At 35.7% G+C, this 72089-nt stretch overlaps 5 protein-coding genes across 10 annotated transcripts; 3 read left to right on the plus strand and 2 right to left on the minus strand.

Moving 5' to 3' along the window:
• The first annotated feature begins 20194 nt into the window (after window positions 1-20194).
• LOC114175305 (protein XRI1-like) lies at window positions 20195-21911 on the plus strand. The gene is made up of 5 exons (XM_028060087.1): window positions 20195-20269; window positions 20379-20551; window positions 20668-20761; window positions 21005-21169; window positions 21431-21911. Exons 1-5 carry the CDS (start codon window positions 20260-20262, stop codon window positions 21709-21711), a joined length of 723 nt encoding a protein of 240 aa, XP_027915888.1. The 5' UTR covers window positions 20195-20259; the 3' UTR covers window positions 21712-21911.
• A 127-nt stretch (window positions 21912-22038) lies between these two features.
• On the minus strand, window positions 22039-34973 carry LOC114175303 (pentatricopeptide repeat-containing protein At5g04780, mitochondrial-like). Of its 5 annotated transcripts, XR_003602813.1 has the most exons (6): window positions 34826-34973; window positions 27957-30759; window positions 26319-26529; window positions 25652-25746; window positions 24764-25128; window positions 24548-24677 (listed from the first exon to the last, which is right to left on the minus strand). XR_003602813.1 is itself a non-coding variant. In XM_028060086.1 (5 exons), the coding sequence occupies exons 4-5, from the start codon at window positions 24790-24792 to the stop codon at window positions 22185-22187; spliced, it is 2508 nt and encodes an 835-aa protein (XP_027915887.1). In that variant the 5' UTR covers window positions 24793-25128; window positions 25652-25746; window positions 26319-26529; window positions 34826-34973; the 3' UTR covers window positions 22039-22184. The 5 variants fall into 5 exon arrangements, 3 of the variants coding, with proteins under 3 accessions (XP_027915887.1, XP_027915885.1, XP_027915886.1); XM_028060086.1 differs by lacking the exon at window positions 27957-30759 and having other exon boundaries at window positions 22039-24663; XM_028060084.1 differs by lacking the exon at window positions 27957-30759 and having other exon boundaries at window positions 22039-25128.
• A 7414-nt stretch (window positions 34974-42387) lies between these two features.
• LOC114175095 (pentatricopeptide repeat-containing protein At2g13600-like) lies at window positions 42388-43821 on the minus strand. The gene is made up of 2 exons (XM_028059854.1): window positions 43742-43821; window positions 42388-42889 (listed from the first exon to the last, which is right to left on the minus strand). The coding sequence occupies exons 1-2, from the start codon at window positions 43819-43821 to the stop codon at window positions 42388-42390; spliced, it is 582 nt and encodes a 193-aa protein (XP_027915655.1).
• Window positions 43822-47118: 3297 nt separating this feature from the next.
• LOC114176463 (protein NRT1/ PTR FAMILY 8.3-like) lies at window positions 47119-52967 on the plus strand. The gene is made up of 5 exons (XM_028061510.1): window positions 47119-47432; window positions 48361-48466; window positions 48543-48760; window positions 49444-50000; window positions 51795-52967. Exons 1-5 carry the CDS (start codon window positions 47382-47384, stop codon window positions 52615-52617), a joined length of 1755 nt encoding a protein of 584 aa, XP_027917311.1. The 5' UTR covers window positions 47119-47381; the 3' UTR covers window positions 52618-52967.
• Window positions 52968-54064: 1097 nt separating this feature from the next.
• Window positions 54065-59792, plus strand: LOC114177562 (protein NRT1/ PTR FAMILY 8.3-like). 2 transcript variants are annotated; one of them, XR_003603145.1, is made up of 7 exons: window positions 54065-54228; window positions 54447-54552; window positions 54634-54851; window positions 55115-55671; window positions 57843-57869; window positions 57984-58263; window positions 58780-58945. XR_003603145.1 is itself a non-coding variant. In XM_028062956.1 (5 exons), the coding sequence occupies exons 1-5, from the start codon at window positions 54178-54180 to the stop codon at window positions 59600-59602; spliced, it is 1755 nt and encodes a 584-aa protein (XP_027918757.1). In that variant the 5' UTR covers window positions 54065-54177; the 3' UTR covers window positions 59603-59792. The 2 variants fall into 2 exon arrangements, 1 of the variants encoding a protein (XP_027918757.1); XM_028062956.1 differs by lacking the exons at window positions 57843-57869; window positions 57984-58263 and having other exon boundaries at window positions 58780-59792.
• Window positions 59793-72089: the final 12297 nt, after the last annotated feature.

Genomic DNA, 72089 nt, shown 5'->3' on the forward strand with positions numbered 1-72089 from the left:
TGGCAACATGATCCTGACCGCCAGGCGACGCATGCCTACCACCAAGTTTTCTGGGTTTCTAGATGAAGGGCCTGACGGTGATGAACAACCACTAAGCGACGTGAGTCAAATTGATTCAATTTTGGTATTTTGGGATTTCTATGATGATTCTGATCGGGGAAAAAGGAAGTTCTAACTGTTTGTGAATGATTAGATGTCATATGTTGTTGAATTAGATATGATTGAAGGTTAAATTGGATGAAATTGAATGAACATTCGTTTAGGGTTTGGAAAATTGGGTTTTGATGTCACACGACTAATTGGTGTTTGAACTGTTCTGGAAAGTGTTAATAAATGTGTGTAGGTTGTGCATTAGTATGATTGTAAGTGAAATCGCGTGAGAATTGATAGGAATAAGCAAAGAAAGGAAAAAAATTGGAGAATCTGGGAGCCTTCACAAGTGTGGAGCCATTCTATGTTGCCTAGAAATGCATGCACCGCTTGGCGGCACGGGACTTGCCGCTAGGCGCCCGCGTAGATACATTAATTTTTGCGTGGCTACGAGGATTATTGATGGTTATGAGATTCTAGTGAATCAGGTGATTTCTATATGTGGAGTTGGAAGGAGTAGTTAGATAAAAGTCCCTGTTGATGATAAGTATAAATTAGTAGTATGAATTTCTGTGATTATTAATGGGAAGAGACGGCCATGACAATGCAGTAGAGGTTACAATTTAAACAGGAAATAATTGGACTGGGGCATAATGCAATCTAAGAAGGGAACTGTCTCCATAGAGCTGGCTAAGTGTACTTGAGATATAGGGCGAACAGGTGCCACCACAACTCTAGGTTGTGCTGCTATAGGTTGCATCGCATCCACCATGCGATGAATAGCCTGAGCGATATCATCAACTCCAGCAGTATTATTCCTCCTTTGTCTGTTAGCCATAGCCTGTGCACGCCACATTTTCAGCTGTTCACACCAAACAGCTCCAGTTGAGACTTAACAACACAAAAGTAACATTCAAGAGTCAAATTTGTCTCGCTCGCAAGCGAGACACGGTAAGCTCACTCCCCAAAGACCCCAAAAATCATTTTGAAAACAAAGCTTTGATACCAAATGTAACATCTCAACCGGATATTACGGATTTAAATAATAAAATAAAGAAATAAATAGTAAAACTTCATTTATTATAACTTATGTTCCCAAAACGCGGGAAAATTAAAACCGTATATTAGTAATAAATAATCTCAAAACCTCTACTATAACTGAAACATAAAATCCATAATAAAAACCAAGTTTAATAATATAAAATATTACAATTGTTCCAAAACATAATAAAAACTGATAAAAACTTCTCCCAATACTAGCCCCGCTTCGTCTCTAGGCCTCACCAGATCCACCTACAATATCATATGCTCCCGTGTACCGAGTACATGATCATCGCCAAACACAAGCAGATAGGGTGAGCTAACAAATTCCACATATATATAAATATTGCACAATTATATATATCACACAAACACACCAAAGGAATTTATTCCTTTGATCCCATACCACATGGCCACTACCATAATAATCGTGTTCTACATCTTCTAGTGAATACTTCAAGATGACTTGCTGCCATACCTATCGGCCACAACCGATAGAGCACGTGCGGGAACCATTGTTACGGATCATACACTGTAACGCCAGGTGGAGTTCCCAAATGCGAACATAGTTCGCAACATCCCAAGACTACCAAACTCGTCAGCCAACTACTGAGGAGGGCAATCTATCTAGACCCATTCGTATTGGCCACAACCAGCACATTCACACTGACAACACTTATAACATCCCGATCGGATATTACGGGTTTAAAAATATAATATAAAATAAGAAAATAAAATCACATTTATTATAAATCCATTTCCCAAAAACGCGGGAATTTCAAAGAATTTATTTCATAATAAAGATAACACTAAGTTCAAATCTTCTCAAAATTCAATAAAATACTAACACAGTCTCATAATAGATTTCATCTTTATTCCAAAACCATAAATGATAAAACTCTATAAAACTGTTCCCATGAGTTTTCCCCGCTCCGCTGCTAAGCCTCACCAGATCCACCTGCAACATCATCTGCTCCCGTGTACCGCGTACACGATCATCGCCAAACACAAGCAGATAGGGTGAGCTAAGAAAATAAACATATATATATGGCACACATATACCAATCACACCAAAGGAATTCCATCCTTTGATATCACATCACATGGCCACCACCATGTTATTCGTGTTCTACATCTTCTAGTGATTACTTCGAGGTGACTTGCTGCCATACCTATCAGCCACAACCGATAGAGCACGTGCGGGAAATCATTGCTACGGATCACACACCGTAGCGCCAGGTGGAGTTCCCAAATGCGAACATAGTTTGCAACGTCCTAAGACTACAAAACTCCTCAGCCAGCTACTGAGGAGGGCAATCTATCTGGACCCATCCGTACTGGCCACAACGAGCACACTCACACCGACAACACTCGCCAACCCGAGCCAAAACTCAAGGGTTCCTCGTGTTCATCCGCCATCCCGAGCCACATCTCAAGAGATGTTATTCCGAGCCACAACTCAAGAAATACCACGTGCTTAACCCCTATCCCGAGCCACAACTCAAGGGATACGTTCTGAGCCACAACTCAAGGAACACCAGCAAGCCGACCTTTAAGATATCCTAGAAGCCTTGTAGATCACGCACATCATAGCAAGCATAACACCAATCTGCTACAGAAAAATCGCCTGGCGGGGGATACGTACCGCTAGGCGCTGCCGTTTCCAGATTGCTTGGCGGGGAACACGTAGCGCCAGTCGCTACACCAGTACTTGCACATTACTGGTTTTAGTTCAGGTTCAAGCACACTTCACACAGGTTGCTCTCATTTGCTCTCATTCTAGAGTATCCCTAATGAAAAGTATTGCCATCTATAATGTTCTAGGCCTTATAGCATCTCACATGTGCATTCATCCCCCAGTTGTATAGACCATCCCAAGCATGCTCAAACAGAATATAAGCAGCGACACTCTAACAATTTTAAGCACATGATCTTATGTACCGATGCAATTTAATATTGACACCCATGCCTTCACCAAACCAATTCTCCACATGTGACTAACCCAAAGGAACATTCAAATTGATAAATACTTACCACATAACCCAATTATGCTTCATTAGAAGTTACTTGAACTAATCAAGGGCTTATTCATGTATTTTACAAACTCCAAAATCAGCAATATTAAGCAATGTATATCTCTAGCTACTGACCTCCAAATCCAATCTCCACCGTTGAAAGTGAAGAACCACATGTTATGGACCACCTGTCAAAATTTCACCTAAATCGTACGGTTAACAAATCGATAAATGTAGTTTTACGAAAACTGCACGAACTAGAAAAATTGGTGGTGCCTAGCGCCCAGAATCGGACGACTGGCACCCGGCGGGACTAAACTACCGCCCAACGGTTACTGTTGCGTGAAATGTACGAAAAACAGCGTTTTTTGGGAATCAACACACCACGCACCTCTGGTTTGGCACCTGGCGGCCAATTCGCTGCCGCCAGGCGGTTCCTACAGTTCCAGGAACCCAGCAACCCTTCCCTTGCGCCTACGAACCTCAAACAGTCAACCATCCAGATTTCCTTCAGTTTCGACCCAATACTCACCACTCAAAGGTTTAGGATCACAATTCATCCAATAAGTTTGTAGTTTATTACGCAATTTGTTATACAATTTCCGAAAACCCCAATTCTTCCACCCTAACATTCATTCATAGCCAATCTCATTTGATTCCTTCGCACTACCATGACTTTTCACAATTAATCCCTTTCTTTTGGTCCAAATGTTGTCAAAATTCCTTTTCCAGCGAACCAAAGCAACCCAGAACATGCAAATCCCAAAAATTGAATCAAAACGAAAAGCATCGCCTGGCGGGTGTTCTTCACCGCCAGGCAGTTCATGATCAACCCAGAAAATTGGGTGGCGGGGCTTGCGTCGCCTAGCGGCACTAAGCTCATCGCCAGGCGGTTCCTATTAGGAACCCAGAAAAATAGGCAAAATGCATGTGTCGCCTGGTGGCAGTTCATCACCCGCCAGGCGGTTTCTGGAAAAATTCCCAGAAACGCAAAATTCAACAAAAATAGACATTGATCATGCAATAACATACGATACAACATACATTTAATTATTAACCAATTAAAACAACGTTAATCAGCTCCCCTAATTTGGTTCCCTTGGCTTAAATTTTGGAATTGTTGTGAATTCTCTCTTGATCCTCAATGATCTCCCTTTGACTTTCTCTCCTAATTCAGCTTCAAAGCTTCACTCCAACCTTACTACTCTCAAAATTCGTGTTCTGTTTTCTGAGTACACTCACAGCTTGCCAAAACCCTTCTTCTTACCTCACATTGGCCTTTTAAAGGTGCCTTAAAGCTAGATAATTACCAAAAACGAATTTAAGGTTTAATGACAATGTTTATTATCATTCATTGATTCTTTATGGTCCGTTTTTCAGCCTCCCTTGGCTGCCCATGCATCTAGGTTTCCCTTAACCCTTCAAATTCAAGCCAAAACCCAAAATAGCAAAAATAAAGTTTAATTTGGGTTCTCCAAGGCTTGAACCCATAACCATACAAATGCCAAATCAATGTTCAACCATTTAACCAATTCATGTTTCATGATGACTAATATAATTAAATGATTATATCATTTCATAATCATGCTCAACATATATTTAAAAATAAAAACAAATAAATAACACACATTTGGCATACATAGGACTCGAACCAAAATCCTCTCACATAATAAAGTACTCTCATACTACCTGCATTTATTAAATAATTATTTAATTAATTATTCAAATTTCTCGGGTCTTACATTCCCCCCACCTTAAAGGATTTTCGTCCTCAAAAATTGGACTGATTAGGGAACAAGTGCGGATAGGATTGCCTCGTGAGGACTTCCATCACTCAAGTCCTTTCTTGGGTTGCCTCGTCCCAAAGGACTTTCACAGTCCAGATCTCCTTTCCTCTGAGTGGCTTGACTTGAGAATCCAAGATTCTCATTGATCCAACTCCCACTATTAGATCCTCACGTACTTAAACGTTGTCCTCCTCTTACACAAGTGTAAAACTTGCAATGTACTTCCTTAACTATAAATCCTATATACAAGTTTGCCAAGTGTAGTGGTAAAGTGATCTCATAGGCTGGTAGACCTATCTTTCGTGTTATCTACTAAGGTCCAAAAGAATTTTTTTTTTTTTTGAGTCTGATCGTTCTTTCGTTGCCAGTAATTAGAGTAATCTTGAGAATCACATTATCTCCATCCTAAAACTTCCACGACCTTCTCCCCATATTTGCATACAGCTTTTGTCTGCTCTGTGACGCGTTCATCTAGTCTTGGATTAAACAGGATTTCTCCATGGTCTGCTACAGCAACTCAGCCTAATAATTGCCAACTCCCAATCCTAGTATTCACACATCTAAATTTTGCCTCTTTTACCACTCATCGCCTCATATAGTCTGATTCTGATCTTGATTAATACTTCACTTAAGTGGTTTAACTCATTGGTTTCTTCTTAGCGATCTACTAAAACTTGCAATCATTATAGTGTTTACACTAAGTCCTCGTCATCAAGTTTTTAGTATCTATTCCTCTGCTTCTCTTTCTTCGCATTCCCTGCGACACCATCCGATTAGAAACTATTGACATCAGCTCTTACTCAGGTACTAATGCGATAAAGAACTTCACCACTCCAAAGTGAAATTCTAGCATCTACTTGAAAATGAGTCTATGACTCTTCCACCATCTAATGCTCTACATTTATTCCTCTCTAGTCTTTGCTAAGTAACTCTAATTCACACAACATTCTGGCCTCACCTTTCTGATCTATTTACAATTGATACACCGTCGTTGATTTATATCTTTGGATCATCGAACGCCACCTTGTTGAGTACCACACCGTTCCAGAATGAGATTGGAAAATAACCTATCCACTCTTGTGTTGATGTCCTAGTTCCACAAAAGAGTCAATTCCAATTAACCTTGAGTATGAATTCTTCGATCATCTCGAGACACCACCAAACCCAAGTATTCCGCATTTAGCCGCAACTGTAGAGTAAACCAACATCTCACTACCAACTCTCTTTTGCAGACAACCAGAACCCAATTCTCTTAATGGCAATACCAAGGAGTATATGATCTCGATTAAAACCAAAACGTATACCCTAAACACCACTTTTCTATCTTGTATCCTTTTAATTATTTACTTTAACTGATCCAACACCAATTAGTAGAGACACTACTTCAGCTACATAAGACTTTTCTCTTTTCCTTTCATCCTCCCTTGTGCCATGATGTTACCAACTGCCTCATTCCCTCATTCCCACAAGAACAACTTAACGAAGTACTTCTTCTTTCAATAATTGAAACCGTTCATCTCATGTCCCAAGTTAAACCTTTCTCTCTTGTGAGCCCCTTACTTAGAACATCCATTCTACTCCCGATTTAAATTGTGGTTATGGCCGAGAAGATTTAACTGCCTTTCATGGAGGTTGACCGGCATAAAACCTTGAACATACGGTACTCTTACCACATGATTGGTTTTCCCCCTTTCTTAGAACATTGCTTGGTCGACCTATTCTTTCGAGTTCTGCCTCAACTTTACCTTCCGCTTGAGATTCTCACTTTTTTGTCTCTAACCCCTTAGTTTAGCCTTAGCCTCATAAGTTTCACTATTTTCCACTCCGACCTCAGACCCATGTTAGGGTGTAGTACCCATTTGACTTCTCAACTTTGTTGTACAAGCATGCACTGAACACCTCTCCTTATTCTAACCTTTGAATTTGATTCCTCTCACAAAAACTTGTGGTATTCATTCCAAGAACCTATTCTTGCCCTCAATTTAACTTGATGTTTCTAAACTCCTCTAGTGCTTTTCGCCTACAATCCACAACTTAACTTCACTTGTACACTGATACACAACCTTCTGCATATTTGTATCTTCGATCAAGAGACAACCTCAAAGGCCTATTCTAATCCCTGCAAGGCAAACAGATCAAGTGTGACCTTGAATCTGCATTCCTTTACCACCATAAATAATAAACATATACCACAGAAGTGCAAACATAACAAGAAAAGGTATAGAAAAGAAACTCAACCTATAACTTCTCTCTCTTTTACCAAAACCTTTAGAATTAAGAAAGGAAATTATCTCAGATATAGTCATGAGTGTGCACCCTCATCACTCTACCGAGACACTTTTTGTTTTTAATACTTCCAGTTCACAAGTTCCTTTCCTGCGCACCAACGCTTCTTGGAAAGAACCTCTCCCCTTGCGCACCAACGCATCGGAAAAGACAAGTAATACCCCTTACCTGCTCACCAAAACCCGGTAAGAGCATTACTTTCCTTAGGTCTTATAAGCAACTACCCTTGCCTGCTCATCAAAACCCAACAAGAGTACCACTCTTACCTGCTCACCAAAACCCAATAAGAGTGTTGCTTCTACTAAGACCCGTAAGCAAAAACTCTTGCCTGCTCATCAAAACCCAGCAAGAGTATCACCCTTACCTGCTCACCAAAACCCGGTAAGAGCGTTGCCTACCCTAAGACTCACAAACAACAACCCTTGCCTGCTCACCAAAACCCGACAAGAGTCCACCCCTTACCTGCTCACCAAAACCCGGTAAGAGTGTTGTTTTCCCTGAGCCTCACAAACACAAATCTTGTCTGTTCAACAAAACCCGACAAGAGCCCCACCCTTACCTGTTCACCAAAACCCGGTAAGAGTGTCACTTTTCCTAAGCCTCACAAGCAACATTCCCTGCCCGCTCAACAAAACCCGGCAAGGACATTGTTACTAAGCTTAGACATATAGAGTTAAGTAGTATAACTTAACCACAACATACAAGTTACAACCGAAATGTGTCAAGCTCCCTCCCCAAGGCCCAAAAATCTTTTGAAAACCATTGCTCTGATACCAAATGTAACATCCCGACCGGATATTACAGGTTTAAAAATATTATATAAAATAAGATAATAAAATCACATTTATTATAAATCCATTTTCCAAAAACGCGGGAATTTCAAAGAATTTATTTCATAATAAAGATAACACTAAGTTCAAATCTTCTCAAAATTCAATAAAATACCAAAACAGTCTCACAATAGATTACATCTTTATTCAAAAACCATAAATGATAAAACTCTATAAAATTGTTCCCATGAGTTTTCCCCGCTTCGCTGCTAAGCCTCACCAGATCCACCTGCAACATTATCTGCTCCCGTGTACCGCGTACACGATCATCGCCAAACACAAGCAGATAGGGTGAGCTAAGAAAATAAACATATATATATGGCACACATATACCAATCACACAATCACACCAACGGAATTCCATCCTTTGATATCACATCACATGGCCACCACCATGTTATTTGTGTTCTACATCTTCTAGTGATTACTTCGAGGTGACTTGCTGCCATACCTATCGGCCACAACCGGTAGAGTACGTGCTGGAAATCATTGCTACGGATCATACACCGTAGCGCCAGGTGGAGTTCCCAAATGCGAACATAGTTCGCAACGTCCCAGGACTACCAAACTCGTCAACTAACTATTGAGGAGGGCAATCTATCTGGACCCATCCGTACTGGCCACAACGAGCACACTCACACCGACAACACTCGCCAACCCGAGCCAAAACTCAAGGGTTCCTCGTGTTCATCCGCCATCCTGAGCCACATCTCAAGAGATGCTATTCCGAGCCACAACTCAAGAAATACCACATGCTTAACCCCTATCTCGAGCCACAACTCAAGGGATACGTTCTGAGCCTCAACTCAAGGAACACCAGCAAGCCGACCTTTAAGATATCCTAGAAGCCTTGTAGATCACGCACATCATAGCAAGCATAACACCAATCTGCTACAGCAAAATCGCCTGGCGGGGGATACGTACTGCTAGGCGCTGCGGCTTTCAGATTGCCTGGCAGGGAACACGTAGCGCCAGTCGCTACACCAGTACTTGCACATTACTGGTTTTAGTTCAGGTTTAAGCACACTTCACACAGGTTGCTCTCATTTGCTCTCATTCTAGAGTACCCCTAATGAAAAGCATTGCCATCTATAATGTTCTAGGCCTTATAGCATCTCACATGTGCATTCATCCCCCAGTTGTATAGACCATCCCAAGCATGCTCAAACAAAATATAAGCAGCGACACTCTAACAATTTTAAGCACATGATCTTATGCACCGATGCAATTTAATATTGACACCCATGCCTTCACTAAACCAATTCTCCACATGTGACTAACCCAAAGGAACATTCAAATTGATAAATACTTACCACATAACCCAATTATGCTTCATTAGAAGTTACTTGAACTAATCAAGGGCTTATTCATGTATTTTACAAACTCCAAAATCAGCAATATTAAGCAATGTATATCTCTAGCTACTGACCTCCAAATCCAATCTCCACCGTTCAAAGTGAAGAACCACATGTTATGGAACACCTGTCAAAATTCCACCTAAATAGTACGGTTAACAAACCAATAAATGCAGTTTTATGAAAACTGCGTGAACTAGAAAAATTGGTGGCGCCTGGAGCCCAAAATCGGACGACTGGCACCCGGCGGGACTAAACTACCGCCCAGCGGTTACTGTTGCGCAAAAAGTACGAAAAACAGCATTTTTTGGGAATCAACACACCCCGCACCTCTGGTTTGGCGCCTAGCGGCCAATTCGCTGCCGCCAGGCGGTTCCTACAGTTCCAGCAACCCTTCCCTTGCGCCTACGAACCTCAACCAGCCCACCCATCCCGATTTCCTTCAGTTTCGATGCAATACTTACCACTCAAAGGTTTAGGATCACAATTCATCCAATAAGTTTGTAGTTTATTACGCAATTTGTTATACAATTTCCGAAAACCCCAATTCTTCCACCCTAACATTCATTCATAGCCAATCTCATTTGATTCCTTCGCACTACCATGACTTTTCACAATTAATCCCTTTCTTTTGGTCCAAATGTTGTCAAAATTCCTTTTCCATTGAACCAAAGCAACCCAGAACATGCAAATCCCGAAAATTGAATCAAAACGAAAAGCATCGCCTGGCGGGTGTTCTTCACCGCCAGGCAGTTCATGATCAACCCAGAAAATTGGGTGGCGGGGCTTGCGTCGCCTAGCGGCACTAAGCTCATCGCCAGGCGGTTCCTATTAGGAACCCAGAAAAATAGGCAAAATGCATGTGTCGCCTAGCGGCAGTTCATCACCTGCCAGGCGATTTCTGGAAAAATTCCCAAAAACGCGAAATTCAACAAAAATAGACATTGATCTTGCAATAAAATACGATACACCATACATTTAATTATTAACCAATTAAAATAACGTTAATCAGCTGCCCTAACCTGGTTCCTTTGGCTTAAATTTTGGAATTGTTGTGAATTCTCTCTTGATCCTCAATGATCTCCCTTTGACTTTCTCTCCCAATTCAGCTTCAAAGCTTACTCCAACCTTACTACTCTCAAATTTCGTGTTTTGTTTTCTGAGTACACTCACAGCTTGCCAAAACCCTTCTTCTTACCTCACATTGGCCTTTTAAAGGTGCCTTAAAGCTAGATAATTACCAAAAACGAATTTAAGGTTTAATGGCAATGTTTATTATCATTCATTGATTTTTTATGGTCCGTTTTTCAGCCTCCCTTGGCTACCCATTTATTTTAATTTTTTTATCCAAACAAGTTATTTAAAAAATGAAGGAAATTTAATTGCAAGCAATTCAAATACAATGCATTTCAATTTCTCAGCATTGTTGAAATGCTTCATCCAAACACAAGGTTATAGTGTGTTTGGATGAAGCAATTCAAGACGGTAATTCATTTATTTGGAGAATTTGAAATTCTTTGTAATGAAATGCTTTGTTTGGATAGAGAAACTAAAAAACATTTAAAATGAAAAAGGTGGAATTTGAAAATTTTCTCACTCATAACCTCACATTCTGGACTCTCTGGACCTTTAAGAGTATAAATTATTTAAATATTTTAAGTTCGCTAATATTTTTAAAATTTAATTTAAAAATTTTATACATTAAAAAATTGCTTAATTATGTTTTAAGTCCTTTATAAATTTGAAAACTTTCAATTGAGTCCTTAATAAATTTTTGTGGTCTCTCTTTAAACTTTTAAAATGTTTCAATTGAGTCTTTACACTTAAGTGTGACTCATAACTATATAATGTATTAGTTATCTTGCATTGTCACCTTCCATAAATAGTGCCACATAATATTTGTCACAAAAGACGGTGATAACGAGATCTTTCCCAAATATTTATTGTATTTAACAAAAATAGTTTTTAAATTTAACTAAAATTATAAAATTAAAAACAAATAAATATATAAATAATTACAAAAGTATGAAATATGTAACTGAAAAAATATAAAATTAGAAAAATCAACAAGTTACAAAATTATAAAAATATATAATTTCATAATTACCAAATTATAAAATAACCAAGTATAATTTTTATTTCATAATTTTATAGTTTTAGAATTTTAGAATTTTATAGTTTTATAATTTATAATCATAATGTAACATCCCATTTAATTATTAAAGGAAATTAAAGGAAATGTCACGCGATAAAGGTACATCAGCGTAGTCTTAAGGTCCCTAACACAACCCCTACCAAAACTAGGCACACCACGATGTCAACAAAAGCAGGATAACCGTTTACTTAAGAGTTTACAGATCCAGTAACAACGAAATACAGGGGCCATAGTCTTGAAGAAAACACAAAGGAAACTATAGTCCTATCCACACGGACTAGGCAGCGAAATCTCCATCTCTATGCTGACCTCTGGAACCTCGCCCATCTGCTCCCATCAACCAAGTTGATGATCATCGCAAGGAAGAACAGTCACATACAACACAAACATGCAACGAAACGGGTAAGCTAGAGCCAATCAACATATTCAACATGCAATCAAATATATTTTCATCATCTCATCCACATAGCAACCAAACATGTTATGACTCTTCATTCAATACACTACGACTCGACTCGACTCATCCGGATACGTATAACTCGGTCGGATTCAGCGGATGCTTGCACTTGTGTGGATACCTCTGCTCGAACCTGAGCTGCTCGATCCTGAGCTATGTGTTACCAGTGTTACGATGAATCAAAATCTCTCCCACCACAAGGTTAGCCCTTAATGAGTTTCAGGCCTCCTGCTACTCCCACCACAAGAGTCAGTCCGCTCTAAGTGAGACTAACTGACTCCTCGGAGCGTCAGGATGCAACCTTACCTTGAATCCTTACCTAGTTATACAGATGGGGCACCACCATGAACACCCACTAACAGGGGCCATGGAATTACGTCCCGACCACTGAAGCGCGACCCCGGAGGTCTCACCTAGAGACCCCAAGGAAATTACACACTGACACGGACCAACATTCATAAACCGACAATAAGAGAATATTAAATTAAGTTTTTCAATTCCATATCAACCCTTGAAGTTTAATCCTCATATCAATCACATCCCAAATCCATACCTCTGATCATCACCACCCCAATGAGTCTGGGGCCTAGTCTCATATTTATACCATGATCCTTTAGTTTCAAACCGCATACTCATTTCACATACTAAGTCCCCCACCACACTCATCATTCATCATTCATGAATCATGTCACGCACATATAGCAACCCATTAGGCATATATTCATACATCAGTACAGGCAACTTATCATGGCAGTCATACCCAAACAAATCCAAGCACAAGAGAACAAATATGCAACCCAAAACCACGTTGTCTCGCCCAAACCCCTCGCTCAGGCTGAAGGGTCTCGCTCAGGCGAGATAGGCTCGCTCAGGCGAGCCCCCCTTCGCCTAGGCGAGGGCTCAAAGAAGACAAGGGCCTGGGCAACGCGGGATCTCGCTTAAGCGAGATCCCTCTCACTTGGGCGAGTTGCCTGCTCGCTCAAAAATTGAGCGAGCCGCCCGGGCGACTTTTCGCGCAAAAGACTTAGGCGAGCTCCCTGTTTCATCTCGCCTAGGCGAGATGGACTCGCTTGGGCGAGATTAACAGGTCTCGCCACTGTTCTTCGCTGTACCGCCATGTTTTCCGATCGAATAACACATGCAAAGCTATTCTCACGCATCAAAACGAAGGATTAACTCATACAAACAGCAACCAACGCAAACACAGACCGAAACGACTGGAAACCAAGAACTCTAACTTCCCGTACCTGGAAAACCTAGCGGAGACCTCTACTACGTGACCACGAGCACGGCAGCTCCGAGGATGCGCTATAGGACTGCGATGAGAGTAGGACAGGGCCAGACAGGTGGGTTAGCCAGGGCTCTTACAACAGATCACGAAAAAGTTACAAAAAGGGAACTAGCACGAACTCGAGAGTCACTTACATGGAGTAACGGAACTTCCCGGCAATGGAACCCTAGCAGAAGATGGGTGGCGGCTGCAGCTCAAGGCAAGGGCAACTTTTCTGAAAGTGTAGGGTACCCTAGGTTTAGGGCAGACCTAAGGCTTATATACTATGGGCCGGCCTTTAGGCCCAAAACTGTAGGGCAGCCCACTAACTTTTGGGGCAGGAAAAATGGGGCCTTACATTCTCCCCAACAAGAAAATTTTCGTCCTCGAAAATTCATCGATGAGATAGGAAAGGAGCTATGTTCTCCTTATCTCCTCTGGGAACCACTACTCAAACACGACATATACAACGACTCTCACACCTATAGTCATTGGAAACTTTGCCTCTGTGCTAAGCGATATGTGTCCAACTATGTAGATTAAATTAGTCACTACTCTCGAAGCACTCCAAATCCTCCAACCTTAAAATCCGAATGCTCCTCCATGCATGCCCCACTAACTTGTATCTAACATACTGACTCACTTTCTATGTGTTCTCCGCTACCTCTTGTAGGTTTTTATCAACTTCTCAGATGACCTTAAGTCTCCAACCAAGGCACGCTCGTCATCGCTTCACATCACCTTGTTCACTCCTTTATGCGTCACTCCGCTGACTTGATCACTCTTGAGTGTTGGCCTACTGTCACACCATCAACACTTTTGACCACTTTTATGTATATCGAAACTCCTACATTTTCTTCTCATTTAAACCTTCAACTGCTTTCTTCACCATATCGCATCGGCATCCTATCTTCATCTTTAATCCCCCCCTAACTTATAGGCAACATTCCACAAAACCTCAGAACCATAACTTCCATTGACTTCAAATTTCTAGTCTGGTTCGTACCACGCAACTCCACGATACACCTCAAACTAAGATATTCCGATTTGTTTTTTTTTTTTTCTCAACCTTGTTGAGAGGTTCACTAGTGCTAATAAGATGACGAGACTAATGAAATCCCCTCACACATTCTCCTCCCAACCCAAACACTTATGGTTCTCAACCAACTCTCCCTCTTACTTCATCAAATCAAGGATCTTCAATTCCCTTCTCTGGCTAAACATCTACTCTCACGTCCTCACTTCCAAGTTGGCACCCTAACTTGAAATCATAACTCAAACCATCCCCTACTTCTCTTGCACAACTTTCTTTGAGCAACTTCATAATTCCAACTTTAACTGGTAACTGAACATCCTTAACTGATACTCATACGAACGACACATTTGTTGTTCATAAGTAAGATAGTTCTTTCCACACACCTTTTACCCCTCATAAGTATCACTTGCCATCATCTCGCTGCGCTACTCTGATCACCACAAAAGGTCACTCATTTGTTTACTCTAAATGATGTCCCTTTCATGTCTGTCATTAGTAGTGTAATCAATCATCACCGAGAAACCTTCTTTCAAAACTTCTATGCAACTTGTAAAATCCTTTGGACTCACCTCTTTATGGTCTTAGCGTCTCATTTTCGCAACATTGCATCCACCCTTCCTAACTATGCGTCCTGTTAGGCACTTCATCCTTTGTCAATACTCCTTTCTTGCACATTTTAAAGACTCTGTTCGCACTTGGATACTCGCCGTTAAACCTTGACGACACAGCTAACATGTTTGAGATTGCCTTACTTCCATCATGTTTTCCACTCTATACAACCATAGGTCCGAAAAGTCAATCCTTCCTTATCTAACGTCTTCCCTTGAACAATCTATTCCACCACTACCTTTCCTCTGATGTTCACCAAATCTGCTGTCATCCTTGTGGTCGTACTCAGTATAAGCCACTACTTCTCCGACATCTCCTCCACCTCTGTATTTATTTCAGACTCGCTGTAGAAACCATTCCATTTTGGACTATTGTCTCAAATTTCCTCTTCAGGCACCAATGCAAAGGGGAATTTTATCACACCAAGGTCAAAACTCTGGTACTTGTCCCACAGTACGTCTATAACTCCTTTTCCATTGAGATCCTCTTCGTCTATCATCCACTTTCCTTCGTCAGATGTCTTTGATTCACGTGAAGCTTTGTCCCCACTATATAGCTTGGTCCATACCTCAATCGCCACCATTGAATCATCTCTTTTTAATCCAAGAACACCACCTCGTGGGTTGTCTAGCTCATCAGGATGAGATTGAGAAAACAACTGATTCACCCTTGAGACTACGTCCCAACATTGCATAATTCAGATCGGATTTAAATTCAAATACTTTGATCACCCCGAAGGCACCATACCCTCGAGCGGGTCTTCACTTGGTCACAATTTTGGCAAAACCATCGTCTCGACTTCAGTCCTTTCTTAAAGACAGCCATCACTCCTTTACCATACCGACGACATCAAGGAGTACACGATCCCAAGAAAAATCGGCCCTTAGTCCAAGCATCTCTTCGTAAGGCGCATCTCTGTATGAGATTTATTCGTGCTAACCACTTTAGCATCACCCATCGTAGACACCATGCCAACCACTCAGAACTTCCCTCTTCATTTCCCCATCATTGTGTTATGACATCAGTTGGGTTGTCCTTCCATACGAGAATAACCTTTAAAGGCTTGCCCTTTCTTCTAGTACGTGAAACCTTTCACTTTATACCCAGGGTCAGATGTCCTACTCATGGGAACTACTTCCCCCTTGAAGCATCCCACTCACAAATTTGAAAATACCTATCATTACCTGCTGACTATTAATCCTGGTATGAATCCCTTATGCCATTTCTTCCCTATCCATCAATTGTTCCTTTCCCTACTTAGGAACGTCATCTTTCCTGACTGATCAGTAACCCTTATCCATCTCAGCCTCTCACTAGAGGTTTGCCATCTTTTTGCACTTCCCAGTCTCCTCCCCTCTTACCTTTCTTGTCGCTAAGCAATTCCTCCACTTTTAGCAACCTTAGATTTGCCAATTGTTCCTCTTACACCACTCCAAGAAGTACCAGATGTGACCATATGACTATATGCAATGACACTCCATCTAACACCGTATGCATTTTTCATAATTCGGAACCTCACCATTGTCGGGGTGTAGAATCAGCTTGATTTCCTCAAACGATGTGGCACTTGCATGCACTGATACCCCTTAGTGTTATTACCCTTTTGATTCAACTCCCTTTAGAAAACTTGTAGTATCTTTATTTTGGAAACTCTAGCATATTCTCCAGTTCATTAGCCCAAGACGTTAAATCTCAATCCCCTTATCTCCGTAAACACTAGACACAAAGCACAGAGGCGCAGCAAGACAAACTAGATCATACCCAGCAACAATCTATCACTTACAGACAACGAACCCCTTTTTGTCTGTCGCCCCTATTTCCCCGAACCATCAGAATTAAGAAAGGAAAACAACATTTAATCTAGTCATGAGTGTGCACCCTCATTACTCTATTAAGGCGTTTTCTGTTCCTAAACTTTTGGTTTCACTGACAAACTCGACTAGACATGACTACTTACGCCTACACGGAACGACAAACCCACAACCTCAGGTCATCCTAAGGACGAACTGCTCTGATACCATAAATGTAACATCCCATTTAATTATTAAAGGAAATGTCACGCGATAAAGGTACATCAGCGTAGTCTTAAGGTCCCTAACACAACCCCTACCAAAACTAGGCACACCACGATGTCAACAAAAGCAGGATAACCGTTTACTTAAGAGTTTACAGATCCAGTAACAACGAAATACAGGGGCCATAGTCTTGAAGAAAACACAAAGGAAACTATAGTCCTATCCACACGGACTAGGCAGCGAAATCTCCATCTCTATGCTGACCTCTGGAACCTCGCCCATCTGCTCCCATCAACCAAGTTGATGATCATCGCAAGGAAGAACAGTCACATACAACACAAACATGCAACGAAACGGGTAAGCTAGAGCCAATCAACATATTCAACATGCAATCAAATATATTTTCATCATCTCATCCACATAGCAACCAAACATGTTATGACTCTTCATTCAATACACTACGACTCGACTCGACTCATCCGGATACGTATAACTCGGTCGGATTCAGCGGATGCTTGCACTTGTGTGGATACCTCTGCTCGAACCTGAGCTGCTCGATCCTGAGCTATGTGTTACCAGTGTTACGATGAATCAAAATCTCTCCCACCACAAGGTTAGCCCTTAATGAGTTTCAGGCCTCCTGCTACTCCCACCACAAGAGTCAGTCCGCTCTAAGTGAGACTAACTGACTCCTCGGAGCGTCAGGATGCAACCTTACCTTGAATCCTTACCTAGTTATACAGATGGGGCACCACCATGAACACCCACTAACAGGGGCCATGGAATTACGTCCCGACCACTGAAGCGCGACCCCGGAGGTCTCACCTAGAGACCCCAAGGAAATTACACACTGACACGGACCAACATTCATAAACCGACAATAAAAGAATATTAAATTAAGTTTTTCAATTCCATATCAACCCTTGAAGTTTAATCCTCATATCAATCACATCCCAAATCCATACCTCTGATCATCACTACCCCAATGAGTCTGGGGCCTAGTCTCATATTTATACCATGATCCTTTAGTTTCAAACCGCATACTCATTTCACATACTAAGTCCCCCACCACACTCATCATTCATCATTCATGAATCATGTCACGCACATATAGCAACCCATTAGGCATATATTCATACATCAGTACAGGCAACTTATCATGGCAGTCATACCCAAACAAATCCAAGCACAAGAGAACAAATATGCAACCCAAAACCACGTTGTCTCGCCCAAACCCCTCGCTCAGGCTGAAGGGTCTCGCTCAGGCGAGATAGGCTCGCTCAGGCGAGCCCCCCTTCGCCTAGGCGAGGGCTCAAAGAAGACAAGGGCCTGGGCAACGCGGGATCTCGCTTAAGCGAGATCCCTCTCACTTGGGCGAGTTGCCTGCTCGCTCAAAAATTGAGCGAGCCGCCCGGGCGACTTTTCGCGCAAAAGACTTAGGCGAGCTCCCTGTTTCATCTCGCCTAGGCGAGATGGACTCGCTTGGGCGAGATTAACAGGTCTCGCCACTGTTCTTCGCTGTACCGCCATGTTTTCCGATCGAATAACACATGCAAAGCTATTCTCACGCATCAAAACGAAGGATTAACTCATACAAACAGCAACCAACGCAAACACAGACCGAAACGACTGGAAACCAAGAACTCTAACTTCCCGTACCTGGAAAACCTAGCGGAGACCTCTACTACGTGACCACGAGCACGGCAGCTCCGAGGATGCGCTATAGGACTGCGATGAGAGTAGGACAGGGCCAGACAGGTGGGTTAGCCAGGGCTCTTACAACAGATCACGAAAAAGTTACAAAAAGGGAACTAGCACGAACTCGAGAGTCACTTACATGGAGTAACGGAACTTCCCGGCAATGGAACCCTAGCAGAAGATGGGTGGCGGCTGCAGCTCAAGGCAAGGGCAACTTTTCTGAAAGTGTAGGGTACCCTAGGTTTAGGGCAGACCTAAGGCTTATATACTATGGGCCGGCCTTTAGGCCCAAAACTGTAGGGCAGCCCACTAACTTTTGGGGCAGGAAAAATGGGGCCTTACACATAAAACTTTAAAATTACAAAAAAAATTATATTTGTATATTTTATAATTTTGTAATTTTAAAATTATATGTTTTTATAATTTTATAATTTGTTAATTGTTGTAATTCTATATTTTATAACTTTAAATTTTATAATTTTGTTTTCATAATTTTATAGGTAGATGTTTTATATTTTTGTAATCTTTTTTTTTATTTTTTAATTTTAATTAAATTTAAAAATTATCTTCATTAAATACAATAAATATCTGAAAAAGATCTGGTTATTAGGGTTTCTTGTAACAAAATATTATGTGGTAACATTTATGGAAAGTAACAATACAAGTGGGAACGAAGGTTGACTTGAACCAGAAGTCAAGAGGAAGTTATATCGAATTAAGGATCGAACTAAATTAAGTTAGATTCAAAAATAGAGTTGAGTTCACAGTAAATTAGAAATTAAATTGCCTTATCCAAACAAAAAAATGAAATTTAAAATATTTCAATTATTTCATTCAAACTATTTATTTAAGAAATAAAGAAAATTTAATTGCAATTAATTCAATTACTAAGTATTTTAATTTATTGGAATTGTTAAAATTCATCGTCCAAACACAAGATTAGTAAATAGATCGAAAGACTTTTGTAAGAAATAGGAAAAAATATATGAGAAAAAAAAAGTCACATTAAGTTGTTTATTTTAGAAGAAATTGTATAAAGGTAAAAAAGAAAAATACTCAACTCTACTTTTATTTTAGGGAAAATAAAGGAAAAATAATTGGTGCAAAAATTACATATATTTGTTTACTGGTTATCGCCAAATCTGAACATGGTCGATATTGAAGGCATGTTTATTCATTTTGAACAAATAATAGACAGATAATAGATAACGATTTTCTGTAGTTGAGATATTTCAGATTAAAAATGGTTTGACCATATGTTTCATTCATTGTTCAAGAAATTATTTGCTTACCTAATCTCTCAACGACCAAGATAAATATTACAAAAGAAATAAATACCACAAAATAATATCTAAACTGCCTAAAAAAATATCTATTTTATTAATTAATCATGTATTATTATTATTATTGTTATTTATTTTATTCAATTCAATCTACTATTAATAAAATGGTTAGCAAATAACAGATGAACAGATTACACTGACATTGCTTTAACAAATAAAAGAGTAATATTATTAGACTTTACTGAACATTAAAAAATTACATTACGACTAGCCTCTGTGGTTCTTCCCTAGGTTGGGATTATCACAACCTTGGAGTTCTCAACGCGGACAAAATGTCTTTAAGTACTATACTTTTCTTTCTCTTTATATTTCTACCTTGTTGGATAACGATACTAATGCTTATAACTAGCTAAGTGTTGCAATGCAATGATTGATGATATTCAATATGCAGTGGAAGCTATGGAGGGAAGTACACCATCACTCTCCCCTCAACACTCTGATTTCTCAACTGGGTATCTCGAAGATGCTTTGATTGAATCATGTGAACGTTCCAAACGTAGACGCTTGCTGCCATGTACTACTACTGATGAGCATACCATGACTTTCATAGATGACCTTGAGCAGGTATAGAATTAATTAACCATGTATATACTCTTTGTTTTAGTTTTTCTTTAGATCAGTTTCATTTTCTCTTGTTCTTGGGTTGAGGCTGAATATACATAATGTTTTCTTGACTTCAGAGTTTCTGGAATTTCAACCCCTTATGGCACCAGCCAGTAGAGAACTTCAACTTCTACTGCATGAACCAGATAGAAAGGTTTTGTGGATTTTCAGGTATATGTATGTCATATATTCACTGATTGCCACACGAACTCTTAATGATATGGTCAATTTGGTTCAGAATGCTATAATTCCAAACAAAACACTGAACAATATATATAATGCTGTTACCTTTGTAATTAAGTTATTGAGAGAAGGGGTCCCAGAGAAAAATAAAAAGAATGAAGGAAAAATGTGTTGATGATTGTGCTGTTACTTGTACCCTTTTTCTAATGTGAAATATGTGATGTATTGTAGATGAACTTATAAGCACATCAAGGAGCGAGGAAGCAAACATTCTTCTAGCAGATTCTAAAACACCGGAAGAGACAATATCAGCCTCTGAATCTTTAAACTCATCCTCATCTTCATACAAACAACCCGTGACATGCAAAACCACAGACCCCACAGAAGCCCCAACAGGTACTATATTCTCCTTTTCTCTTCTAACTATTACATAGTTGTTTTTTGGTGTTTTCCTTCTATCAGAATTGGAGTTTTATCTATTTATGAGTAATAAAAGTTTGCTTTAAAAATTAACATATATATGACTGATACAAAACTCCAATTCTAATCCAATAACAGCATGAGAATGATGCACATTTCAGCTGAAAGTGTATCGAATTTTTGTCCTAATATAGATTTGTTTGTATTAAGACATGAACAAGTGGTTATTATGAACAGGAAGTGATGAAATGGGGAACAAAAAGGTGGTAACAAGAGTGGTGTATCCATTTGCAATGGTGAAGCCAGGAGGTAGGGAAGGTGATGTGACATTAAATGACATAAATGAGAGGATCCTAATGCCTCCCACAAGGCCAGTGAGGCATCCAGTTGGGGACTTTGCATGTCGGCCATGCGTGTCCGCAGAGGGTCCAGGCCTTTCAGGGAAAGCAGTGGTGGCCCTTACTAGAATTCACACACAGGGAAGAGGCACAATCACTATTATCAGAACCAAGGGCTAAGAAATATTCACCACTGCTGTGTTATGGCTTGCTTGCTTGGCTAGCACCTATCTAGCTTTTACTTGAAGCAGCTTTTTGAGCCTGATTTGCTTTGTTTTCATCAGTCCTTCTTCCAATTGTAAAGATGGAAAGCGATATCTATGTATGTGCATACACCTTATATCATACTTCAATCTTATGTTAAAGCTGTTCTTCTCAGAGATTCAGGCCAAACCTTACAATTATTTTATTTGAGTCTTGTCCTAGTTGCTACTACCCAATGATAATCATAATAATAATAATAATATGAAAAAGAATATACAAGAAAAGAGGGGAGGAAACAACAAATAATCCCACAGAAGATATCACAATGTTTCAATAGTGACTATGCCATGAAACAGTGTTTCAATAGTGACTATAGTCATGAAACAGTTGCAGTAGTAAAGATAAAGAATCTACGTATCTTGTGAAACTGAGAATGGATGATGATGATATTACCAGTAATCACCACAGGAACATGAGCCATCTTTAAAATGGTGGAATCTATTAATATCTCTAACAATAATTTCCCTTGAGACAATTTTACATACAAATTTGAAAAAGGTGTGGCAGTCAACACAAATTCGTATATTCTTCTTCACCCTTATAGGGGCACCAGGAGGCATAGCAATTAATCCAAAGGCCACGGCAAGTTTCTCACTGTGGTGATATAAGAGCTTCTCCTTTTCACTTCTGTTCACATTATGTATATCAATCTCTACAACGGGACTATATCCAGCCTTACTTAGAAGGTCACCTAACTGATCCAATTTAGCATATATCTCATCACTTCTAGAATGACTTCTGTCTCCAACGATAAAAGTGTATACCTTGTCTTTGATCTCAATCCAACTCATTCCGGGCTCCTTCTTCACCTTGCTGTCTTTCATTAGCTTTCTAACCTTAGCCACATTTTCCCACATCCCCGCAGAGGCATAGATGTTTGCAAGGAGAACGTGGGTACCGGATTTCTCTGGCTCCAGATCATAAAGCATCTCTGCAGCTTTCTGACCGAGTTCTATATTTTTATGGATTCTCGCAGCTCCTAGAAGTGCCCCCCAAACTGAGCCATTGGCCTCAAAAGGAATGGAATTTACAAGCTCCACTGCTTCATTTAATTTCCCAGATCGTCCAAGGAGATCAATCATACAAGCATAATGCTCTTGTGTGGGTTTAATCCCAAACATTTCCTCCATTTTTTCGAAATATTGCCTTCCCTCATATACCAAACCAGCATGATTGCATGCACAAAGAACACTAACTAGAGTAATATGGTTGGGCGGCACACCAACTCTAAGCATTTGATTGAACAACTGAAGAGCCTCTTTGCCATGGCCATGCTGAGCATATCCTCCAATCATTGCAGACCATGAGACTATTCCTCTATTTGGTATCTCAAAAAAGGCACGATCAGCATCCTCTATGCTTCCACACTTTGCATACATATTAACCAGAGAGTTGCTGGCAAAAATATCACACATAAATCCAAACTTGATGGCATGGACATGTAATTGTTTCCCTTGCTCATACGCAGACAACTTTGCACATGCATTTAAGAGAGAACTGCAGATAAATGCATCTGGCTTGATATATGCATCTTGCATTTGTAAATATAGCTTTAAAGCCTCCTCCCCATCCCCGTATTGAGAATATGCTGTTATCATGGATGTGTAAGCCACCAAATCTTCCCAAGTGCGCTCTTCAAATATTTTTGAAGCCTCATCTATATGGTTACATTTTCCATATGTGTCAAGAAGGCTGTTTATAACATAGAAATCTGAATAAATTCCAGATTTGATGGAAATTGAATGAATCTGCTTACACACCTTAATTGCCTGCAAACTAGCCACAGATTTGAGAACTGTTGAAATAGTAGTTTGGTTGAAATCTATATCTTCATTGTACATTTTAGAAAAAAGTGACACAGCTTCTAAGTCATCGCCACATTGTGAGTAGCCAGAGATCAAAGCATTCCATGCAATAACGTCCTTCTTTGGCATGGAATCATAAGCTCTTCTCGCATCATCCATCATTTCACACTTGGAATACATATCTATGAGTCCAACAGAAGCATACAAATCTGAATCAGCAACCCTCTTTATCAAACTAGAATGTAACTGTCTACCCAGTTCCTTGAACGCCATTGCAGCACAAGCCTTTAAAGCACTTGACAATGTAAACATATTGGGAGAAGTTCCTGAGCTATTCATCTCATCCAACATCATTAAAGCCAAATCATTACGATCGTGAAGAACACAACCTGCGATAACTGCATTCCAAGAAACAACATCAGGGTGTGCAATTTCCTGAAAAACAGCAACCGCACCTTCAATCTCCCCTGCTTTAGAATACGTGTCAACTAACGCATTTGCGGAAAACTGATCCAAATCAAGCCCCATCTTCAGCATAAGTCCATGAAGTGTCCTTCCTAGACCACCATCCTGCAAACCCGCACAAACATTCAATATGATGGAAATGCTGAACTCATTAGGCCTTATTCCACTCCTCATCATTTCCTTAAATAAATCTACAGCCTCACCTCTCAGCTCACTTTGCACATAACAAGAGAACAAGGCATTCCATGAAACAACATTTTGTTCCACAATTCCACCAAATAACCTCTTAGAATCATCGAGCAACCCACACTTGGCATACATAACAACCAAAGTGTTACCAACAAAACCATCAGACTCGAACCCTGTGACCACAGCCATCCCATGAACCTTCCTCCCCGTGTTCAAATCTCTCTTCATCGAGCATGCCTTAAGCACACTTGGGAAAGTATACTCATTGCACTTAACACCCAACAAGAACATCTCATTAAACACCAACAGTGCCTCCTCCAAAAACCCATTTTGCACATACCCAGATAGCAATGAAGACCAAGAAACCACATCTGGCTCAGAACTTTCATCAACCAGCTTGCGGGCATACCTAAAACGACAACACTTGGAATAGAGAGTTACCAGGTAGTTTCTGAGACCTGGATGGCGGGAAAATCCAAACTTAATCAAGTGGGCATGGAGTTCCATACCTGAAGTTAGCGACTTTGCAGCAACACATTGTGATAAGAGATTTGAATAGGATACTGGGAGTTTTGGGAGGCTTTGTGAATCTTTTAATATGGCTGCAGGAGACGTGGTTTGCACAGTGGGGGGTTTGAAAGGCATGTAGAGACGTTGAAGAGTACTGTGAAGCATGGTAGTAGCTATCGAACGATTCACGATACAACTGCCCATTCGTTTTTGCTCTTCTCTCATTCGTGCATGCCTCTATGCACCTGTTATATGCCTTCGTGACTTAAGCTCACGGTGGTGCAGCAGTGGTCGTGTGGAGGTGCAGTGGTCTTCTGGTTCTGGTATGTGTAGGTCGAATTGTGCTTCTGAATATGTTCTGAACCTAAAATTTAAAAAATTTAAGCCTATTTAGCAAATGGTAACTTCCTCTAAAATTATTATTAGAATTAAAAGAGAAAAATGAATATGAAAACACTTGGTGCACCCAAGAAGTTATTTTATTTTGATCAAATATTTATGAACTCATATATTTCCTTTTCATTTAACAATCTTCCTAACCTCCCCAAAACGCAATCCCTGACTATATATAATAGTCTTCTCAAAACCCTTACCACTGAATCTATCAGACACGAATCATCAAATAAAAACAAATGTACAAGATAATTCGAAATCTAACAAAAAGAGAAGAAAAAGGAAACATATAAACCAAGCTTCTCACCATATCATCGAATACTAATAATGCTTATACAATGTATCATGAAAAAGCTTACCAAATCTTTATTCAAACTACAACTCTTGCAGAAAACATAGTTATTGAATAGACAAGCATGTTATTTAAACATCTTACTGCTACAAAGAGAAGTCAAAACGTATACAGCTAGCAACAACAAGGATTGTGAACTTACCACATGCGGCCATGTCAAAACATTTTCAACAGTTATTGTCTTTATGAAAGATTCTTCAAATGCACATTGTTTAGCTAATGGTACCATGGCAGACACTGCAACAGAAAGCAGTATTTAAAATCTGATAAGATACATATCTTATTCTACTTTAATCAGTTGTTTGATGAATATAAAGAATATGATTATCTTATTCAACTACTTATTCAATCCTGTTGGGATAGTGAAGTTCTTAGTTTGCAAGGGGAGATGATGGATCAGGAAACAAAATAGGATAGTATGCATGTATAAGATTTACATATATTATAATTTAACATGTACTAATAATAATATATAACTACATTCATCTATGATATAAACAATATGATATATCATTGGTAGGGGCCTTTTGTCTCACCGACACATCAAATAAAAACTAACTTTTCCCCCTTACAAATGCATTATAGGAATCAACATCAAGTCAGTCCACGGAACAATTGTCATGTGAGTTTCTTGCTTTGTTTTTGTCCCTTTAAAGGTTAAAGGAATGAGTAGAATCAACCATAGTTCATTGCAAAGAATATTTGAAAGTGAGTATCCATGGAGCTCCAATGATTACAAAACCCACAAACCCAAAAGCAGAGTATTATTGCGTACACTGTCCTCTACCCACTTTTTACACCAAACTAACCTTTTATTTTTCTTTTTGGGCCATTCTATGCTCAGCCCACAATACAAGTCTGAGAGAGAAAACAATGTTGATAGCCAATCCTTGTATACCGCTGAGGTTTTCCAAATTAAACTACATCTAGCTCAGAACTCCAAAAATTTTGCTCTGACACCGAAATTAAAGCTCCTTGAATCAAGAATCCAACGCAAAAAGAAACAACTCAATTGAAGATCTGTGAAAAAAGTTATGAGCAAAATAGTCAGTAAAAGTCAAAGGTACCAAACTGCAATTTTTCAAAAGCAAACCTCAACTTTTAAACTACTTTCATTTCATGTCCTACTTTTCCTAGAAATTACAAAACTGTGTTAAAATGAAAGATTAAAAACAAAAACAATACCCAATAGATACATTTAGTGCATAAAAGAAGGAACAAATCAAGATCTATCACAACTGCACACTTAGACTTTTGCACTCTTAGACAAAATAAAAGAAAGCTTAGGAAAGAAAAACTAAAAGAAGACAACAAATGAAAACAAGAAAACAAAAACAAGGATGCAGAACAAGATAACATTTGTTGATTTAAAACAAAACAAACTAGTGCACTAACCAATAGAGTCAAGCTTTGAAGCAGCTATGTCTACCGTCAATCTAAAAATCCCACTAAATACAGAAAGAAACCCAAAACGCTCATAGTAGAAGGAGGACTCATATATGTAGACTTCCAGAAGTGCCCAATATTGTTGCACAATCAAACTAAAAAAAGGAGAAAACTCAGAAAAATAAACTTTGCATATCTGCCATTTAACATATAATATGATGCAAGGTTGGTGCACTAAAACTTGTTTGTTCTTGTCTCATTCCTATTCACAAAGATTATACCAAACTTTCAAGGTCTTTGGAAAACAAAACTCTACCTTTAGGACGCTGAGGTTGGGTTCAAGGTTTTGAAACACAAATAAGGAAACTATTCTTTCTCTAACAAACTCTATGCTTCTACAATACCAACTACAACAATAAAAAAAGGAGAAAGGAGAACAAAAGTTTGAACAAGGGTTTTCAGGAGCATTCAACTTTTGGCATACATCTTATTTCTTGTCTGTACTTCCATTGGATATAAAAAGCAGTCGCTCACTAGAATTGATAAATTTCATGGGCCGATGGCTTGGCCACTGTGCACTGGGAAATGAGTGTAAATTGGGTGTACATATCTTCGGTTGGCTCAACCTATCATTATCAAACTTAAAATACAGGGAGCACACAGGAAAAGAGATTTGAACAAATAGAGATAAGGCACCAAATCCCATCTAAGTGAGAAAAAACACCACATTCAAAATATTGAAAGTTGAACCCTTTTGTACTAGCACATGAGAAGTGTGATTCAACAATACGGAAAGAAAATTTATTAGTCATGAAATTAGTTGTGTCTTGACTCAACCCACAACTTACAAACAGGATAAGTTAAGCAGTTTATATATTTCTGTTCTATCAAATTGCTGGCAGTTATATCCAAAAGTGTTATTTAATTTGCATAAAAGGTTAACAATATTGGTATAGTGAACAAATTATTTTCAAATAATGGTTGCCGGATTTTGAGAAGGAAAAACGAATAAAGCAAAAGCAATGGGATTGTCCGCAGGTATGGAAAAGAATAATGTATACCTCATCTACCAATAATCTCCACAAGAGCAAAACCCATCCTTGAAATGATGAAATCGATATCGATCTCTCATTATAAGCTCCCTTGAGGTGACCAAAGACAACAACTTTATTACCAAGTGACAATCGTTGCACACACGAAGATTCTTCATTACATGTATAGGCATCCAAGATGGTAAACTAAGCAACCCAAAAGCAAAAGCAAGCTTTTCACTATGGTACTTTTTACTCCTATGAGTGGAAGAGACAACACTAACATATTTTCCAGTATCTTCTACTTTCTTCATCATCTCATCCAGTTTTATATAAACCTCCTTTATCTGTGGATGATTGGAGTCATCTACAGTGAACACATGTACCCCATTATCAACCTCAATCCAGCTACAACCTGGACTCTTTCTAATTCCTTTCACTTTCATCAACTTTCTCATATCAGCAACATTTTCTAACTCCCCTGTCTCAGCATATATATTTGCTAGAAGGACATAACCTCCAGAATCTTCAACATTTAATTCCATCAACTGCTTCACGGCAGTTTCAGCTAGTCTTGAATTGTGATGGATTCGGCATGCTCCTAGTAGAGCACTCCAAACAGTGGCATTTGGCTTAAAAGGCATCCCATCTATTAAATTCTTGGCCTGGTCTAGTAACCCTGCTCGACCAAGCAGATCTACCATACAAGCAAAGTGCTCATTTCTTGGAGAAATGCCAAACTCTTGAGTCATGGAATCGTAATAATGTTTCCCTTCAGCTACAAGCCCTATGTGGCTGCACCCAGATAAAACAGCAACGTAGCTTATATGGTCAGGTTTGCACCCTGTTCTTAACATAACCTCAAATGTTTCAATTACTTTTTGGCCTATACCATTTTGTGCAAATGCTGCCATCATGGCATTCCAGGAAATCAGGCTTTTCACATGTATTGAGTCAAAAACTTTTTGTGCTTCTTTGATTTGCCCACATCTTGAATACATAGTGATAATACTATTTGCAACAGAAACATCTGAACTGAGCCCAAACTTCATGGCATGACATATGACTTGTGTCCCAAGTTTTACTATTGCCAAGTCGGCACATGCCCGGATAGAGGTTGCAAAAGTGACCCAATCTGGTTTGACTGCTTTGCTTCTCATCAAAACATATAATTTCATCCCTTCTTCCGTGAACCCATGTTGGACATACGTGCTTAACATGGAATTCCAAGTTATGACGTTTCGCTCAGTCATAGTGTCAAAACATTGGCGTGCCATGTCAATGTCTCCGTCTTGAGAAAATACATTGATCATTGTCGTCCATGATATGATATCCCTAAGTGGCATCAATCTAAATGCAAGACGAGCTTTCTCAGCATCACCACACTTTGCATACATTCTAATGATTGCATTCCCTACTGGAACAGAGGACTCCATCCCACTTTTGATGGAATATCCATGAATTAGTTTTCCAGGGGCAGCATACTTCTGACCCGAACAAACCCCAAGTATTGTGGCCAGAGTGAAATCATCCAACACCACAAAATCCAATCTCATTTGGTTAAACAAAGTGAAAGCATCTTCTCCAAGTCCAAACTGTGCCACCCCAGCAATCAAACAAGTCCAAGAAACTTGATTACGTTCACCTACACGGTCAAAAACACGCCTCGCAAGTTCTAAGCATCCACACTTGGCATACATGTCAATGAGACCATTTCCCAAATATAAATCCAGGCTATGTTCCATTCGAAGAATCCGAGCATGCAAATGGGCACCCCATTCTAGACTAGAAATGTTGGCACATGCACTGAGTACACTACCATAAGTCATGAAATTGGGCTTAAAACCCAGACTGCACATCTCCATAAACATACTAAGACAACGGACTGCAAGGCCGTGTTGAGAGAACATAGATATCAGCATGTTCCATGAAACGTTGTCATGTTCAGGCATTTGGTTGAATGTTCGGAGAGCTTCAACGGGTCCATATAATTGAGAATATCCATAAATCATACTGTTCCAACAAAATAAGCTCGGGCTTTCAATGTCAAGGAAAACAACCTCAGCCAAACGAATTGCTCTACATTTAATATACATATCAACAAGAGCGTTTTGAATGCAAGTGTGGGCTTCCAAATGTAACTTGAGGAGATGGGCGTGCAACTGAAGAGCCAACTGAGTGGAGGCAAGGCAAGCACAAGCCTTCATTGTACAAGTATAGGAAAAGGGGTCACAGTTTTGAATTTCATGATCAGAATCTCGAAGCATTGAGATATAGGTTTTGATGCTATGAGCAGGGAGGCCATTCTGACAGTAACCAGATATCATTGTGGTCCAAGAAACAGAGTCTCTCATTCTTGTAGGCATTTCATCGAACAATTTCTCTGCTTCGTGCATCCGATCAGAATGAACGAGTGCATGGAGCATGGTGTTCCATGTAAAGGTGTTGCGGTGACTGGTTTGGCGAAAAACGCAAAAAGCATCCTCGAGCATGGCACAATTGGAGTACATGTGCAATAGATTGTTGAGTAAGAAAAGGGAAGCGTCCAAGCCGGAGCGTATGAGTTGGGCATGAAGTTTTCGAGCAATGGGTGGGGATTTGAGGGAAGTCCCACACAGCTTGAAAGCATCGTAAAACTTCTGAGATAGTTGCATGTAAGACATTTGCTTTACTTGTTGCACCGCACTCTTGAGGCACTACCATGATTTATATAATTGACCACCACTTTCATATCTCGTCTTCACTAATCAAATTCAAATCTCATTTATTTTCCCATAATATTTTCGAGAAATGTTTAACGTACACTTGTACGTGATATACCGTTGGTATACACCTGCATGTGCATTTTAAAAATAAAATGAATTAGTTTGAGTGACATGGCATTGTGTGTTAAATTGAAATTTTAGTATAAAAATGTGTTGTCAGTGTTGTCCTTGAATGTGCTACATGAAAAACATATTTTGATTCCAGGAATCAATTACGCTATAGGAAAGGTATTAGCACCCTACAACACCCACCCTAAGGCAGTCCCTTTAATTAGATATAAAAAATGACGTGGTTTTCAAGATGCTTAATTTTCTCCAAAAACAAAAACAATAAGGAAATAATATATAAAATAAACAAATTTTTCTTTTATTTTAAAGGGCCCGACAAGGATAATTCCTCACTCCTACGTATCTCTATGCGTCATAAAGAATCAGGGTTACGTAGTTCTTTTTAAAACTTTTTGTGAAAATATGTCAGCAGAAGCTAGGCTTGAACAAAGAGAGGGCCAGTGTAAACTGGGCTTAAATGGATGAGTGTTTGATATTTTTTAATTTTTGAAAATTTTATATTTTTTAGGATTTTTAATAAAATGAAAGGTACCGAGTACTAGGAAGATGCAGACAATCACACAAGTACTCAAACTTTTATTATGGCGATGCTAGATAGCATACGATCATACAAACATTCCAAAAACATATCGTTAAAAAATATTTGGATAAAATAATTGGATACCAAATGATGCGATCGACCATACAGGTATTGAAAAACATTTATCAGGAATGTAGATGACAGACGGTCATACAAACATTTCAAGAATGTATCGTTAAAAATATTTGGATAAAATAATTGGATACTAGAGGATGCAATCGACCATACAAGTATCGAAAAACATTTATCGGGAATGTAGATGACAAACGGTCACACAAACATTCCAAGAATGTATCGTTAAAAATATTTGGATAAAATAATTGGACACTAGATGATGTGATCGAACATAAAGGTATCAAAAAACATTTATCAGGGAGGGATGTAGATGACAGACAATCATACAAACATCCCAAAAACTTATCTTTGAAAAATATTTGGATAACAAAATTGGATACCAGACGATGCGTACGATCATATAAGTATCCAACTTTATTGTAATCATCAAATCTTATCAAGATTGAAAATGATATATACTACATTTTAATCAAACAGAATGCCAACACAAAAGAAATTCCTCAATAGTGCAATCCATTACTCTATACAAGCATCAATCTTAATATCAAACAATAACAATATAAAATTTGATCACCGAACCAGACTCCTTGCATCAAATCAGTAAATGAATATCTTGTTATTACGCGACAAGTCTTAGAGTAATCAAATCTTGACTATACAACATTCAAAATAAAAACCCTCATATCAACATTTATATTTACACTACACTATGATCAAAGCAAATAAATTTCCCAAATTTTGAGACCAACAATTGGGTTCCGATTGGAATTTATTCTACTATCACGAAACACTCCCAAACAAATCAAAATAGGATATTATATATCCCAACAGAATACCACACATTAAGAATAAAGCACTCCCACATTATATGAATCAATAGTCTCTAAATTAAGCATTGCAATATCAACCCCAAAGGCCGTTCAAATACACAACCTTAAACAAATTAGAACCCCAATAATCAAACCTCGACAATTAACAATTAATTAATAATACTCAATCGTTCAAACCAATGACATAAACTCCTCCACAATTGGTTTCACATTGACGCTTTGCTACCATTTCACCAACAATGAAACCGAAAGGTGCAAACATCCATCAAGCAGAAAATAAAAGAAGTTTTCCAACTCCAACATTCTAAATCAGCGCATATATCCACATCCCTTTAATTCACCACACAGTTTGCAAGAAATCAAATATCTTCCAGCGCAAAACATAATCAATTCAATCATTTAACACAGTCAATACCCATGCCATAGTAACAGACCATTCATAATAAGCAAAATCGTAATAAACAATTCCATAAGCTGCTGCCACTGACTTAAGTAAATATCAAAACTTAAAACAACCCAAAATGAAGGAAATGAGCACGCTCCAAGAAAACTAAACACAGAAAATTCAACTGCTTGAAGAATATTCAATTACTGGATCAAGCCCGATGCTAACAAACCAAAACAAAAACAGAGTGCTCTACCATTATATTATATTAATCCAAACATTTCATAACTTCATCCACGGATTTTTCTAAAGCAACCATCAATCAATGGAATGAAATCACGGGAACAATACTCTTAAACTTAAAAGAAATTAAGCCACTCATCAACATTAAATTAGTACTGATGAAACCTAGCATTTCGTTGCAAACAATTTGAAACACAGTAGGAACTAATATTTAGAGAATCTCTCTAACCGAACAACAAAACCACAAAAACAACCAAAGACAGTGCGTCTCCCGAATCAACACCACACTTTCGATTACAAAAAAAAAAACTGAAAATCTCGAGCAAATGCAATTAGCAGAATCAGAAAACAAAACAAAACTCAAGTAGTTCTAACCAGGTATGGAAACAAGAAGACAGTGGCCAAGGACGAGTGTTGGAAGAAGAAATTTCGAACCCTAGCTGCGGCAATGACGAACTCCTTGAATCGCTAACGAGAGAGGATAATCTTCTCTCCTTTTCTTTTTTTAGAGAAGAGAGCCTTTTTAGGGTTCTCCCGTGAGTTTTTTCTCTCTTTCTCGTGGGCCTGGGCCCCTTTTTTTGTGTGCAGAATTGTGTGTGTTAATTAGTGTGTGACGGAGTGTGGCGTGTGTGTGTTTTAATTAGGTGAGTGTGTTTTATATCAAATTTAACTCTCATTTTCTGCTGCTGTTCAAAAGGTTCAGAACTAACTATTATACATTATAGCCAATAAAGGAACTATTCACACCTCAGAGATTGGCTATACATACTTAGGTAGAGTATCAGCAGAAGAAGGATGAAGTACACCTGATTACTAATGCATTAGCATGGGAAGAAGTGGAGTGAATTTGTTGATACCAAGGACTAGACCACTGCTTTGAGTTGAGAAGCTTTACGTGAATTCGTTTTAGGCATTGGTGGGGACCATTGAGTATTGGGGAATTAATACCCTTTATGAATACTCATAATATATCAATACCCTTTATAACATTATGCTCATGTTGGAAGTGGTGGTAAAACCCAACCATATAATAAATTAATTTGACGCGTCCTTGAAAGGTAGGGCATTCTGTAGATTCGAGAACTTGAATTTGTCGATTCTGTCTACGTGATCACACATTTTTTCAATAACTGAAGGCCTTAAAGGTCAAAAGAAACGACAAGTTGGGGTTTTGGAGGAAGCCAAAACTGATTTGAATACAATGCTATAAAATGATGAAGATAATGAGACTAAGTTGGCTGGGTGCGTGCAAACTGGGAGCTTGAATAATGTTTACATAGCCACTAGAAACTTTAGTTCTTTAAGAGGAACTTTAGCAGCATCATTTTTCTATTATTATAATCATGTTGATTCACCTATCTCTTTGAACCGAGTCCCTGTCTTATTAATATTCAGTATGGATTAGACTTGGTGGAAAATAAAGTAACATGATCGACAAATCTATATATGTTCGGAATATATAAAGGAATTCAAATATGAAATTAAGGAAGCATTCCGTAAGAATCTAAGTCATTTTGTGCATTATAACAAGAAGATGCTTGTTCTGTTTCTGGATAGTATTTAATCTATGCATTTTGAAACATGACCTTTAATCGAGTATGCTTCTAAATTTTGTACCACAATAACCATCTTGACCTTGTCTATCTGTTCCACGCTTCTAATTTTCCCTCTGTTGGTCCTCCTCTATAATCAATGTTTTTCAAAACTGGACTTCCTCTCTATCTATTTCTCCTATATCAGGGTTATCGAGAAATCGCGATTCAACACCATATTACGTTCCCACATCCTCGAACCTAATCAACTTTGCACGCAGAATCGTTTTTTAGTGCGACAAAATCGCTCACGAGTTTAGAGTCGATTCAGCGAGCTCGGTTGGACAGTAGAAAAAAAGAAGAAGAAAAAAACGACACTGGATTTGTTTGTTACTAGGTATAGATTTATGCAGAACGCACCTGGTGAACAATTTTGTGGTTCAATGGTTCTTTTTCTGTCCGTTTTGGGTGTTGGTGTTGCTTCTCCTATCCCTCGAACAGACCTGTGGTGTCTTTCTCAGCCACATTCACACTTCACTTCTCCCTGCGAACTCACTGCATAGTACTGCTTTGGGTAATTAAGGTTTTAGTGGTTTCTCTATTCCTCTGGCTATTAGCTATGGGCTATTGCTTCTTACACTCACAATTACTAAATCTACCTACATTATTACTAGTAAAAGACTTAAACACTTTTTCTCATAAATACTATTATTAGCATATTTTATAACGTATTTTTTTTCCAACACTTCTTTCGTCATTATCTATTTTTCTGTGAATCTTGGTATTTTTCATTTAACTAATAAATTCCGTTATAATTTTTTTTATTCAAAGTGAAAATATTTTAATTAAAATGACTCATTTTAATAATGTAAGTATTAGAAAAAAATAAATTGGATTGAAAAATATAGTTAACTAGGAAAATCATGTTAAAGCACGTGGTTGAAGGAAGGAATTAAAGAAAAGGAAGTGGAGGAGAATGGGAGTGTCGAAAATGAAATACTTAACTGTTCATATCTATAATTAACCATATTTATTTTGTTAAGAGGAGTTCTAAAATATTGTTTTTTAGTTATTTAACATATTTATTTTAGGCTTAAAAATATTTTTGGTCCCTCGAGTTTCAACAAAATCTGGAATTAGTCTCTCGTCAAAAATTTTGACCAATTTAGTCTTTCATCTTTAAAAATATGTGAATTTAGTCATTTTAACCAAATCTTGTTAAGTTTATAAGTGCATTTCATGATAGTATTTGAATTATTTATACCGTTTGACACATTTTTGCTTCAATGTTAACTCAAATATTATCATAAAATGTTTTTAAAATGTCAAATAAATTTAATAAAATTTGGTAAGAATGACTAATTCCATACATTTCTAAAGATAAAAAACTAAATTGGTATAAAGTTTCAAAGAGGGACTAATTCTAAAATTCACTGCAACTTGAGGGACAAAAAATGTAAGGCCCAGTTTTTTGGGGCGTTACAAAAAACATATTTAACTATTTATTTTATTTAATTTATTTTGTAGTCATGTGTACATAAAAGTTCTTATACTTTTTTATCTATTTATTTTATTTTTAAATTATTTTTTTTAAATATAAAAATATATTTCTACACTAATTTTTTTGCTTTTATTTTTTATCTTTTTATAATTTATTTTAATTAATCATTCAATAAATTATTAAAGAATGATGTTTAAAGTACTAAATTTTTTATAGTATTTTTTTCATTTTTCATTTTATTTTATATTATATTTTTTTCATTTTTCATTTTATCTTGTTATAATTTGTATTTAATTGCTCATTTAATAAATTATTAAAAAATATTTATTTATAGTATTTAGTATTTATAGTGTTTTTTATTTTAATTTTTTTTTTTTATAAATTTTTATTACTTTGTCATTTAATAAAATAAAATATAAAAAATTATTTTGATTTATTTTCTTTGTAATAAGATTCTTTTATAAAATGTATATATTTATTAGTATTTATATTGTCATATAAAAAAATGTCATGAAATAATTTTGTGTTACACAAAATTGACAACAAAACGATTCATTATCTTTTTTTACATTAAATTGTAATATAAATAGAATATTTTTGGTTTAATTATGTCTTTGGTCCCCATTTTGGAGTCAAAATCTCAAAATGGTACCCAAATTTTTAAAAGTCTCAAAATGGTCCCTTTTTTTGTTGCAACGTCTCACGTTTGCCCTTCCCGTTAAGTCAAGGTTGACGCTGTTAGAGGGAGTGTCACGTGTCAGTTCCTCAATTTTTTGAATTTTTTTTATTAATTTTTTTTGAATTTTTTTATTTTGAATTTTTTTTGAATTTTTTTAAAAAAATCAAAAAAATTGCCACGTGTCAAGCTGTCATCGTGCCACGTGGCAGTGACAGTGACACGTGTCAGTATTACGCCACGTGTCATTTTGTTAGTCTCAATTTGGTCCCTTTATTTTAATTTGTCTCAATTTAGTCCCAATTTTTGTAAAATGAGCAATTTTGTCTCCCTTCAAATTGAAACAAAATTTAATTTTATATAAATGTTATACAAATATTTTTATTAAATTTGATATTTTTATTCAAATTGATATTTTTATTATATATTTTTAACATAGCTAAGTTTAGTTAAAATTATGTTTCACATTCAACTTTACTTAAAATTGTTTTCAAATTTTAAATTTATATGTGTTTTATTGTAACATGAACTAGGTAATTTATGATTTTTTTTTTCTATTAACATTATTTTCTATTAACAACTTTTAAACCATTTTAAATAAAGTTCAATGTAAAATATTAATTAAATGAACTTAATTTGGTTAAAAATTTTTACTTGAAATATCAATTTTGATGGAAATATTTGTGTACATTTATACAGAAATTAAATTTGATTTCAATTTGGAGAGGGACAAAATTGCTGAATTTTTACAAAAATTGAGACTAAATTGAGATAAATTAAAATAAAGGGATCAAATTGAGACTAACAAAATGACACGTGGCGTAATACTGACACGTGTCACTATCACTGCCATGTGGCACCATGACAGCTTGACACGTGACAATTTTTTGATTTTTTTAAAAAAATTCAAAAAAAATTAAAAATAAAAAAAAATTAATAAAAAAATTCAAAAAATCGAGGAACTAACACGTGGCACTCCCTCTAACGGCGTCAACCTTGACTTAACAGGAAGGGTAAACCTGAAACGTTTCAACAAAAAAGGGGACCATTTTGAGACTTTTAAAAATTTGGGTACCATTTTGAAATTTTGACTCCCAAATGGGGACCAAAAGCATAATTAAACCAATAGTTTTTATACCTTAATGATGAATTATAATTACAATATCTAACGTCCTATTTAATAAATAAACTTAATTACATGAAACATGATATAGAATATTATGTAAAGACCACACAGTGAAGTATATCTGTATCCACCGCTATAGTCAGGGGCGGATGTTCATTGGAGCAAGAAGGGGCCATGGCCCTCCCAAATTTTGAATTTTTTAATTATATATATATATAATATTAAAATTTTATTGAATTTTTTAAATCATAGGTAATATATTTTAGGAATCGATGAAAATTAAATAGTGTATTTAATGTTAATAGATAATAAAGAATAAAAATATTTAGGTTTAATTTCTCGTTTGGGTTTTGTTTTTGTCAAAAAATTGACAATAGGATTATATTAATCACATCAACAAAGCAAATTATTCATATTAAGAGTTTCAATTTTAATGAAACAATCATCTACCCGTTTAAGGAAATTTAAGTAAAAGACCAAATTGCATTAGTTTTTCAAAAATTTGGGACCAAATAAAGACTAAAAAGATTGGAGGACTAACTTAATAGTTTTAAACAGAAACATAAATCAAAAAAGTACTTAAACCAAATATTTATTAATATAATTTTTATTTTCCTTCATATTTTCTTTTTAGTTTTTTCACAAATTGTAATAATATTTCATCTCATACATTTTCCTTTTGTATTTTAAGAAAAAAAAGTTAGACACAAAATTATTTTTGCTTTTATTTCTCATCTATCCTTTTCCTTTCTTGTTTCATGTCTCACTTGATAATGAAAACATTATTTTTTATCTCATTAGCTTTTTGTTTATCTATTTTTTATGAATATAAAAAAAATGTATCATGTATTTTTTTCATAATTGACTTTTAATTGTGACTTAACTATAATATATTTTTCTTTTAATAATTATGTGCCTCAATTTTTTATTAAATTATGACAAATTTTTTTTAATATTATGTACAAAAAATATACATTGATAAAGAATAAAAGAATAAATTCATTATTACAAAGTGATAAAAAAGGAAATTATTGATGAAAACAAGATAGATTATACTTCTTCACATATTTGAAAACATTATAATCAAATTGTTTAGTAGAGAAACAATTTTTTAAAACATTATACTAATGACAAAATATAATGATCTCAAAATTATATTATTTTGGCCCCTTCAACATTTTTGGTCAAGATCCGCCATTGGTTACGGTCATCCAAAAGTAAACTTAGAAAAGGTATCTAAAGCACACCAAGATGTTATGAACAGAAATAAGAACAAAAGTTTGATAATTATCCAATAATACATGCTCATAGAGCAAGATAGTACATAGGCCATAGTGCCTTAAAGAAATACTCGGAACAAGGGAATCCAAACCCAAGATTAGCTACATTGCGAAGTTTCCATCACCATGATGACCACTGGAGGTTCCCACATATGCTCACATCAATAAATTGATGATCACCGCAAAAAGAAAAAACCACACACAAAACACACAAGCAAACAAAAAGGTTAAGTCAGAGTAAAAAGGTTTTATCATATAATTAAGCATGCAAGGTAAAAGTCAAGAATACATGAATCAACCAAACATGTGATAACAAACAAGCAAGACTCTAAGACTCAATTATCCGGATATATATAGTCAGTCGGATTCACTAGATGCTTGCACTTGTGGTGGCCTTTATTGCTCTGCAGAGCCATTGCCAATGGGTTACACCTACCACGCATAAGGTTAGCCTTCAAACATTTAAGGCCATTATCCTGCCAAAGACTAGGGCCTCCTACTACTCTCACTACTTGAGTCAGTACGCTCTACGTGAGATTAACTAACTTTTTAGAGCTTCAGAATGCAATCCTTACTTGAATCCTTACTCAATTATATACTGAGGCACCTCACGAAATCTTAGTGAGAGGTTCGTGGAATTACGTCCATTACTTGAGGCACCACCATGAGCTCTCACCAAGAGGGTCATGAAATTATGTCCATTACATGAGGCATCACCATGAGCTCTCACCAAAAGGGTCATGGAATTACATCCATTACATGAGGCACCACCATGAGCTCTCACCAAGAGGATCATGGAATTACGTCCATTACACAAGGCACCACCATGAATTTTACCAAAAGGGTCATGGAATGACGTCCATTACATGAGGCACCACCATGAACTTTGTGCTTTTCTTATTTGTCTTGCTCAAAGTTTTTATCTCAATCATCTCCTTCCATTAGAGTTTAACTTTCTTATTTTTTTAGTGCTTTAATTGATTGTCCCTAGGTTCTTAAGTTTTGTCTTAGTTGTATCCTTCCTTGTTTTCGTTTGGGGTGTTGTCTGGATCTCTTGAAAGGTGCTTGATAAGGTTTCTCTTTGATTGAAAGATATTTCACTATCCTTGGGAAATGCATGAGTGTGGCCTTGCTTTGGGGTGGGAGAGTGACCTTTAAACACTTAGGAAAGTGTTTGTGTGACCAGCCTTGGTCTCGGGTGTTACTGGAATTCACATCCCATTTAATTTCGCTCTTGCTTTGATCTTGGGTTAGGCAACCCTGCACCATTGGAATGTGGTTGCTCTCGGGTTTAGCCTCCCCACACGCATCTAACTTTCAATTTTTGTGTTGTTTTTGGTTTGTTTTATAGGTCAATGGATCTAAGTCAAGTTTTGGAAGATGTCTGCGAAGAAGAAGAGGAGTTAGAGTCTCCATACTACCCTCCTATTGTCACACTTGTGGCTACTCAAACTACTATAGGAGATCTTGGTTCATTTTTGCAATAAATGGAAATCAACCGTAGAGAAGATAGTATCAATAGTGAGAGGGCTCTTCAAGCTCACATGCAATACATGGAACAACAACAAATCAACATGCAACAAGTGCAGCAACAACAAATCAACATACAACAACAATTGCAACAACAACTCCAAAGAATTGAAGTGGGAAGAGGACGAAGAAGATCCCCATCCGAGGAGTCCCATGATAATTAAGGAAGGACAAGAAGACCCAATGATGGTGGTGATATGAGACGCCAAATGCAGCCCCCAAGACAACCTCCTTCCATCAAAATTTCAAAATTTAAGGGAGAACATGGTCCAAATGCTTACATGGAGTGGGAGCAAAAAGTGGATCAAATTTTTAACATTCATAGAGTTAGTGAGCAAAAGCAAGTTGACTTAGTAGTTTTAGAATTTGAAGAGTATGACATGACTTGGTGGCATCAAGTTTATATGGACATTTATAACCAAGAGCCACGCGCGGCTTCTTGGATGGACATTAAAGTTAAAATGTACGAACGATTTATTCCTTCAATCATAGGAGAGAGACTCTTTTGAAGCTCCAAAGGCTTCAACAATGGTCTATTTGTGTTAAAGAATATTTTAAGTTGATGGAGTCCATGCTCTTAAAGGTAGGACTCCAAGATGAGCATGAAGAAGAGAAAGTGACTAGGTTTGTGAGTAGTCTAAGAAGGGAAATCCAAGATGTAGTTGACTTGTATGAGTACTCCACTCTTAGCAAAGTTTTGCACTTGACCTTGAAAGTTGAAAACCAATTGAAAAGAAAACAAAAGGCTAAGAAGAGTACTTCTTACAATGACTACTACTCTAAGCCGTAGAAGGGTAAAGAGAAAAAGGAATTCAAAGCACCTTCCAAATCCTCCCAAGATCCCACACCTGAAACAAATTCAACTAGGACCATGCATGATAAACCAAATTCTCCACAAGATACAAGAGCTACTTCTATCAAATGTTTCAAATGTTTAGGCTTTGGACACAAAGCCTAAAATTGTCTTACTAGAAGGAACATGATATTGAAATCTAAAGGAGAAGTTGAAAGTGAACCTTCTCCCACTTCTTCCCCTAAAAGTAGTTCTTCACACACTTCTTCCACTTCAAGTGAAGATGAAATCAAACCCAATGAAGGAGGTCTTTTAGTTGTGAGGTGTATGTTGGGCCAAGTTCCAAAAGAATTTGAATCTCAAAGGGAAAATATTTTTCATACAAGGTGCCTCATCAACAAAAAGACTTGCTCCCTCATTATTGATGGAGGAAGTTGTGTGAATGTGGTTAGTACAAGGGTAGTGGACAAACTTGGCTTGGAAACCATCCCTTATGCCAAACCCTATAAGTTATCTTGGCTTAATGAGAATGGTGAGATAAGTGTTGATAAACAAGTTCTCATCACCTTTTCCATTGGAAATTACAAGGATTAGGTCTTATGTGACTTAGTGCTCATGGAAGCAACTCATATACTTCTTGGAATGCTATGGATATTTGACAAAAAAGCTTTTCATTATGGCCATACCAATAATTCTCTTTTAACTTCCAAGGCAAGAAGATTACATTATTATCTCTATCTTCTAAGGAAGTGAGTTATGACAAAAAACAAATGTTTGAGAAAAGAAAGGAAGAGAATACACAACTAAAGGCGCACGCCAAGGATGTTAAGAAGAGCTTGATCTCTTTCAAAGGAGTTAAAAAGGTAACGCTTTCTCAAAAATAAGTTTTTCTTGCTTATCCAAGTGAGTATTCTCCATCCTTTCAGGATCCTCCTCCTAAGTGTCCTCAAGACTTGTCTATAATCTTAAATGAATTCAAGGATGTTTTTCTAGATCCCCCAAAAGGGCTTTCACCTCTAAGAGGCATAGAACATCAAATTGACTTAGTCCAAGGATCATCTTTGCCTAATAGACCATCATATAGGACCCATCCTAAGGAGTCCATTCAATATGATGGAAATGCTGAACTCATTAGGCCTTATTCTACTCCTCATCATTTCCTTAAATAAATCTACAACCTCACCTCTCAGCTCACTTTGCACATAACAAGAGAACAAGGCATTCCATGAAACAACATTTTGTTCCACAATTCCACCAAATAACCTCTTAGAATCATCTAGCAACCCACACTTGGCATACATAACAACCAAAGTGTTACCAACAAAACCATCAGACCCGAACCCTTTGACCATAACCATCCTATGAACCTTCCTCCTCGTGTTCAAATCTCTCTTCATCGAGCATGCCTTAAGCACACTTGGGAAAGTATACTCATTGCACTTAACACCCAACAAGAACATCTCATTAAACACCAACAGTGCCTCCTCCACAAATCCATTTTGCGCATACCCAGATAACAATGAAGACCAAGAAACCACATCTGGCTCAGAACTTTCATCAACCAGCTTGCGGGCATACCTAAAACGACAACACTTGGAATAGAGAGTTACCAGGTAGTTTTTGAGACTTGGATGGCGGGAAAATCCAAACTTAATCAAGTGGCATGGAGTTCCATACCTGAAGTTAGCGACTTTGCAGCAACAAATTGTGATAAGAGGTTTGAATAGGATACTGAGAGCTTTGGGAGGCTTTGTGAATCTTTATATGGCTACAGGAGACGCGGTTTACACAATGGGGGGTTTGAAAGGCATGTAGAGACATTGAAGAGTACTATGAAGCATGGTAGTAACTATCGTATGATTCACGATACAACTGCCCATTAATTTTTGCTTTTCTCTCGTTCGTGCATGCTCTATGCACCTGTTATATGCCTTCGCGATTTAAGCTCGCGGTGGTCGCACGGTGGTGCAACGATGGTCGCGTGGTGACCTTACTTGGGTAAATTTGTTGTGATCTATTTTGATGACATACTCGTCTATATTGTGTCTAGAAAGGACCATTTACAACACTTAAGGAGTGTGTTAGAGACCCTAAGGAAGCAATCTTTATATGCTAACATGAAGAAATGCGTCTTTGGCATGGATCATGTGATTTTCCTTGGGTTCAAGATTAGCAAACATGGAGTCCATGTGGATCAAAAGAAAGTTAGGGCCATCAAAGATTGGCTCACACCTAGGAATATGAGTGAGTTAAGGTCTTTTCATGGGTTGGCTAGCTTTTATAGGAGATTTGTAACTAATTTTAGCACCATAGTTGCGCCCTTGAATGAGTTGGTTAAGAAGGGTGTTGACTTCAAGTGAGGTTTTGATCAAACAAAGGCCTTTGAAACTTTAAAAGAAAAATTGATCAAAGCACCACTCCTAGTCCTACCCAATTTTTCCAAAACCTTTGAAATAGAGTGTGATGCCTCCAATGTGGGCATTGGGGATGTGCTCCTCCAAGAGGGTCATCCCATAGCCTACTTTAGTGAAAAGCTCAAGGGAAGTCTACTCAATTACATGATAAAGAGCTTTGTGCTCTTGTGAGGACTTTGCAAACTTGGCAACACTATCTTCTATCTAAAGAATTTGTGGTCCATAGTGATCATGAATCTCTTAAGTTTTTGAAGAGCCAAGGCAAACTTAACAAAAGACATGCAAGGTGGGTAGAATTTCTAGAGCAATTCCCCTATGTGATCAAACATAAACAAGGAAAGACCAACATTATGGCGGATGCGCTATCAAGAAGGCACACTCTCATTTCCATGCTTGAAGCCAAGTTTCTTAACTTTGATCATATTAATGAATTGTAAGAAAAGGATGATGATTTCGCACCTATCTATAGTGAATTCCACCAAGGGGAAAGCAAAGACTTTTACCTCTTGAATCAATATCTTTTTATAGGTAAAAGGCTTTGCATTCCCTAAGGTTCTCTAAGAGCATCACTCATAAGAGAAGCACATGAGGGCGTAGGGATGGCAACGGGGCAGGGCGGGGACGGGTTTCGCTATCCCATACCCATCCCCGTAAAAACAATTCATCCCCATCCCATACCCAAATCTAACGGGTATCAAACTTTTGTCTCATCCCCATCCCCATCGGGTATTGGGTATAATCTTGTACCCATACCCGTACCTATTTTCTTACTACTTTAATATCAATTTTAATTAATTTTTATAAAATAATAAAAATTACGATAAAGGAAACATAATATTATCAAATATTCAATATTAGGAAGATGCTTATTAAATTTGCAAACATTAATGAAACCTAGTTGATCAAATTTAAAAATATTTTTAAGAAAAATATAAAAGGAAAAAAAATATTCAAACTAAAATATATTAAATGTTTGTTTACTTCAATTTTTAAAATTATAATGAATATATTTTTTATACATTAATAAAAGTTATAATACATGACTCGATCAAAATGACACAAAGAACAAATAATAAACATAAGGTTAAATTATACCTTTGGTTCCCATTTTCGTAGCAAAATATCAATTTGGTCCCTCAAATTTTTTTATGGTCCCTATTTTGGGAAATTTGATGCAATCAAGTCATTTCCGTTAGTGGTGTACTAACGACATTAAATGGGGTGCCACGTGTTAGTTCCTGGATTTTTTGAAATTTTTTTTGAAATTTTTTTGATTTTTTTTTGATAAGTTTTTATGGTCTGTCTTTAAAATCTTCAAACGTTTCAATTGAGTCTTTACACTTAAGTGTGATGCTTAACTATGTAATACATTGTCACCTTCATAAATAGTGCCACATAATATTTGTTACAAAAGACGGTGATAACAAGATCTTTTTCAAATATTTACTGTATTTAACAAAAATAGTTTTTAAATTTAATTAAAATTATAAAATTAAAAACAAATAAATATATAAATAATTACAAAAGTATGAAATATGTAACTGAAAAATTATAAAAACAAAAATTAAAAAATATAAAATTAGAAAAATCAACAAATTACAAAATTATAAAAATACAGAATTTTATAATTACAAAATTATAAAATAACCAAATATAATTTTTATTTCATAATTTTATAGTTTTAGTTTTAGAATTTTATAGTTTTATAATTTATAATCATAAAACTTTAAAATTACAAAAAAATGAAAAATTATATTTGTATATTTTATAATTTTGTAATTATAAAATTATATGTTTTTATAATTTAATAATTTGTTAATTGTTGTAATTCTATATTTTATAACTTTAAATTTTATACTTTTGTTTTCATAATTTTAAATGTAGATGTTTTATATTTTTGTAATTTTTTTGTAATTTTAATTAAATTTAAAAATTATTTTCATTAAATACAATAAATATTTGGAAAAGATCTGGTTATTAGGGTCTCTTGTAACAAAAATTATGTAGTAACGTTTATGGAGAGTAACAATATAAGTGAAAAGGAAGGTCAACTTGAACCAGAAGTCAAGAAGAGTTATATTGAATTTATGGTCAAACTAAGTTAAGTTAGATTCAAAAATAGAGTTAAGTTCGTTGTAAATTAGAAATTAAATTACTTTATCCAAATAAAAAAATTAAAATTTAAAATATTTCAATTACATCATTCAATTACTAAGTATTTTAATTTTTTTTGAAATTATTGAAATTTATCGTCCAAACACAAGATTAGTAATTAGATCCGAAAGATTTGTAAAAAATAGAAAAAAAATATATGAGAAAAAAAAAGTCACATTAAGCTGTTTATTTTAGAAGAAATTGTATAAAGGTAAAAAACAAAAATACTCAACTCTACTTTTATTTTAGGGAAAATAAAGGAAAAATAATTGGTACAAAAATTACATATATTTGTTTACTTGTTATCGGCAAATCTGAACATGGTCGATATTGAAGGCATGTGCATTCATTTTGAACAAATAATAGACAGATAATGGATAACGATCTTCTGTAGTTGAGATATTTCAGATTAAAAATGGTTTGACCACATGTTTCATTCATTGTTCAACAAATTATTTGCTTACCTAATCTATCAACGACCAAGATAAATATTAAAAAAGAAATAAATACCACAAAATAATATCTAAACTGCCTCAAAAAAATATCTATTTTATTAATTAATCATGTATAATTATTATTGTTATTTATTTTATTCAATTCAATCTACTATTAATAAAATGGTTATGGTTAGCAAATAACAGATGAACAGATGACACTGACATTGCTTTAACAAATAAAAGAGTAATATTATTAGACTTTACTGAACATTAAAAAATTACATTACGACTTTTTGTAAATCGAAAAACTTAATTAAACCTTTTTATTAAAAGTAAGATTAAATAAAATAAATAATATAATCAACAGAAAAAATAATTACTTTTAAGTGTTTTTCAACGCACACATACTTTATATATATATATATATATATATATATATATATATAAATATATATATGTATGTATATAAACATGTAAATCATTAGAAGACATTAAAAATACTATTAATAAAATGTAATTGTTTTTGCATGAAGTTTAAATTTGTCTTCACTCTAAGGATCTTGATAAACTTTTAATAAAATATATTGATGACATCTTTTTTTTGAAAAACAACTCCTAACCAATTAACCACATCAAAGGGAGTTTATAAATAAAGTAATTTGAAGTGCTAAAAAAAGGATGACAAAGGTGTTTAATTACATTAGACGACAAGTTGTCACAAGAGTTTGTTGTTTGTTGTGAGTGACGCCATCTTATGGGAAAATAGATAGAGCTCAGATATTTATTTTTTATTTATTTGTTTATTCGTTATTTAATTTATCTGGGTTGCTTCCTCTCTCGGATTTCTCACGGTGGTGTGGGTTCGATTGAGGAAGACGACACCTTTCACTCTCTCTCTCTAATCTCATAACTTTGCGTCTCTCTCTGAAACAAACTCCATTGTTTTGCTTGCAACTTGCAAGTACTATCTGAAAACAATTGCGGCGTTTCTTACGCATTCCGAGGAAAAATCTTTTTTTAATTTCCATTAAATTCAACATTCCATACTCGCGATAGGAACGAGTTATGGGTTCCACGGAGAATGATCTATCGCTCGCTGAAGAGGCTCTTCTTCAGGTCATCTTCTTCCCCTACCTTTTTTCAGTAGCCATGTTCAATTGTTGTTGTTAATTTGATTTTTTTTATTTTTTTATTTCTGTATTCAATCAACGTCCTCGTAAGAGCGTTTTGACTTGGTCTAGGTTCTATAATTTTGTAATTTATGGTTCATACGAGGAGTTTAATTCAAAATTACTTGTGTTTTGTGTTTGTTTTGTGGATGTCGCTTATTAGCGAAATTTGGATGTGATGAATCGTTTATCTCTTCATGTTATAAGTGCTTGGAAATGTGGAATGAAAATTGGTGCAAGGTTTAATCGGTTAAAGAGATATCTTTGGCTGTCATATGGAAGGATTTTTGGCTGTCATATGCAAAGAAAATTATATTCATTACATTCAGGAATAATGGGATGAAAGGATTTTTCAGTGATTTGGTAGGGTAAATAATTGCTGCACCTCTCCATTTTTCCCTATCCTTTTGATTTTCATGTGTGTGTGTGTGTTTTTTTTTTTGGATATAGTTGTAACTCAAACTCAAACATATGAAGTGCACTGACAATTTCATCGGTTTGTCTGCTGTTCCCTTTTCGTATTGGTCGTCAGTAATTTGTTTGCACTTTGATATTTTGTAGTTGTAAGTAAAACATGAGTTTCTTGTCTAAAATTATGTTACTTGATTTGGTAAAATAAAATATCAGTCACAACCAAATGTTTCAATAGTGTGCCAATGTCATGCGCCTTATTTTTATATTCAAATCTACTATTTAGTTAATTTTCCATTTTTTTGCTGTCCTGGTTTCCTATACTCTTGCTGGTCAAACATAAAGTTGTGGGGCAACGGAATATTTTATATAGCCAGTGTCTTTCTTGTCTCTTCCTTGTTTGAATCTTTGCCAGAACGTGGTATTTTTCACCATGATGAACAGTTGGTTGTTTTATACTGAAGGACGAAGAGAGAAAACAATACACAGGAGATGGATCAGTCGACTTTAAAGGGAGGCGTGTTCTTAAGCAGAACACTGGCAATTGGAAAGCTTGCCCATTTATCTTAGGTAAGTTTTGTCATTGCCTTAGGCTTAAGAGATTATTCTTTTTGTTGATTGCATTTTTATGTAATGTGAATTGCAGGCAACGAGTGCTGTGAACGTTTGGCATACTATGGCATTGCAACAAATCTTGTTACCTATCTTACGCAGAAGCTGCATCAAGGAAATGTCTCTGCTGCACGAAATGTCACCACTTGGCAAGGCACTTGCTATCTTACACCTCTCATTGGAGCCGTTTTGGCAGATGCATACTGGGGACGATACTGGACAATTGCTGTTTTCTCCATGATTTATGTCCTAGTAATTACTAACAAAGCAAACTTAATTTTTCTTATCTAATAAATTTCTACACACATCCCTCTCTTGATATACTGCTGGAAATGTCCTACTCAATTTCATTGAGATAAAGCAAAGTACATGCCTGCCATGCACTGAGGATTTATCTATGAATAGAATTTGTGGACGCAGTCAAGGAATATTTTTGTACTGTTTTACTTTGTAATTTTTAGTGCTGATAGGCTGTTATTGGATCATTTTCTAGGCATTGCTTATGTGCAGAATATGAATTCTCTTACATTGCTTGTCACGACATAATACAAAAAAAAAAAACAATAGTGAAGGGTGTGGAAGAATGGCAAATATTTTGCTGTCAGAAAAAAAATGGAAAAAGGAGAATTAGAAGACCAGTTTTGAGTGTACTTTGATTCAAACTTCTTTCTTCCATTGCACTGCTCTACTTAATATGCAAGTTTCTTACCATGAAATAAGGAACTTTTACAGATTTCTCGAGCACTGAATATAATTTTCAAATGCATCATCACATTTGAGAAGTTATAGGGTTAAAATCTGGAACACTTTGGATTTCTATATTAGCATATTGGTATTCTTTGTCATCATTTTGTTTATGTGCATATTGCTTCTATATGCTTTGTTGTTTAGTGGTCTATACATATTTTAATATGTAACATGGTCGTTTCATCCAGGGAATGGGTACATTGACTCTTTCTGCATCAGTTCCTGCACTCAAGCCTGCAGAGTGTCTGGGTACATCTTGCCCTCCAGCTACTCCTGCACAATATGCTGTGTTCTTCTTTGGTCTCTACCTGATTGCACTTGGGACTGGTGGTATAAAACCATGTGTGTCATCTTTTGGGGCAGATCAGTTTGATGATACTGATGCCAATGAAAGGATTAAGAAGGGATCCTTTTTCAACTGGTTTTACTTTTCTATCAACATAGGTGCCTTTGTATCCAGCACTTTTATTGTTTGGATTCAAGAAAATGCTGGGTGGGGTCTTGGATTTGGCATTCCTGCTTTGTTTATGGCGTTAGCCATTGGGAGTTTCTTTTTAGGAACGCCCCTTTACAGGTTTCAAAAACCAGGTGGGAGCCCTATTACAAGAATGTGCCAGGTTGTGGTAGCATCTGTCCGGAAGCGAAATCTGGTTCTCCCTGAGGATAGTAGTGTCCTATATGAGACACCAGATAATAGCTCTGCTATTGAAGGAAGTCGAAAACTGGAGCATAGTGATGAACTAAAGTAATTTTATTTCACTTTTACATTTACTGTTGAAGTACCATTAACTAACATGGTCACAAACTCACAATACAGGAAAAGGAGTGTCTTATTATGCATGTTAACTTATTCCTGATATTCTATTTAAAGTGCAATTTGTCTTCCAACCAAATTCAAACTTGATTGTTTAAGGCTACTGCTGATTGCTAAATAGAGACTGTTCATGTTAGGCTCTGACAAAGCAATTACAGTTAGCTAGACCTTTAGTGCTTAGGCCTTATCACACAAGATAAGGCCCGATGAGATGGGAATAGGATAACCAATATTAGGTGTTTGGAGTGCATAGTAGAGAGCACAACACTATCTGGTTTTTTACTCTCGTGAGACAATTTATTGTGACACCCCACTGTAACCTTTGTTACACCTCTTTTTCTACTCTAGACTGTTGCCATATATTGTTACCCATAAGCTGACATCCCCTCATTAGACGCCATAGTTGTCACAATCATCGAAGTTGGAATACTTTGTGGTGAGTACAGACAATTTCTAACTTCTGTAACACCTTTGTGCTTCTAATGGATTAATTCATAATCTCATCCAAATTTCAAAGGATGTGCACATTTCCAAATCTTTTAGGTGCAGGTTTGTGACTAACTAAAACCATCATCTTTAAATATGTATCAAATGCCAGAAAGACACAAAGATGTTTGAGACTGTCACTAACTGTCTCATAATGGAGATTTCTTTTGTTCCCAATAGAAAAATATTATTCTTTTCCTTTATTTTTTTCTGATTTTTTTTTCCTATCTCAAATTCCTTTCCTCACATCTCTCTGGTTCTATGGTTGAAGTTTATTGTCAGGTGTGTTTCCCCATGTCTGTGAAATTTTTTCGAGTTACAACAGAAAAGAAAACAGTTGCATTAAAATTTTGGTAGCGTCTTGGTATGGAAAATTTAGTGAAAAATTGAATGTCTTAGTTAGCATTCGACAAAACATGATAGTTTTAAATACTTATTTGGTGAATAGTTTTTATCCTACCCCTTCTTTATCCAGTGAATCTTATCCTTTCCAGTGTGCTAAATAAGGTCTTAAACGTAAGGGAGTACAAAAACGCCCGGTATACATAAATTTTATTAATGCTGATTAAATGTACTGGTATATATTATTGCTGTCGTTTTGATATCTAGGAATATAGGTAACACGTTTTCTTTCTATTTCTCTTTGCCCGTAAGTTTGTATTGCAGTGTGTATTTGATATGGAACTTATGGAAGCAAATATTTTTGAGAAAAATAATCAACGTATGCTTATCTGATTATTATTTCCTCATTTTGTTGCCTTCTTATTCATGATTAAATTTTTCCTTCATGGCTCAACATTGCACATAATTGTCTCCTATTCTGAATTCTGAGAAGTGACTATACAAAGTTTATTTGCTTGTCTAATTTGGATGTTATCAAAGAATGAGCTTGCTATGTTTAAGAATTTGTTTATTCAAGAGGGATAAAAAATACATCAGACTGTTGCTACTCTTCTGAGAAGGATACTGGCAGATTTATTGTTGTTTTGGTTTTCTTTTCCCTAAGAATATTATGGTGTTGGATAGATTTCCTATAAGTTCTAATCAATTTTCTTTTAGAAAATTATTATTAAATTGAGAGGTCCTCAACTAAAATTTAAATTTTTTATCTATTGTCCTAATAATGTTTTTCTATTCTACTATCGATAATAGTTGAAGTAGCCTTATCCTCTTCAGAAGATTTTACACTCAATGTTGTCCTCTATTGTCTAAAACCCTATTTCTTTTATTTCATTGAAGGTGTCTTGATAGGGCGGCTATAGTGTCTGATGCTGAGGGCAAAACTGGTGACTATTCTAACAAATGGAGAATTTGCACCGTTACACAGGTGGAGGAATTGAAAATCTTGATTCGCATGTTTCCAATTTGGGCTACTGGGATTGTTTTTGCTGCTGTTTATGCCCAGATGTCAACATTGTTTGTGGAACAAGGGACGATGATGAAAACAAATATTGGTTCCTTCAGGATTCCTCCTGCTTCCCTCTCAAGTTTTGATGTGATAAGTGTTATTTTCTGGGTCCCCGTCTACGACAGGGTTATTGTTCCCATTGCAAGGAAATTTACCGGCAAAGAGAGGGGCTTTTCAGAGTTGCAAAGAATGGGAATTGGCCTTTTTGTTTCAGTCCTGTGCATGTCAGCAGCTGCTATAGTGGAGATTGTACGTCTGCAGCTTGCACAAGAGCTTGATCTTGTTGATGAACCTGTTGCTGTACCCCTTAATATATTTTGGCAAGTCCCTCAGTATTTCTTATTGGGGGCAGCAGAAGTATTCACATTTGTGGGGCAGCTTGAGTTTTTCTATGACCAATCCCCAGATGCCATGAGGAGTTTATGCAGTGCCTTGTCTCTTCTGACTACTTCTCTGGGGAATTACTTGAGCTCATTTATTCTTACAGTAGTCACTTACTTCACCACACGAGGTGCAAATCCTGGATGGATTCCAGATAACTTGAACAAAGGTCATCTCGATTACTTTTTCTGGCTTTTAGCTGCACTTAGCTTGTTAAATATGTTGGTGTACGTTGTTGCTGCCAAAAGGTACAAGCAAAAGAGGTCTGCTTAAGATTTTTCAAACATTTATTTGAACTGGAAGGACGTTCTGCTATTTCCGAATGTCAATGTCGTGATTGTTCTGTATGTGGAATAATGATGTTCTGCAATTATGTACGTTTCTTTCACTTAAAAAGGAAAATCTCTGTCATGCCCACTTCAAAACAGTCTGCTCTCTGCACTCTCATGAAGCCTGGAAGTTATGAGATTACATGATACTCTTGTAAGCTTATTATTGGAAGTTAATGTTCAACTTATCTACATTGCAACATTCACACTTGTAATTATTGATGTACAAAAGGTTGATGCTACTTTTATGTGCTCCTCGTTTCATAATTCCAACAAGGATTGTTTGTCGTTTGAGTTGCGTGCAATTAGTTATCTTAAAACCCTACCATATATTTAGAATCCAATTCCCTCTCACAATTCATACTTTTTTCTCTGACTACATTTGCTAGACTGGAATAATTGTGTCAATAGATTCACACTGTTTTACAGTTTAACTAATGACTGAGTCGAGAGCATTTTGTTTAAGAGAATTTAATTAGATAAGCTAGTCTGTGCACAGATAACACAAAACGTTTTATAGTTTTATTTAATTTTAAATTACTACATATAAGTTTTCTGACTTTTAGTGGGTTTAGGAGAGACTTTTAGTGACTGATTAGTGATAATTAATTTGTGTCAGACAAACTTTTAGAAATAATACTTGAAGTGAACTTCTCGATTTCATTTGAATTAATTTAGGTCGAGTTCCCTAAATAAAATAATAAAAGTAAGAAATTACAATCAAATGAAAGAAAACCCATGAGTGCTTTTTGGAATTATAACATTAGTGTTTTTTGTCTCTGTCCACATAATTGGGCAGCATTTTAAAGTGTCGGATACCACAGAAGATAGCTATTAGCTAATGATAAATGGAGGACCGAGTCCGAGACTGGGGCCACACACGTGCCAGACTTTTCCGTTTCCATAATAAACAAAAGCAAAACAAAAAAAAAAATTGCATAATGAAATGTGACCTCATTCTCTGAATTCTCATTCATCCAGATCGAACTGCAAACGATGCAGAATCTCATTGCGGTATATTCTTCATAGTTTTTGGATTGAGTTCATTGCATACTTTAAGTCCAGGCATTAGAAAATGCTACTATAGTAATGGACAACAAAAATGTGGAAATCATTGTATATTCTAACACTATTATTTCTTCAATGGTATATTTTTCTGGTACTGACAATGACTGACCTAAATACGATTTTTAAATGATTATTATATAAACAAACAAATAATATAAAACAAGTTATAATTAAACCATAATGTAAACAATCTAAAATTTTTAGACTATATTAATAGTGTAAATTTTTAACTAACTACTAACAAAAATATATCTGCCTTATCAAAATCAAATTAAAAATCTATATATTATTTGGATACTTTAATTAAATTATTTTATGCATGTTGGTATCACGATAAGATCCGTCTTCCTTTCAATCACCTACTCTTGCTAAATATTCTGAGTCTAGCTGAGTTTAGAATAAGACATGTGAGAGAGAGAGAGTTCTCACCGAACACATGGGTTCTACCGTTGATGGTGCACCACTTCTGGAAGATGGTCTTCTTCAGGTTCTCCTTCGTTCCATCTTTCTTTCTCTACACATACCCTTACCTCAAATGTTTTATCTTCTTGTCAAGCTAATTACTTGTGTACAATACAACTGTACAAGCATGCCATAACACAGCACATACTCATAGCATAGTTTGGTCCAAGAATTCCAATTAAAGAAACAAGAAAATGGTATCTTTCTATGATATATGATTTTCTTGTTTATTTAACTGTGAAGGATGAAAGGAGTGAAGAGTACACAGGAGATGGCACAGAGGACTTTAGAGGCAGGCCTGTTCTTAAGAAGAATACTGGCAATTGGAGGGCTTGTCCTTTTATCCTAGGTAGGTATGCTTCTATGTTTCTGTTATGTTATTGAACACTAAGTTTTTTGTTTATATCCTTTATATGTACATGAATCTCAGGTAATGAGTGTTGTGAACGTTTGGCTTTCTTCGGAATTTCCTCAAATCTTGTTACCTATCTCACTACCAAACTGCATCAAGGAAACGTTTCTGCTGCAAGAAACGTCAGTATCTGGCAAGGCACTTCTTATCTCACACCTCTCATTGGAGCCGTTCTGGGAGATGGTTACTGGGGTCGATACTGGACAATTGCTGTTTTCTCTTTCATTTATCTCATTGTAATAAACTAAGATCAGATAGTCCTCTTTTCCTAGAATGTTTCTCTGAATTTTCCAGTAATATGAAAATCATGAAAGATAAACAGCATGAGAGCCCCTGATTCTGTTTTTAATCAACTTTATAGTATACTTGATAAATTTCTTCACTGTTGTAATTATTATTTTAAAAGAGGATTTCTAAAATTAAACACTTAAATTGCATATATGCTTTGTTGTTTGGTTTTCTTTTCTTGCTGTAATAGTGGCATGACTACTGTGTGCAGGGGTTGTGCAGCTTGACACTTTCTGCATCTCTACCAGCATTGAAGCCTGCTGAATGTTTGGGTTCTGTATGCCCTTCAGCTACTCCTGCACAATATGCTGTGTTCTACTTTGGTCTGTACGTGATAGCGCTTGGGGCTGGTGGTGTGAAAACATGTGTGCCATCTTTTGGGGCAGATCAGTTTGATGATAGTGATCCCGAGGAAAGAATTAAGAAGGGGTCGTTTTTCAATTGGTATTATTTTTCTATCTATCTAGGTGCCATTTTGTCATGCACCTTAATTGTTTGGATTCAAGACAACGCAGGATGGGGTCTTGGATTTGGCATCCCTGCTTTGTTTATGGGATTATCTATTGTAAGCTTCTTCTTGGGAACACGTCTTTATAGGTTTCAGAAACCTAGGGGAAGTCCTGTTACAAGAATTTGCCAGGTTTTGTATGCGTCTGTCTGGAAGTGTAATCTGGTTGTCCCTTGGGACAGTAATCTCCTGTATGAGTTACCAGAAGAGAGATATGCAATTAGAGGGAGTCACAAACTGGAGCATAGTGAAGATCTAAGGTAATTAAACTGTCTGACATATATTATTATGACCTTCTTTCATTATCATAACATAGGTGTATGATTATCTTTGTTATACATGTTGATTTTCTAATATTCTTTGAAGGATTAATGATGTAATAGATATAGCTTTCCGGACCAAATTGAGAGTTTTCTCAAAAACCGTCTGTTCATTTTTTTTATATTGATTTATAGTGCTATTAGATCTATTTGCATAGGGAAAACCTTTTTATGCTTTTCACTTCACTTTGCTTTATGTTATTTTGTAACCATTATGTCATATTCATTGTTATCTTTTCTCCTTTCCCCAATTGTAAGTTTGTTGTGGTCTTTGAGACTTCTAGGATAGATTGCGTTTAAACTTTTTTCTTTTATCCTGTCTTGGTTGGGTAGAGAAATCTTGTGCTAAAGTTTGGAGCTGTTTTATCTTAACATTTTTTTCTTCTTCCAAATAATAATTTGTAGGATCCTCACTTGCTTGAAAATGCTTCCGTCCATAATGTCAGCTACTGTTAAATTAATGGGTTGTAAATTCTTATTTTTTGTTGTTGTAATTATGTTTACTTATTTAAGTTAGTTTGCTTACGTCAGTGGTAATGTTCATATATTGATTTACTCTGATTTTGGACAGATTTGTATTCCAAATGTAGTTGGTAGCGATCTTTTGCTAGCAACATGTATGATTATGATGATGGACTGTCATTTCTCATTTAGTTACCCTTAATATGGTTCGGTAGCAAATACGGAAATTGCTTTGTTTCTCTTCACCAGTCTTTTCTTTTCATGATGTGGTTCTGTTTTATGTTTATATTGTGCAAGTTATCTTTTTTTAGCAGTGGTATCTAGAGCAGTGTTCTTATTGGTTGTGGGTTTCAAAAACTACTGAGAGATCAAGTGGTTTCAGGGAGCAATGTTGTTTTGGCTGTTTCTCAATTTTTTAGGGAAAATTATCACATAGGGGTTGTCAAATTAGACAATGTTTAAAGTCCTTTGGCTTATGGGATTATGCAGATCAAGATAAGCAAGTATTACCTTTGATAGATAAAAAAATCGACCAACATGAGGAGATTATGAAGGAGAAAGTTGTCTCATGTGTCTACCTTCATCTTTGACAGATGAGGTGTTTACCAACATTATGCATCTAAAAAAAGCCAAGCAAATATGGGATGAATTTAATGAAAGATGTGTAGGTGATGAAAGGATAAGGTCCACTAAGATTTTGACTCTTAAAAGAGAGTTTGAAATACTAAGAATGAAGGAGAAATAGTCTATCAAGGAGTACACTTCAAAGCTGTCCCGTGTGGTGAATCAAATGAGGCTATATGGTGAGGTTGTAGAAGACAAGTTTATAGAAAAAATGTTGATTAGCCTACCCAAAAAATTTGAAGCGAAACTTGCTGCTATTAAGGAGTCATGTAATCTTAAGAAATTAACTATTTCAGAGATGGTTGTAAATTGCAATCTTAAGACAAAAAGGTTCTAAATGAGGATGAATGGTATGTTGATAGTATCCAAATTGAAGATCTCTTGTTTATGGCTACTGAAGCATGTAGTTCAAGTTCAAAGGATGTATGGTATGTTGATAGTGATTGCACAAACCACATGTCAGAGGATTCAAGTATCTTCACCTCTTTGGATAGGGCTGTCCAAACTAAAGTTAAGCTTGGAAATGGAGACATTGTTCAAGTTGAAAGCAAAGGTACTGTTTTTGGTCACACTCGCAAAGGTCCTAAATTTAGTCATGATGTTTTGTTGATTCTAAACTTGGATAAGAATTTGTTAGCACTGCTCAGCTATTGAAGAAAAAAAATATTCACTCTCTTTTGAAAACAATGGCAGCACCATTTTGGATGCTAATGATTCTGGGGTTATTACGGTTAAAGTATGTGATAATAGCTTTCCAAAAGTGTTGAGGTAAGATGAAATCTTTCTCTCACAGAAAGTACACAAATGATATGCTAAAACAATTCAAATTGGAAATTGTAATCCTATTTCAACTCAGCTTGTAAATGAAAAGTTGTCCAAGAATTGGTGATGGAAAGGCTAATGTAAATATAGAAGCTTGATTGTTTTCCTTGTGTACTTGACTACAACTAGACCAAATTTGATGTTCTTTGTTAGTTTGCTTTCAATGTTCATGTACTCACCAGGTTTTACGAACTTTGGTGTAGGCAAAAGAGTGTTGAGATATTTGAAAGGTAATGTTGATTTTGGTATTTGGTATGGAAGGCTTGAAGGTTATGTTGATAGTGATTAGGCTGATTTATTGATGATTCAAAGAGTGCAACGGGATATGTTTTTTCACTTGGCAGTGGAGTGTTCTCATGGAATCCTAAGAGGCAAAATGGAATCCTCAGCTGAAGCAAAATATATTGAAGCTGCTTCAATTCAAGCTATGGGTCAAAAATGTTTTGTAAAACTTAAATCATTATATATTGGAGAAAGCTACTGTTTTATGGTGTAGCAACTTCAGTCATAGCTTTTTGCTGAAAATCCAATTCAACATGGGAGAACAAAGCATATCAATGTTAAATAAGTTTCATACTATAAGCGAAGCTGAGCAGAATGAAAATGTTCAATTGCTACTTGCAGGTATGAAGATCAAATTGCTCACATTTTAACTAAAGCACTTACATGTGGAAAGTTTAATGAGCTAAGAAGCTAGATGAGAATCTTCAGGAAAAGTTATAAGGAGGAGTATTAAATTGATGGGCTGTTAGACTCTTCTTTTTTACTACTGTAATCATGTTTACTTATTTCGATTAGTTTTCTTGTGTCACTAGTGGTAATGTTCAGTCATGGATATATATTCTGATTTTGGAAAGATTTGTACTCTAAATGTAGTGGGTAATGAGCTTTTACTGAGACCATGTATGAGTACGATGATGGATTATCATTTCTCATGTAATTACTCTTAAATAAGATTCAGAATATGAAATACAATATGGTTCAGCAACAAATACGATAATTGTTCTGTTTCTCTTTTCATGTTATGGTTCTATGTTTGTTTGGTTTAAGTTATCTTCGTTTAACAACTACAAACAGGACTTTACTGCACATGACTTTCTTAAAATTCTTATGTTTTCTTTTTTTTCCTGTTTAATGAAGGTGTCTTGACAGAGCAGCTATAGTATCCGACTATGAGAGAAAAAGTGGTGACTACTCTAATCAATGGAGACTTTGCACAGTAACACAGGTGGAAGAATTGAAAATCTTGATTCAATTGCTTCCAATATGGGCTACTGGGATAATTTTTTCTGCTGTTTATGCTCAGATGTCAACATTGTTTGTGGAGCAAGCAATATTGATGGATACATTTATTGGTAACTTCAAATTACCCCCAGCTTCCCTCTCAACTTTTGATGTCATTAGTGTTATTATTTGGGTCCCTCTCTATGACAAGATAATTGTTCCAATCATAAGGAAGTTCACAGGCAAGGAAAGAGGGTTTTCAAAGTTGCAAAGAATAGGCATTGGCCTTTTCTTTTCAGTGTTGTGCATGTTATCAGCTGCTGTTGTGGAGATTAGGCGTTTGGACCTTGCAAGAGAGTTTGACCTGGTTGATGAACCTGTTGCAGTGCCCCTTAGTATATTTTGGCAGATTCCTCAGAACTTCTTCTTAGGGGCAGCTGAAGTATTCACATTTGTGGGGCAGCTTGAGTTCTTGTATGACCAAGCTCCAAATTCTATGAAGACTCTGGGTACCGCACTGCCACTTCTGAATTTTTCATTGGGAAATTACTTTAGCTCTTTTATTCTTACTACCGTAACTTACTTTACCACACAAGGTGGAAATCTTGGTTGGATTCCTGATAACTTGAACAAAGGTCATCTGGATTACTTTTTCTTGCTTTTAGCTGGACTTAGCTTCTTAAATTTGTTGGCGTACATTGTTGCTGCCAAAAGGTACAAGCAGAAGAAGGGTTATTAAGATTTTTCTGGCATCTATTGGGGCGGAAGCATGTTCTGATGTACAGTGTCCTTCTGTCGTTGTCATGATTTTTCTGGAAGTATGTGCTACTTCTTTTACTTATGTTCTGTCATAGTGCAAATCTTAGCTTGTTAAGCCAAGCTAGCATAGAAACATTGAAAATAAAATCAACATTTTCCCAAACAAAGTATTCTTCACTGTCTTTTATCAGAATTGGTAGAAAGTTTTCTACAACTTTAACATCCTTCAATAATAAACATTAGTTAAAATCTATCAGTAGTTCCTTAAGATTAAAAAAACAAAAACTTTTTTAGTAGTAAAGAATGTAAATAGTTCAAAAACAACAAACTAACTTTCTATTTTGTTGTCACGTGTTGCAACGATGTAAACAAAAAAATAAAATCCAAACTTAGTTAAAACAAAGAATCATCGAACGTATGTGGCACATGGGAGCTTCTCCTTGCATCTCCAACCATTTTTCCTGTACCTCCAAAAACCATTTTAATTCCATGTTTGTCCTTGCAGTAAAAAGTAAATGTCAATCAGTAAATTTTCTCTATTTATACTTCAGCAGCCCTGCAACCCCGATGAAACTTGACCTAGGTCATTCTCTCTTCTCTGTTCCGTAGAGCCTTTCGAATTTTAGCCATTGATAGAGGCCAGGTTTCATATGTTGATGTTGATTTCAAATTAGGAACCAAACATGCAATTATATTACCCACTTTTCCATTAGACTCTCACTTCATGATAACATCTTCATGTCGTCACAACTATGAATGTAAATCTGTTACCCCTTTATCTTATGAGAAAATTCGAGCTCTGGTGTTTTCTGTTGCCCCAGTTGCATCAGTTATAGCTAGGATCTACGATTCAAAATCTGGAAACCTTGATTTAGTTGTAGAAACACATGATCAGGCATGCTGACGAGAACGACACAAGAGACCTCTATCTTGCACCATGGATGTCGACATCCCGTTCTGAAAATTGAACAACGGATGTGGACATCCGTTTCTATTTTGTGTTGTTGTTTGGGGTGTGGGATGTGATCCCTGTCACTAGTCTTTATACGCGCATAATTATCACAGAGCGAGAGATAGAACAAAACAAAAGGCATGGTGCACTAAACATGTTTTTCCTGCTGATGATGATGAGTTTTTTATGCCATGGTCCACGTGATTGCTACTTCACCATCATCAGTGTTGAGCCCTAAGTCATTCCACAAAGTTTCGGATGCGTTAACGATGTTGGTCTTGCATGGCAATTGATTCGCGTGTTCTTCGTCACACCCTTGCGTGGAGTCGCACTCGTCCACCACCTTCGCCACCGCGCTCCTGTCGTTCCTCGCCGTAATCCTTATCGTTTTCCCTACACACAAACACATCTCACATCTCACATATTAGTGTTCTGTTTTCTGAGGATGTCCAAGGAAGGTAGCACCAACTTTCTCATTACTGCAATAGAGGCAAGGATGCTGATCAAACCTCTGATCTTGTAGCACCTTCCTCGTCCTCACCACCACCTCTTTGTTGCTCAACCCACCCTCCTCCCTCACCACCGTTTCCACCGCGTTGTTGCACGCCCCATAGGCTTTTCCGACGACGCCAGGGTTCATGTCCGCCGACGTCTCGTCCGCCTGGCACCCGCTCAGCAGGATCCCCTCGTCGAGTCCTATCGCCCTCAACAGAGCACGCGACACCGTTTGAAACGTCAAACTCGCGTCAGAGCCAAAGAGTTCTAGCATGTGGGTGCCGATGTCCGTGGCAATCGATTTTGTTAGGGAAGAGAGGTGTTCCAGTATGGAGTCATAAGGGATTGTCTTCTTGGTAAGGGTGTAACTGGTTTTCGATGTGGGTCCTGCCATCTCCAGCATCCCACCGTTGTCAATGTCGACGAGCCACCACCACCTCGAGCGTCTTTAAGTCCACCGCGGTTTGGATGTAAATGAAACCACATAAAACCGGATGTCGACGTTCGTAGTTCAATTTCTAGAACGGGATGTCAAAATTCGTTGTGCGTTCAAACAAAAAATAACGAATAGTAATGCATGAGAACTACAAAAAAAGTAAATCAGATATTAACATCCGCAAATCAAATATCTGAAGTAGATGTGAACATCCGTAATGAATTAAAAATACAGAAAACACTAAATTGGATGTCAACATCCGCAACACATTTTTCTGAAACGATGTCGCTGATGTCGACATCCATAATACAAAAAAAAAATAAAAAAGGAAACGGATGTCGACATTCATAACACATTTTTCTGAAGCGGATGTCAACATCCACAATGATAATAAAACAAAAAAGTATTACATAACGGATGTCGACATCCGCAACACAATTTTCTGAAGCGAATGTCGATATCTGTAATACAAAAAAAAAGAAACGGATGTCGATATCTACAAATCAATTGTTTAAAGCAGATGTCAACATTTGCAATGGTAATAAAAAGTAAATTTTAATGTATGATTACAATGGGATTATAAATACTAACTTGGAAGAAAGGAGCTTTTAAGAGATTTGATGAAACAAGACCACCACTCAAAGAGCTTGAAGCACAGATGGAAGAAGTAGCTTGAAGCACGAATGAAACAAGACCATAGGTGGGAGCTTGAAGCATAGAGACAAGGATCACAGGGACATAGAGCACCACAAATATTGGGAGGAAATGAACACTGAAGAAAACAGAACGGAACAGAGGAAAGTTGGGGGTGCAGGCACTTGCAAGAATAAAAAGAAGAGGAGCAGTAGCAATGCAGTAAATTTTCTTTCACGGCTTTCAACCACCAAGGTAGGTAAAATTAATTAGGGACAAAAGTGTAATTATTGGGAGTACATGAGAAAGGTTGGGGGTGCAGGGAGAAGCCCCCGTGGCACATCTAGTATACAAAGTATGGCTCATTGTTAGGCCCAATGAATCAAAAGAGCCCAAATTCTGGCCAAAAGGGTATTGACAATGGAGAGAGGTCACAAAGAATTACGAATAAACCTCCTTACCTCAGGGATTACGTGACCAAGTAAAAATGTGACAGTTATAGAAGGATTTGGTCATGTCATAGTGAGCATAACTAACTTTATATTCCTTTTGTTTTTCATGTTGCATGAAATACATTATATAAACACCACCCAATGATTGGAGTGGAGAACAATAAATATATAACAAATTTCTAAATTATTCTTCTCTCTTCACTGTGACACCTTTCATTGTTGTTTTCATTGACCCTACTCTTCTCTCATGGCTGAAGCCATTTCCTACCTTGACAAAAAGCTCAAACAAATTCTTTTTGCCCAAGCCAATTTTTCCAACACCCTCCACGACATTGATGCCTGTATCTCTCTCTTAGAGTCCAAACTTGCTTCCTCCCCATCACCATTAGGGTGGATCTTCCAACACCCTCCCCACGACATTCGATCTTTCCTCGTTCAACGACGAGGACACCTTAGGGTGGATCTTCAAGATCACCCAGTTTTTCGACTACCACCATACTCCTTCTAATCAAGGCACTCAAATAGCTTCCTTCTATCTTGAAGGGCCCACTTTAGCCTGGTAATAGTGGATGCACACCAATCGCCTCCCCACTTCGTGGGACGCGTTTCTTCGAGCTCTAGAGTTGTGTTTTCCCCCTCCAAATTTGAAGACCCCATCGCTGCCCTGTGCAAGCTTTCACAGACTCAAACGCTCGAAGACTACATCTCAAAATTTAAATCACTTGCTAATCGATCTCTGGTTACCCAAAAAGATTTTACCTCAACTACTTCACTTCCAGTCTCAAGTGCCATCTCTGCCACAAAGTTACAGCGTTACACCCCCATTGACATTCCCCAAGCAGTGCCGATTCCTAAGCTCCACGATGATAGGCATAAGTTGTCCCCACCACCCTTTTTCGAATTCTCTAGACCACCAACACCCCCAACCTTACCCAAACCACTTGCCCCTCTACTTCCAACCCCTTCTACCAAAATACACATTAAACGCTTAATAGAAGCAAAGATGCAAGCCCGAAGAGAAAAAAAAAATCTTAGCTACAATTGCATAAAAAATACATAAAGGGCCACCGCTGCAAATCCCAGTTTCTTCTCTTAATCATTGATGATCGCGATGATACCTTATTCGGATGATTAACCACCAGATGACACTTTCCTATAAGCAGATCTAATTAGCTTGCACTCTTTTTCTCTTTTTTAGGTTAGTGGAGCCTTAAAACCTTTAAGATCATTGGTTCAATCAATGGATGAGGTCTAAATAACGATGGACAGTGGAAAACCTCATAACTTCATTCAATCTAAGGTAGCCCAATTTCTTAACCTTACTTTGAAACACACACCAAGCCCATTCTGAGTAATGGGCGACAATGGAGAATTTTTTCCATGCACACTTTTTGTCCACAAGCCTAAGCCACTACAACATCCCTACAATTTCGCGTCGATCTTTTCCCATTTTACCTCTCTTACATTGATATCATCTTAGGCGTTCACTGGCTCACTCAAGTTAGTCCCTTCATCATGGACTATAATGGGCCCTTTATGCGATTCACGTGGGAAAATAAGATGGCGGAGTTTAAGGGAGACCAAAGCCCTAACCCTACCCCCATTACGGCCCACCAGCTTCGGTGCCTCTAACACACAAACTGTGTGGAAGTCTCATTCCAACTTTCTCTAAAGCCTTCTCCCCATTTACCTACTCCCCCAACACAACCCTCCACTAATACGATCTCCCCAAGTATACCATTGTCTTCCGTCCCTTAATTATAAACATTGATCCACAAATACTCTTCCCATTTTGTTGCACCTACCTCCCCGCCCCTTTCCCATAACACCGACCACACCATTAACATGCTCCCTAACACACCTCTTGTCTCAGTTCGACCATATCGTTATCCACACTTTCAAAAACAAGAAATTGAAATCCAAGTTCAGAAGATGTTGGATGTTGGCTTCATCATTCCCAACACAAGTCCATTCTCCTATCATGTACTTCTTGTCAAAAAGAAAGACGGCTCCAAGTGTTCCATTTGGCAACAGTCAATCCAATACCTGGGGCATGTGGTTTCTTAAGTAGGTGTTTGTCCATACCCCTCTAAAATCCAAGCTGTACTTGACTGGCCCATACCATCATCATTGAAATCCTTTTGTGGTTTCCTTGGCCTCATGGGGTTCTATCAATGCTTCGTAAAAGGTTATGCGTCAATTGCTCTACCCTCATAGTTTTGTTGAAAAAAGACAATTTCATATGGACTGAGTCTGCTACCACAACCTTTATTGATCTCAAGAAGGCTCTTACTAATGCTCCAGTGTTGGCTTTACCCCATTTTGACTCTATCTTTACAGTCCAAACAAACACCTCGGGTGTAGGCATGAGGGTTGTCTTATCCCAACAGGGTCACCTTATTGCATACTTTAGCAAACAGTTCTGCCCCAAACTAAGGAACTCCTCGACTTATATAATTGAATTATGTTACATCACCTCTATGGTTCAAAAATGGTGCCAATACTTTTTGGGAAGCCACTTCATAATATATACTAACCAACAATCCATTAAGGAGCTCTTCTCCCAAAGTGTTCTTGCACCAAATCAACAATCTTTTGTAGCAAAGTTGCTTGGATTCGATTTTGAGATCCACTATAAATCCGGGAAAATGAACATTGTAGCCAATGCACTTTCTAGAGTGATACCTAATGAAGACTTCGTTCCTCCTATTTTATACATTATCTCTGTTACTCGGATGGATCTCCTATAGGATCTCAAACACTATGTTCGTGGGAATAATGACTTTCACAAACTCAAGTGTAAGATATTAAACTCTCCCCTTTTTCCTTTCCTGATTACTCTTTATATGAGGATCTCATACTTTTTAAGGGGAAGATATGGCTACCCAAGTCTTGCACCATGATTCCTTTATTTAAATTTTTGGTTTAATTTAGTACTTATATTTTTTAAAATGATTCATCGTTATCGTCTTTAATTTGAGACTAAATTAGTAATAAACTTAATCACAATTTATATATACATGTTAAAATATATTTTTTTTGAATTTATACATCACATCATTCCACCTAAATACTCAAATTATTTTATTTTATTTTTACATTTTTACCCTTATAATTTTTTACACTTATTAAAAATAAAATCATTTAAATATTTAGGTGTAGTGATTTGATGAATAAATTAAAAAAAAAATTATTTTAACATGTATATATAAGTTGTAATTAAGCTTATTTAGTAAATTAGTCTCAAATTGGAGGAGACAAAATTGGATCGTCTTAAAAGATAAGGGTCCTATATTCAATGAAAAATTTAAATAGAAGACTAAATTGAAAACAACTACTACCATTGTCACGTGTCACGACGGTAAACTACCCTGTGACACGACAGTAACTTGACATGTGTCATTTCCTATATTTTAAAAAAAATAAAAAATTTTAAAAATTTTAAAAAAATTAAAAATTTCACGGCTTGACACGTATCATATACGGACACGGTGTTAACTGCAACTTAATGGAGATGACCAAATTGAACATTTTTAAATAATTGAATGACTAAATTGATCCAACCAATAATAAGGAGACCAAATTGAATCAAACCAAAAAATTAAAGGACTAAATTAATAATTATACAAATTTGATCTCAATTTGGAGAGAAATATATATATATATATATATATATATATATATATATATATATATATACTCAGTTAGGATAATATTTGGATGCATTACTATTATCAATATTAATATTATTAGTTATATTTTCTATAATCTATTATTTTAACATAAAAAATTCAATACTAGAGCAATATTATTTATTTTTAATATTATCATATTCTTTACTGAAATATTATAATTAAAATATTATAATTAGAACATTTAAATATAATTATATGAATAATTTGTTTTTATTAATAACAAATAATAAGGTAAATTATTTTATTTAATATAATATTTTACTGAAAGATTTAATTCTAAATTTAATTATATAATTACATATCACTAATAAATTATTATGTCAATTTTATAATTTATTAATAAATTCATATAAAAATATTATTTTTAATCTTAATTTTTATCATTAAGAAAGTATTCATGATTTCAAATGTGAATGTCTTTTGATATATTTTTGTCCGTTTATATCTATATGTATTTCTATTATCAACCTTTAAGTTGTTTATATCTACCTACGTATGTTTTTATTTAAAAAATTTAATTTATTTTTTACAAGAATATTTTGCATTATATGTTTAGATTTTACTTTAACAACAATATATATATATATATATATATATATATATATATATATATATTTCATTCTAATATAATATATAATTTAAAATTTTAATTCTAAATTTAATCATATAATAATATTATTTTACTATACATCATTAATCAATTTTCTCAATTTTATAATTTAAAAGGAAAAAATTCATATCTAAATATTATTTTGTAATTTTACTATTATTATTATTATTATTATTATTATTATTATTATTATCTATTACTTGGTATTATTAGTTGTATTTTTTTTATAATCTATTACTTTAACATAAAAGTTCAGTATTAAAATAATATTATTAATTTTTAATTAATTTGTTATAAAAACATCCATAGTTATTTATTTAAATCTTTTTCATATCATTCAACTCTTTATTTAAATATTATATTTACAATTATAGAATTACATAAATAAATAATATATTAAATTAATAATAATTATATGAATTTTTTTAATACAAATTAAAAATAAACAAAAACAAAAATGACCTATGCATATGCATGAGACCATATTACAGAATATGTCTACATCTTATTCTAACAATGACCTATGCATATGCATGAGACCATATTACATAATATGTCTACATCTTATTCTAACAATGACCTATGCTATGCATTTCATTTTAATATAATATACATGTGTGTGTTTTTAAAAATTTTAACATCAATTTCATTTTTTATTTATTTTGTACAGGACCATGTTACATAATATGTCTACATTTTACTCTAACAATGACATGTGCATACACATTTCATCTTAATATAATATATATGTGCTTATATCTAGATGTGGTAAAAGTTAGAATTCACCACTCTAAAAGAATTAGAATTCTAATTTTGTGCTAAGACCTGTGTGCGAGGGACAATCTCAAGTAGATAGTTTCTATGGTCATAAGCCTCCCTAAAGGTACCGAAGGCGTGCAAAGATTTTCTTAGGCCAGACGAAGATTGACCCTCGAGTGCAAAGGTGGGTAATATCTCGCAATTTGTTTACATCATAGAATGACTATTATACTTCTCTATATAGTTTAAAGGTCTTCTAATTTGTAATTTCTTTACTCTAAGTTTTCATGTAGGAAGTTAGAATTTATGCTTCAATAAGAAGGTCTTTAATTTACAAATTCTAAAATGAAATTGCTAAAAGTAGTGTGCATTTTATCCAACCTATCAATATTGTTTCAAATGGTTGATGTTACAAAAGGAACCACCAACCTTATAAAATTAACTTTCAATTTGGAAAAAAGGTAGCATTAACTGATAGTTAATTGATTCTAGAAACAAATCCACACCATATACCTCTTTCTGTAATTATTGCTCCTAATTTTGACATAGACTATTTAATGGATAAGTTGAACTATTATAGTTGAACATGTCAAGTCAATTACATTTTTGTAGTTTAATAAAGTTATTTTTTGTGAAAACGTCAAGAGAGTATTCATAGGTATTGGAAGTGAAAGAGAGTAAGAAAAAAAAAGTAAAAAAAAAAGGATAAAGTTGAATGTCATCTCCATTGAGGTTGATGGGTAACATACATATTTTTTAGAAATGATATTGTCTTCTTCAAATTGCTTAACCAATGTTACTTTTCCAAAATAATTTTTGAATTAAAGGCATTCTATTTGGAAACTATGTTGATGAACTATTTGCATTCCTTGTACGTGGAGAAGTTCAAAATATTTTTATTAGTATATACAGTTTTGCAAATTCAAGTTTTTTCAAGGTATATTCTATCAACAAATATATTTAGTTTTTGGATAATGCGTCAAAGTTTCATTATTTTTCAATAACATTACTTTTTTCATATTCAGATAAAATGTATGTTCAAAATTGTATTGATTGTACATAGATATTTTAGAACGTGGTTTGTGACAAGCTAACATAACTAAAAAAAGTAACTTTATAATTCATATTTGGTTTGTTAGGATAATAGTTTTGTGAAATAGGATATGTAATGTAGTTTGATATTTATATTGTATAATATGTGTGGAAAGTGTTGATTTGCCATTAAAGGATTAGTCAATTGTCTGAATATTCTAAAAAAAGCATTTGAGATGAGTTCCTTCAACCCACCCTTAAAAATGTTGTAGAACTGATAAAGAGCACGAATAAAGTGGATTTTCTTAGGTGTGTATATTCATTGTCCTTTAAAGACTTATTTGTTGCGTGTTACACAAGTCTCCCAAGATACAATAAGAATTTCTCAAATATCTCTAAGGATCTCAAAACTAGTAAGAAACTCTAAAATATTTTAGAACCTGAGATGTTTAGAGAAGAAAGGAAAAATAGAGAGAAGAGATGTGAGTTGTGTGTGTTTTCGGAGGAAGCATTGGGAACCTATTTATAGGTGTAGGAGGGTTTATGATGGGCCAAATATCTCATGACTTATGGAGGAAAATTTGTAGCTAACCCAACGTTCACAACCATTGTGGCTTGCGAAGCAAAAAGTTTGCAACATTTAATTGATGAACCAATTACAACTCTTTGCATACAGAAGACTCATCCGAAAAGTAGGGGTGGGCAAAAATTTCAATTTTCTTGATCCAATCCACTTTTGTTCTGATATAATCCATTTAAAATCCATTTTATTGGATCTAGATTTCAATCTTATCTACATTTTATATATTTTATGGATTGGATATACAAAAAGATAGGTACCACTAGATTTTTGTTGCATAAAAGGAGCAATACATTGTAGTTATTTTATACTATGTTAAAGCCACATAATGCAATATTCTTTTTGCAATATTTTGATTATCACAACAAGAAATACAATATGAGGACTAAAAGATCACAAAGAAGTATGATATTTTAATTCATATTATTATACGATTAAACAATTATCCTATTATTTCAACTTTAACTACTAAGATAGCCCTATGCCTAGTAATTTTGTTGTATTGTTACAAGAAAGTGTGTTTGTAGTTTTGGGTACTATTGAACATTGATGACGATGAATGGTGGTATACTGCTTGCATTTATAATAAAATGGTATACCTAAACTCCATTTTTTTTCTTTTTTTTTTGGTGAGAAATGCAAGAAGAGTGTCATGAAAGTTAGTTCCAAATTTTTTGTTTAACATTCTATTATTATATAATGGATATATGTGTATATGTTGACATGTTTATGTAGGGCATACGATCAAGGTTTGTATAATTGATCAAATAGATTCAACCAATTGGGTTTTTTTACAATGATGACACCACACGCTCAAGAAATTGTGGGGAAAGATCTTTGAATCTCATGACAAGGTTATGTGATAAACTATTTATTTTCTACTTCTTTAATTACATACATATTTAATATTGAATGACTTAAACAATGCTTTTTTCTTTTAGAACATTATTTTTGGTCATATTATAGAGGAGTTTGCAATTTTGATGGATACAACTATTATGTGAAAATTTTCATATTTTAGCAATCATTTAAAGTTTAAAAAGTTTGTATTGATGACAAAATCATTCAAAAGTTAAATGATGGTTGCATGAAGTTAACATTAAGTACTTCATTCTTTTATATATATAGTTATATATCTTTCTTATTCACATTCAATTTGTTGTGAATGGTTACATGATATGTGTGTGAAGGATGTGTATTAGGAGAATGGACAATTTTGTAGAATAAAATATTTAGGCAATGACGATTCTTGTGTTTGCTTTGCAGTTGTATTATTTTATAGTACAAAATTATTTGTCGTATGAACCATTCAATGTTTGTATAGTCTAATGCCATGTATTTTTTTTATAGGATTTGTTAACTAAGTTTTCAAATGAATCTAATCCCAAATTTTTGACTTGGACACTAGCATTGTTTTAAGCAACGATATAGCAATCACTCCACTTAAAAGAGAATGTGTAACTATTCCATCCAATAGAGGATGCTACTTTTGAGGACACGTGAAAAAATATTAAAATTGAGAATTGAGTAGAGTAAGTTTTAAGTATGTTCTTGGATTGTTGTATTTTGTAACATGTAAAGACAATGATTTTATAATCAAGTCTAAAGGTAATTATTTAATGTGTTTTTATTGTTGAATTTTATTTAAGGATACAAATATCTCGTTACTTTTATATCTAATGGTTTAATATGTTAATGTATTGTGCTACATTTCGTGACTACAATGTTTAAATGTAGGTTCTTTTAATAGTTATAATACTTTACAATTTAACTTTCACTATGCAACTAACTATTTGTTGGCTAATTAAATAAGTATTGAGTAATGATGATAATTTAGGGTGGGTCATAAGGGTCGACCTACCAACCCGCTAGAAAACGTATGGGACAAGTTGAGTATCTTAACTCTCTATCCTACTTAGGTTTATCCGGCTTAACCCACAACAAAAACCTCCACTATATAAAATATATCAATATATGATATAATCCTTGGTTGATCTATTTTATTGATTTTTCTTAATAAATTTATTTACTTTTAATTTATTTGTGATTGAATTGTAATAAATAAATTAGTGTGAAAATCGCTTCAGGATTATTTTCTAACATAGTATAAGATATTTCTTATAAATATTATATAGGTGTTAGTTTTGGATTATAATTTATTTTGTAACTCAAAATGTTGAACTCAACGAGGAAACAACGACATAAAGACATACTTTTATCATATCACAACTAAATAATTTTAAATTAGTTTTGATATTTTTTTGTCACTATTCACTCATTAATTAGCAAAAAAATTAGTAAGAAATATTTTTACTCGTTAATTTCTCTCATAAACTAATAAATTTCTTATAATTTTTACTTACATTATTCATTATAAAAGCCTCAACCTTTAACTAATTCATCTTTTATTGTCTTAAATATCACAATTTCATCTGTGAGATAACTTACCAACTTCATTTGATATTTTACTCTAAATTTTGATTTCATTTTTATAAAAGAAAAATCATTAGTGAAGTAGTGACAATAAGGAATGTAATATTGTGTTTTAATTAAACTACCTTAAATATGGACTAAGAAATTGAAAAAACAACTCAATTTTGACTTTAGGATTATACATTTTGGAATATTCACTACGCCAAAATTGTTAATAGACAATGTTTTTTTTTCTAATAGATAGTGTTTTTAAGGTGTTGTCTATTGGAGCGGTGTCTATTAATAGACAACGCTTGTAAAAAAGCGTTATCTAATGACACATTATAGACAACTTTTGGCTTATCAAGCGTTGTGTATGTATTATTGGAAAGACCATGCTTCCTAAGAAAA

The sequence above is a fragment of the Vigna unguiculata genome, chromosome 3 (genome assembly GCF_004118075.2).
Source record: "Vigna unguiculata cultivar IT97K-499-35 chromosome 3, ASM411807v1, whole genome shotgun sequence".
Classification (NCBI taxonomy): Eukaryota; Viridiplantae; Streptophyta; class Magnoliopsida; order Fabales; family Fabaceae; genus Vigna; species Vigna unguiculata.

Coding starts and splice junctions, on each gene's coding strand:
- LOC114175303 (XM_028060085.1), bottom strand. CDS start 24,989: ATGAGAGAAGAGCAAAAACGAATGGGCAGTTGTATCGTGAATCGTTCG.
- LOC114176463 (XM_028061510.1), top strand. CDS start 47,382: ATGGGTTCCACGGAGAATGATCTATCGCTCGCTGAAGAGGCTCTTCTT. Junction 48,467..48,542: donor AGCTTGCCCATTTATCTTAG/GTAAGTTTTGTC, acceptor TGTGAATTGCAG/GCAACGAGTGCTGTGAACGT. Junction 50,001..51,794: donor GAGCATAGTGATGAACTAAA/GTAATTTTATTT, acceptor ATTTCATTGAAG/GTGTCTTGATAGGGCGGCTA.
- LOC114175305 (XM_028060087.1), top strand. Junction 20,552..20,667: donor TCATAGATGACCTTGAGCAG/GTATAGAATTAA, acceptor TCTTGACTTCAG/AGTTTCTGGAATTTCAACCC. Junction 21,170..21,430: donor CCCCACAGAAGCCCCAACAG/GTACTATATTCT, acceptor TATTATGAACAG/GAAGTGATGAAATGGGGAAC.
- LOC114177562 (XM_028062956.1), top strand. CDS start 54,178: ATGGGTTCTACCGTTGATGGTGCACCACTTCTGGAAGATGGTCTTCTT. Junction 54,229..54,446: donor TGGAAGATGGTCTTCTTCAG/GTTCTCCTTCGT, acceptor TTAACTGTGAAG/GATGAAAGGAGTGAAGAGTA. Junction 54,852..55,114: donor TCTCTTTCATTTATCTCATT/GTAATAAACTAA, acceptor TACTGTGTGCAG/GGGTTGTGCAGCTTGACACT.
- LOC114175095 (XM_028059854.1), bottom strand. CDS start 43,821: ATGACCCTCTTGGAGGAGCACATCCCCAATGCCCACATTGGAGGCATC. Junction 42,890..43,741: donor AAAGGTTTTGGAAAAATTGG/GTAGGACTAGGA, acceptor TTGTCGTTTTAG/GTATGCCCGCAAGCTGGTTG.